Consider the following 72,089-nt stretch of genomic DNA (forward strand, 5'->3'; position numbering starts at 1 on the left):
AAGCAGCACTTGCCAAGGGCACTCTTGCTGAGGTTGAAAATATTTTTCTCCTAATAATATGCAGAAATTGTCGCCTTTTGTTAAAGACTGCACGTAGACTCGTTAAGTTGAGGCCAGGCCCCATGCTCGCGCTATTGGTCACTGCAGCTGACTTCACACAGTTAATATGAATTGTAGCTTGCCAATTTTCGTATCGCAGCACTGCCTTACCTCTCCTATTATTGCCTCTTCGCATTGTAGAATATGGTCTGTTTGAATGATAACAACGTTGTACGTGCTGTACTTGGCGCTGTAGCCCGGGGAGTCGCAACGCCCATCTCCTGCGAGGTCCACTTCCATTCCATCCAGCTGGCTGATGATCTGCACCCGCTGTTCCTGGAAAAGCAGGGACAAAAATAAATGTGCATATGTGAGCCACTTGTAACATTGCGCCGAACTGAGTCACTCGATCGTTGCACTGCTGTTTTTTTTTATTACACAAGCTTGCCATCAGGCATATTATAAGAACCCGTGCAAATTATTTCCCGTTAGGAACTGGAGAAGGCTCCTGCTCTTATTGTGGTCGTGAGCCATTTGGAGAAGTCCTCTTCCCTTGTTGTGGTTTATCTCCCCCCCCCCCTTTCCGCAGGAAAAATCTAGTTGTGTATACCTCCTGTCTATGCTCCTGTCAAAACCAACACTTACACTTCCGATCGGCAGCTGATCGCTCAGGGATAAAGAGGCACAACTTTGAGCGACTAAGCAAGTTCACGCGGGTGATAACGTTTCATTCGCGACCCCCCCCCCCCCACCGCCACCCAGCTGAAGGGTAAAGCCTCGTGGCACTTTTTTTTCTCTTTCCATCTCTTCATTCGTGACAGTGTGCCTCCTTTATTCTCTTTCTTCGTTCTCAACCGCCCATCTCGGTTTTCACGTGTTTCTTTCCTGGCCGTCTCGGTTGGTGAACTTGGACGCGGCTCCATCCGCGCGACATTTCAGGGTGCGCTCTGTACAAACACCGCACTCATTCATTTGCCACATTTCCTTTTGCTCCTTTTGATTCTTAAACTTGCTAAGCAGCTCATTGGAACTTGCAACTAAGCAGATCACTTTTAGTTTGTGCTATGGAATAGCCCTGGAGGGCTGAAAAATTGCTTTGTGCCCAATTTCAAGCACCTCAAAACAGTATTTCTCATGGTGCAGTGCTGAGGTTTAGAGAAAAAGAGTTCAAGTGTGCTTTTTTTTGCTTTTTTGAATGTGAAGAGGGAGAAGTTGCTGTGTTACTAGACGCATTTGGCGCCTTCTCTTTATGGAAGTTGGGCTTGACTTCAGTCTCCCTAATGCAGTGCTTGATCTGGAGCTTTCATGTTATGAGGCCAGGTAAAACGAGACCCTACAATTCCGATTCACAGGAGTCGGCCCTGACATCTGCCAAAAAAAAGTGCCCACCACGTAGCACAACCACAACTTCTGCGTAAAGTAGACACCCAATGCACCTTATGAGCCAGCTGCCGCAATCCTGATAGTAAATACACTGCTGTAAAATTAGGCAAACTTATCTTGTGTCTTTCTTTTTGAAACTTGGAGCACTGCCATGTCAAAGATAGTTATCATACATTTGGAGGAGACTGCAGTGCACACTTCTGACACTCAAGGATGCTTCATATAATATCGTAAAAACATATTTAGTAGGATGGTAGCACTAGCCATTTTGCAATCCTCTTCCATGGAAAAAGTTAGACAGGAGGCTATAGACGTACTGCACAGGCCATCCAAGGGTCCTTATTGAAAGTCATTGCTGTTATAATAGAATGGGCAGATGGGATTAGATAAAAACAGCGCAGCAGGAATACATACAGACAGAAATGACATGAGCTGAGACACTGAAATGACACAAAGTTGAGGGCAAGCATCGAGGGCTGGCTGGAAAAACACCTCATCTCTCTTTTGTGCTCCTCATCTTAGTGCAGTCCCAAGACAAAGGTAGTTTTTAAAGAACTGGAAGTTATCAGCGCAAGTTCCCGATCCCTCTACAACCGTCTCGAATATCCTGCAGCTACTGTATTGAAACTGAAAAAATGCTAAAGTTTCACTTGATCACTTGGACTAATGATGATAGCTAGAATACAACAGCAGGGAGAACACGGGTGATCTACGATATGATGTTGTATAGCCCATGTCATACATTCATTTTGCTGCTTGAAGATCACTGCATCACATTCTTAATTTGATATAAAGGCGCTGGATATAGAAGCTAAAACAGAAGCTGCGCAGTGGTGTGAATATAATGCATAATGGTTCCTTATAGTAGCCTCTACTTGGCATAATTTTGCTAGTAGGCAACAAGAAACACATTTTTTTCCGAAGTATGAAAAATTCATTCATATTTACCTTCTTTTTAGGTCACATCTGGCTGCTATTCACTTCAATAAAAATTCTTCTAAGCTGTAGGCACAGAAAAGAAAAAGAGAGGACCGCTGGAAAGTGAAATTGGCAAATACAAGAAAAGGACACTTCAGTGCCGCTCCACTGAAAATGGAGCATACTTTTTGTAAGTTGAAACTTTGTTCTACTTATAATATCACGCAAAAAACTAAGTGAACCGTTGTAATCACGATGACTATTTCAGCACAGAGAACAGTTGCAAGCATAGCTTCAGAGCGCCACCTTATGACTGATGCCTATGAAATACCGTCAAGAGAAGAACTAATTGTTGCACACACGCACAGATTTGTGCTTCATCATGACTACTCAATTGCACAGTACAACTGTCAGTATTCTTAAGCCAAATGCTCAACAACTGGCATCAGCGCCGCAAAGCATTGGCCGCTGGAGCCAAAACAATTGTTTCAATATCTTTGCTGCGACTAACAATAGCTGGAGCGCAGTTTCATATGACATTTTTTGTCAAAGTGAGTGCAGTCTTGTTGTACCCATGTCTACTTGTTTTGCTTCTTGCTGCGTCCAAGCAAACGTGCACACAAAACATGTTGCTGTTTGCTTATCGCGGCTACTCCACATGGTGTGCGACCGCTCGCAGGCCCTTCAACTATTGCATCAAAGCTGCCACTTGAAACAAAAAGTAGGAAAGGCAGAGAAAATGTGTGTTTAGGGTGAATGTAAAGCTAGATTGCGAATAATTATGCCGATCAGAGTTGTTCGGCTTCTTGAGGCCAAGCTGGAAGTAAATGGAAGTAATTAAAGTGAGCCTACTTCACAAGTGACCATGTCACATCTCTCTTTTCACGAGCTCACTGTTCCCCATCCGTTAAGGTGCAAAGTTTAAAAGACAACAGTATAATTGCGCTGATTATTATTATGTGCGCGAAATAATACTGTCTTCTTAGCGGTGATTTATACTGCTGAGCGACTAAGAAAGGATGCGCTTCGGCGCGGAATTTTTTTTTTTAATAACGTCAACTGTTTACTGCCTCAGGACATAATGAAATATGCTCTAGGACTTATCTAGAGAAATGCTGTAGGCCTTCTCTCGAAATGAAGTTGTTTTCTTTGTTTCTTTGGCGCGTCCTCATCACTGCATGTCATGTGAAACCTTGCAAGGGGCAGATAAAGCATGCGAATCCCAATACGTGTTTAACGCGGTGTCTTGTATCTCTCAACCACTCAGTCGTTTGTGGTGAAGCTGCACACGGAGCTTTCATATTGCGGTAACTTTTATTTTCTCGTAGTAAGTTAGGTAAGGGTGCTTAATTCGTTGCTGCTGCGTACAATGCGAGCCCGCAATCTGCGCCAGTATCAGGGGCCGAAAGCTGCCAACGCCGGCACACGACACCACGGGTTCGCGCATCGTGCCCGGCCGAGCCAGGTAGGTACAGTTGTCCTAGCTAGTTTACTGTAAGACAAAAGTTCATACGCTAAAAACGTACTACGCAACAAAACGAGTTTAATGCAATCAAGTCAACAGTTCAGACGGTAGGATTTTAAAAGACACCATAGTATTGATACATTACAACAATGACTAACTCATTGCAACCTGTGAAACCGTCGTTTATCTGTGCGCTATATTCAGGCTAGTAAACACATTACTTACCAGCGTATGTTGTCACCTTGACTCGATCCGAGGTGCGTATTTTGGTTTGGTGGACACGGGAACGAAGCGGTTGCCTCCGATATTTTGCTGCACTACGTACGGCGCGGTGCACTGGGGCACGGCATTTAAGGCACCGACCTAATGCTGGAGACCGGTAAGCCGATTTCGAAGTCCATTTCGCATGGGAGACACAAGAAACGAGAGCATACACAGGCGGAAAGCGCCCCGCAGTGAACTGAAACGAGGTCGCCGCGCGCGACCACGCCGTTTTTACCGTGGTTACCGCGGTGCCCGCGTGAAACCGGAAGTGCAAGGATAAAAGCTTTCAAAAAATGTTTCTGTCTACAAGACGTTCTAATTTTCTTTCCTAATAACTAAATGTTAAACGTATACAATTAATTTGGCATAAGTGGTCGTTTTATGGATGCGTCACGTCGCAAAGAAGCAGACCAATTGTCATTCGAAAACGCATGTACGTAGACTCGTTGCACAGAGGAGATGGGGTACCGCAAAAGTCGAAGGAAAGAGAGCGCTAACTTTTGAATAGGATTGCGGGACCTGTGCTGCGCGTAGACGTGTTTTATTACGTTCAGATCCGTATCGCAGCATGTCCCAGCGACTGAGATAGCTTGCGAGCAATGCTCGGGAGTTGTTTGTGGGCCCCTTTAAGTATAAGGACAAGATAGTACGAAATTGATTTTGAAATACATGCCATACTATTGAAATACATTTATAGCACATCTTGTTTTCTCTAAGGCATCTAGTTTAATTAATAGGCTTTCATGGGTCTTTTAAGAATAAAAGCTTAGGTAATCTTCTCTCGGCCTTCTGCTGCAGTGCACGTAACTTGTGAGCCAGAGTAGACTGCCCTATACAGCAACTGATAAAAATACGCGCCTATAATTCTCTTTACACATCGTCTATACGAGGTCAGGATTGCGCTAGTCAAAACGCTTTGTCTTACTTTACCAGAATAACTAGCGTTTATTTTATGCGTCATCAAGTCTGTTACTTCTCGCCTTGCGCCGAGCTGTCCTATTCACTCTAAAAGAGTGTCTGGCGATGTACCTCCGCCTGTTGGATATTGTAGGAGGCGCACAACAAAATAAGAAATAGTCTTTCTCGCTTCAGGTTCCAAGATGTTCAACTATGCTTTGATACTGACGAAAAAGCTAACAGAAGCATCAGAAACAATAGGGTCTTATGGGAACTTGCACTTCGTCCTTCATGTGAATAGTGCGTCATTCGCTCAGGGAAGGTGCAGCCGCCTGCATCCGCCGCAAGGTCTCCATGGAAGAAACGGATTAGGAAAAAGGCTTAGACTCAGGTAAGCTGGTCGCCTGTATTTGAGCACCCACTCTTCTCTCTGCTCGCAGCATATGAGGAGTTCTTAGGCTCCGGTTCTTAGGATCAGCATATCAAAAGCAGACGGGCAAGGGAAATGTTGCCTGCACTTGCCGTTAAGTTGCACGCATCGTCGCGTACGCTACAGTTGTGATATGTGTCGCGACATAGAAAACGAGACCACTTAATCTCAAGAGTAGATGCGATAGCGCCTTTAACGCCTCCCTTTCATTCCGAGCATCTTCAACTACAATTACCACTCGGCATTCCCAGCATTGATGCCACACTGCTGTGCCGCCTTTGGCTGGGAATGGCGTTTACTAAAGCATAATCCCAACTAATCGCAATCCCAGGCTCTCCAGAGTGCGAGCAAGCAATGTGGGTGTGATTGGGCCCATATTTTTTACTGCCCTCGGTGTGAGCGTGAGCGTGTCCTCCTGGCTACTACACCCCGCCGTTTGACTGTCGACTTCTTATAACGGAAAACAGCGCTAACAGATGAAGGACAAGAAAACGGACGACACATAACTGTTCATTTGTGTGTCCTTGGATAACCAGGGAAATTACTCACATTAAGCGTAAAATTAGGAGGCGAAGGAAGCAAAACAAGGAGTCAAAGCAATTTTTTGCCAACCTAAAACCCCATAGCATGTGTCGTCAAATAAACGAATCAAGAAGAAGTTACTTATTCGATGGTCTAAACAAGTTCATTAGCAAAGATGTCCAAAAGTTCTGCTGCTATTTAAAAAATAGCAATCTTGACATCGAGAAAATAAATATTGCCGAAAGTTCAACTGCTGACGCTTGCGAGATAGCGTAAAACTTTAACACCTGTTTCCAGAGCATTTTTTAGGCCTGAATAATACGAACTTCAGTGTTCAATCTGCACAGAATCACAAAGCATTACAGTAAATCGTGAAGGAGTCGTAGCCATGCTTCTAGAACTTGAAGATAGCAAATCAGCAGGACCGGATGAAATACCAAATGCTTTTCTAAAGCGTTACGCAGGACAGATATCGGCATTTCTGACTAACCTTTTCCAGTTATCGCTGGATTCAGGTGAAATACCAGCACTATGGCGCACGGCACGTGTTGTCCCAGTTTACAAAAAAAGGAGAACCGTTATCTGCCGCGAATTGACGACAAATCTCGATCACAAGTACGTGCTGTAAAATGCTAGAACACATTATAGCATCATATATTCGGCAACACTTGAAAGGCAACAAGGTATTATCTGAATTCAAACATGGCTTTCGGATAAGGGCTATCAACTGTCACACAACTGCTATCGACTGTACATGAACTGGGATGTGTGTTGGACGGGAAAGGTCAACTCGATGTGTTGTTCCTTGACTTCTCTAGAGCTTTTGACCGTGTTTCGCATGCAAAACTGTTGTAGAAACTGGTGTATTGATATTCCTCAGAGTATTGTCCACTGAATCAAAACCTACCTTAGTGATAGGAAACAATACGTCACCATCAGGAACTGTTCTTCTCGCATGTCAGATGTTACTTCTGGTGTGCCTCAGGAAGTGTCTTGGGCCCGCTCCTTTTTTTTAATTTTCATCAATGACTTGTTAGATGTTATTCCTGCGCAGGTTTCTGCCCGATTATTTGCCGACGACTGTGTGGTGTTTAAAGAAATTATGTACACAATGGATCAAGAAATTTTACAGGATGCTTTAGAAGCTATTTCCCACTGGTGTACAAATTGGGGTATGCAGTTAAACACTGATAAACGGTACTTTTAGGAGTAACAAGGAAACTATACCCGTGTTCCTTTACATATCAGCTTAACAACAATAATTTCTTAGGGGTGGAGTCATATAGATACTTAGGGGTTACGTTTACAAATAAATTAACTCTGTCGAAACACATATCAGAAACTTCAGCTTCTGCACTTCACAAACTGTTTTTATAAGCGAAAACGCAGGAATGCTCCTGTCAGTACTAAGAGTCTTGCCTATAACAACTGCGTAAGAGCTAAACTTGAGTATGCCGCAGTTGTATCGGACCACCATAATAAAAAAGGTTATCATATAACTCGAGCATGTGCGAAGAAAAGTTATTCGATTTATATTTGGCAAATATAGAAGACAGGTTTCACCATCTATGCTTTTGAAACAATACAATATATACACACTTAGAATTCCGAAGGAAGGTTAGCCGCCTGATCTTGCTTCATCACTGGCTGCAAGGAAAAATAAATTGAAGATGCAAAATGCGTCAAAGCTCTTTGTACGAGGAGAACCAGCAATACGCAGGAACACTCAGTGGCACCAATTTTCGCCTGCACAAACACATTAAAAATAGGTACTTTCCCAGAACTGTATCCAAATGGAATGCTTTACCTTCTCAGATTTTTCTATCCAGCAATTTTGCAACAGAGCTGGAACGTCATCTACTTATTTCATGAGTTTTGGCTTGTTTTTTGTTACGATGCCTGTTTAGATCTTCAATTCTGATTGATTGTCTGACTTAATTTTTTTTTCTCTATGCATATGCTTGTCATTTCATGTATTGCAAAATATTTGAATGCGCCCCTCCTGCTAGGACCATGCATGGTCCGCAGTATTTCAAATTAAAAAACTAAATAACGGCCACCCTGAAGGCTGCACAAAAGACGGCTGCGTGATGACCTTGATACGAAATCATGTCCCGACGCTTTCCTCTGAACCAAGATACTGCTACGGCTTTTCACCACACCGAGCCCAATACGCGCTTTTGGAAGCCTTCGGTCTTTGAAAGAAGGCAACATATCTGGCATCCTTTATAAGCTGGTCTCTGACGCAACTACCACATCACACAGGCAAACTTATTCGTGGTGGTCGAGAGCATTGAATTTATAGCGTGTAAAAGCACGCTCGATTGTTCAGGCATTTGCAAAAAAAAAAGTTTAAATGCGCTGCAGTGCGCAATGAAAAAGTGCAGGTAAAGGTAATTTCTTTTTGTTTGCTCCATGGGCTTTTCTAAAGTTTCTCTAGGCTGCCAAGAAGAGGACAGAGTCGGGCTCGTTGGTTAATTCCTGTAAGAAAACGACAAAAACTGCACCTGCAGAAGGGACCGCAAAGAACGACAGCACATGTGCTTGGTCCTTCTCCTCTGCCCCGACTGTAAGCACTGTTTTTTTTCATCTCTCTCCCTCTCTCTATGCTGAGTTACAAGCATCACAAATAAAAAGGTTCAGTTTCATTTAACTTCCAAAGGCGACTCAGTCTATGAATGACGACGTAGTTGAAGACTTGGGAAATTTCGACCACCTGTTGTTCTTTGCGCAATACATTCCCCTCTCCCTAGAGTTTTACTTGCCTGCAAAAATAAAGAACTACCTTAATAGGAAGAAACTTGACTTCCTTACGTCACTTGCAAAAACTGAAGTAACCATTGCGTGAATTGGCGTCTAATAGAAAGGTGCGGTTAGTTTATGCGATTTAACTTCGCAAAGCGACTAAGGCTATGGAAACGCCGCTTTGGAGAGCTCCGGAAATTCCTGGGATTTTCATGCGTTGATATCGCACGCAAACGGGCGCCTTGCTCTATGGAAAAGAGGGCGCCGCTGGCGGGATTCGACTCCGCATCCTTGGGTGCAGCAGTCGAAAGCCCCAACAACTGCGCCATTGTTTTTGGGCTCCTATTAGAAAGGGGCTTTAGTATAACTTGACGGGCTAGTTGGTTCATACTTCGATGCAATAAAAAGCTGCGCTAACACGACACGGACGAAGAAAAGGCAGGACGCCCACACACGCAGACTGACAGCTTTATTTCGAGAAGAAAACCAAAGCATATATACATAATCTCCACTACTATCTAATCTCAAAATGAGAAACCAGCACGCGAAGAAGTGGCGTACTCTAAATCAGCACGAAAGAGCAAAATCCTCATGCAAATATGATAAACTTAACTAGGGCCGTCCCACTACGTGAACCAAAACCAAAAGTCATTCAGTTTAACGCATGATCACAAACAACCATCAAATGGTAATGCACGAATACAAATTAGTAACTCAAAACACGACCCACAGTGAAACAGAAGAGCATCTTCAGGCTGCGACAAAGAAAAACAGTATAAAAACCACTTCACACAAGCAGCTCATAGCGGCCTCGTCAGCAACAATACAGTGAGAAAGGTACCAAGCCAGAATAAAACAACTTTCCAAATACAACAACAACAACCACAACAAAGGAAATAAGACGCAAAACTATGACTTTCAACCGTATAAGAAATTAAAGACCAAAAATACGCAGACACATTATGAAAGAAGCCCAAGCAGAACCTATACATGACCTTCCAAAGACTTAAATTCTTCGTCCGACAAAGAAATAGAAGGTTAGCTAACGCAAAAGCTTGTAGTGCCGATGTAGAAGGTTTCAATTACTAAGCGGTCCCAATTGTCCTTCCACCTTGCCAGAAACTTCGTCTTCTCAACATAAGGCACGCATTCCCGTTTGTTCTCTTTCTTGTAGTGAGCACAGTGCTCGGCCAAGAACACTATTTCATTTTTCTACACATTCAAGCTGTGCTCTCTTGCTCTTTCATTAAAGCGTCTGCCGGTTTGGCAACCAAAATACTTTGTTGGGCGAGTTGGTACCTATTAATTATTAATGTAAACAGCGCGAATGCGAAGACAAAGGACAAGATAAAAGAAAGGCACAGTACAAGCGCAGACTAACAACTATGCCTAAGCCCTTTACTCCAAGGTCCAGAAAAAACAAACATGAAGAAAAAGAAACAATCACGTGAAACAACCCCTGGGTTCACCTGCTGCACAAAACGTCACTCAAAAGAGACGCCTCTTTGGTTGAAAGAGCAAGAGAAGTCCTGCTGACACATTTATTCTCCGTTGAAATAAAATACAATTCCACTATCTCCCTCGTCATCTTCTCTTTGTGGTGATACAAAATCCTGACCTTGTTACAGTGGCTAGAATAGGGGAAGTGTGCGGACCGCGCTGCCGACTCTGAAGCCCTTCCGCGATGCTCCGGAGCGGGAGATCCAGAGGGCGCTGACAAACGCTTACACGTCCGCTCACTGCGTGTCGTCTGCTCGCCGCGCGGTTAATCAGCCGCGTTTGAGACACCCCTTCAAGATCCGATGCACACTTTCTGCTCTTACTGCGACCTCCACTTTTACACGGCATATTTATTTATTTGTCAACTATCTAAGTCATGCCGATGTACTTTTATTATTATATGCAGAGGCCATTTTTAAGCGCAAGAATTACAATCAGCATTCTATGCGGGATTTCGCCGGAGTGGCTTTGTAACCTCCTTTCAGCAATCACTGCAAGAAAAACTTGCAGCCAGTCACTGCCACCAGGTACGGGCCGAGGTAAAAAGAATAACTTTGCTGGCCACAGTGCTAGATAGACCACTCCGCAATTTCGGTACCCGGTTTCTTTTTTTTTTCTTCAAGTATTAATCTGCCAGTCTTTCAAGCTGCGCTTTAATCGAAGGTCGTTGGCTTCATCCTATATAACACAGTGACACTAAAGACGTTTCCTTAATCCTAACGAAAACCTAAGGAACTATTTCAGTACTTAGCTAAACGTAGCAAGGTATGGCATAACAAAGCTACAGGAGGCAATACTTTTCTAAACATGAGCTGTAAACATTGCATGTATATCCGTGCTAGTAAACCACCCTGAACACTTACGTTCCTCGATCGGCGCCCAGGAGATCCAGATCAGCGGTCAGCCGCACACTGCACGCTACATTCAGTGACACCCCACTGATCTCACGAACCTTTATGACGTAGGTCCATGCGTGCATGCATGTGATTAAAAGCCAGTTTTTGTTCAGAACTAGCCGTCCGGTCATCAGGCTCCACAGATGGCAGTGGCCGCAGCCCCTTAATCGTTATATGTCGTCGCCTTTATGGCAGTGCTGAACGGTGGGCACAGCCTCACCTTATGATTATTTTCCTTGAAACGGTTTTTGACACATGTATATCAAGGCACAGTCAGAAAAATGGTCCGGAACACGCCGTACGAAGGCGCCACTCACGATCGTTCTATCAATTAACATTAGCAGTTGTGCCGTAAATAACGTGCCAAAGCTGACGCAACAGTAATTATTTTCCAAGTCAGTTCAGTCGTTCAGTCGTGTCCGACTCTTCGTGACCCCATGGACCATATCCCGCCACGCTTTCCGGTCTCTCACTATCTTCCTAACATCACATAACTTCATCTGCAGCGCCTCGAGGATGCCATCTAACCATCACGTTCGCTGCCTGCTCCTTCTCCGGTGACCGTCAACCTTTCCCAACATCAAATCTTTCTCCAGCGACTCCTCTCATCTGATCAGATGACCAAAGTAGCTGAGCTTTAACTTTAGAATTTGACCCTCCAATGAGCAGTCAGGGTTTATGGTCGACAATATCGACTGATTTGATCTTCTGGCAGTCCAAGGAACTCTCAAGAGTCTTCGCCAGCGCCACAATTCAAACGCGTCAATTCTTCGGCGGTCAGCCTTTTTCACAGTCCAACTCTCGTATCTATACATCACAACTGGAAAGACCATAACACGAGCTATACGGATCTGGGTTGGCAGACTAATGTCTCTGCTCTTTACTATGCGGTCCAGGCTAACCATTGCTCACTTTCCCAGAAGCAGGCGTCTCCTAATTTCATGGCTGCCATCTCCTTCCGAGGTAATCTTGGAGCCCAAGAAGAGAAAATCTGTCACAGCTTCCACTTCTTGTCCCTTGATGCTCCAGGACTTGATAGGGCAAGACGCCATGATCTTTGTCTTTTTAAACTTCAGTTTAAGCTCAAACTTCTCACTCTCTTCTTGTACGCGCATCAGAAGTCTCTTGAGTTCCACTTCACTCTCTGCCATTAAAGTGGTATCATCCGCATATCTAAGGTTGTTGACACGTTTTCCAGCAATCTTCACTCCAGCTGAAGACTCGTCCAGGCCAGCCTTCCTCATGATGCACTCTGCATATAGGTTAAATGGGCAGGGCGAAAGTATGCAGCCTTGCCTCACTCCTTTCTCAATCGGAAACCAATCAGTAAGACCATGCCCAGTTCTGACTGTGGCCTCTTGTCCTTCATACAGGTTCCTGAGGAGACAAATGAGGTGAATTGAAACTCCCATCTCTTGGAGAGCTTGCCACAATCTGCTGTGACCTACGCCGTCAGACGCTTTCGCAAAATCGATAAAGCAGAAGTAGATGGGTTTCTGGAACTCTCTTGCTTTTTCCATGATCCAACGTAGGTTGGCAATTTGGTCTCTCGTTCTTCTGCCCTTGCGAAACCCAGCTTGCATCGTCCGGAAGCTCCCGATCCACATACTGCTGCAGCCTACCTTGGAGGATTTTCAACATCACCTTGCTAGCATGCGAAATAAGCGCGACCTCGCGGTAGTTCGAACAATCTTTGGCACTGCCTTTCTTTGGAACGGGGAAGTAAACTGACCTTCTCTAATCCTGTGGCCACTGCATTGTTGTCCAAATCTTCTGACATAATCTATGCAGAATGTTAACAGCGTCATGGTTGAGGTTTTGAAGCAATTCAGCTGGACTGCCATCAATTCCGCTAGCTTTGTTCTTAGCAAGGCTGGCTAAGGCCCATTCAACTTCACTCTTCAGGGTGCCCGGCTCGAGAGCAAAAATCACAACCGTTTTATTGTTGGGTTTGCTTATTCCGGTCCTTCTTGTACAGTTCTTCTGTGTATTCCTGCCACCACTTTATCTCTGAAACTTCAGTGAGGTCCTTGCCTCGTTTGTCCTTTATCAAGCCCAGCTTAATTAGCACAGAAGCTTCCTTTGATATCTTTGATTGTCTTATACAGAGCTCTTGTGTTCCTTAATGGGCTGTTGTCCTCAACTGCTTGGCACTGTATGTTCAGGAAGGCATTCTTATCTCTCCTTGCTATTTTCTGAAAATCCGCATTGAGAACCTTGTATCTTTCTCTTTCCCCCATAACTTTTGCCATCCTCCTTTCCTCAGCTGCTTGCAAAGCCTCTTCAGATAACCAGTTTGCTTTCTTGCATTTCTTTTGCTTTGGAACTACCTTAGTAGCAACTTCTTGTATTATATCACGAACATCAGTCCACATCTCTTCGGGCTCTCTGTCTTCTAGATCTAATTCTTGAAATCGATTCCTCACTTCCACAGCATATTCTAATGGAATTTGATCCAGATCATACCTGAAAGGCCTTCTAGTTTTCTGCGTTTTCCTCAATCGAAGCTTAATTTTGGCAACAAGAAGCTGATGATCGGTGACACAATCGGCCCCAGGCCTTGTTTTTACTGCTTGCATAGCGCTTCTCCATCTCTGCCGGCAAATAATATAATCGATCTGATTCCTGTACAGACCGTCCGGTGAAATCCATGTGTACAGGCGCCTCTTGTGCTGTTGAAAATGAGTATTCGCTATGGTCAGGTTGTTTTCTTGACAGAACTCTACTAGCCTCTGCCCAGCTTCATTTGGCTCACCAAGACCGAACTTGCCTGTAATTCCGGATATTTCTTCACTCCCGACCTTAGCATTCCAGTCTCCTATGAGAAAAACGACGTCTGATGATGGGGTGCGGTCTAAAAGGCATTGTAGGTCCGCATAAAATCTCTCAACGTCAGCTTCTTCAGAAGCAGTGGTCGGTGCATAGACTTGGATAACTGTTATGTTGAAAGGGTGACCTTGGATCCGAAGTGAAATCATTCGGTCGTTTTTGGGGTTGTGCCCTAGCACTGCTTTGCCCATTCTTCACAATCGGCCCCAGGCCTTGTTTTTACTGCTTGTATACCGCTTCTCCATCTCTGTCGGCAAAGAATATAATCGATCTCATTCCTGTATAGACCGTCTGGTGAAGTCCGTGTGTACAGGCGCCTCTTGTGAAAATGAGTATTCGCTATGGTATGGTTGTTTTCTTGACAAAACTCTACTAGCCTCTGCCAATTATTTTCCAAAGCAGCTCGCAAACAGCAGCGTTGCGCCTTTCAATAATTTCGCACACAGAACAACTATTCCTAGTACGATTTGTACCCGCTATAGTAATGAGGTACAAAGCAATCACTTTGTCGCCTGCTCATCATACACCGTGAGGCAGAATGTGCACCAAAAAACAACGCAAAGCGCCCAAATCCCGTGCACAATCCAGGGTTCAAGCACGCGTTTCATGCGCCGACCTGACGTGGATGGATCGATGGAATATAGGAGCGTCCCCTTTGAAACGGGGTGGTAGCAGTAGCTATCATGCTCATTTTTCTCCCTATATCTTAATTATTGATTTAGAATGGTTAACTAAACCATCATTCTATTTATTAAATTTTGCTCCTACATTACTAACATTATGTCACTTCTCTGCTTTTAAGCCACCAATCTTCCAGTCGTTTTTTGCTAGTTTCCACCGCCGGTTTGTTCACCCGGCCACTGTTATCTCTAAACCCCAGAGCTTCAGGAACAGTGATTGCGCCTGCACCAACTTCCGGATGGATACCATTACATTCGAGTATAATATGGGCAATTGTTTCACTGGAGTTTCCACATAAAGCACATGTGTCATCTCCATTGTTAAATTTCTTTTTGTAGCTGCGTGTTCTAAGACACCCTGATCTAGCTTCAAAAAGTAGGGCACTGCCTCTTGAGTTATCAAAGAAATCTTCCTTCCTGATCTGCATTTTCCACTTTCGGTATTATTCCACACTCTGTTTCTTTTCCATCGAATTTATCCAATTTTTACCTTCTGTGTTTTTCACCTGTTGCTTAATGCTCTTTATTTCTCCGTCCTTGCTACTAGCATACTTACTAGTTAGTTTCCTAGTTCTTTTCCTCCATTGTGAGTCAACGCTTTTTAGGTACAGGTATTTAAATACTTTTAGCTGCCCAGCTGTTACTGTCCAATTTCCTCAGGCGTTCCTCATATAATATTTTACTCTGAGCTTCCCGCACTTCGAAAGATGCCCAGCCCATATCTCCCTGTACCGCCTCATTTATAGTTTTGCCGTGGGCACCTAGCGCTAATCGTCCAACGGATCTCTGATTTGTTTCTAATGTCGACTGTACCTCTGATTTTAGGCACAAAAACGCATTTCCGAAAGTAAGTCCGGGCACCATAATTCCTTTCCAAATACCCCTCAAAACCTCATACCTATTGTATCCCCACAATGCCTTATGCTTCATTATCCCGGCATTCCTTCGCCCTTTGACCTTAAGTGATTGCTCATGCTTTCCAATGTATGCCAATCCTTCGTTTACCCATACCCCCAGATATTTATATTCTTCTACTCTAGGTATTTCAAGGCCTTGTATTTGAAGACCCTGATCAGTTGAGTTCTTCCGGACTCTCAGCTAGCAGCACAATATCGTCTGCATACCTCAAACTGGGGAGGCGCTGCTCTATCGCCTTTCCACCTAATCTTTATGACAGGTTAAAACCTAGGTTACTGTCTTGTATCCTCCGTTCCAGGTTTATCATATAAAGCATGAACAGCACCGGTGATAGAGGACAGCCTTGTCTTAATCCTTTGCATACTTTGACATCCTCCGTACTTCCTATCCCTTCCCACGTAATTTCTACTTTGTTATCCCGGTATATTTCCTGTAGGAACTCTATTATCTCATAACCGATACCTTCTTCTTTTAATATGTTCCACAGGAGTTCCCTGCTTACGTTGTCGTACGCCCCGTTTATGTCCAGGAAGGCCAAATACAAAGGTCTATTTTCCACTCTAGGTATTTTGATGCATTGGGTAAGCACGAACAGGCTATCATCTAAGCGCCTACCATTTCTAAAGCCGTTCTGAAGTTCTCCGAGTATCTTGTTACTTTCTACCCATGCTTGCACCTTTAATTTCACCGCCTGCATGGCTAACCTGTACATAACAGGTGTTATGGTAATCGGCCTGTAGGATTTTACGTGCTTCCTGTCTCCTTTGCCTTTATAAATCAAATTCATTTTACTCTGCCGCCAGCTGTCCGGAATTTGCTTATTCGTTATGACTGTTTCCAGAGCTTTTAGCAACGTTTCCTTACTTTTTGGACCGAGTTCATTATTCAGCTTGATCGGAATTCCATCTATTCCTGTAGATGTGTTTTTAGGAATATTTTTTTCTGCCTTTTTCCAGTTTAGATTGGTCAGTTCTAAGCTGCTTTGTATTCTGCTACCTTGTGTTGCTTCCTGATTTGCGGAGATTACCCTATCGTCGCTCTTAAATGACTCGGCTATAACTGATGTAATGTAGTTCACTGCGTTATCTCCCTCTAAACAATTTCCCTCGTTATCTTGAACCCGATCCTGCTTTCTTTGATTCTTCTTCCCTAGCCAGCTTATATGGTTCCAGAATTTTCTTGCTCCGCCTCTAGAGGCATCGTGTATATCAGCCATCCAGCGATCGGTGGACTGTCTTATTTTACTTTGGACGAGGGCCTGCACCTGAAGTTTATTTTGTCGATATGATTCCCATTTTTGGTCGATTTCCTCCTGAGATACCTGTGCTTTCTTTGCAATTCGGTGTTCCCTTGAAGCAGCCCGTCGTTGTTCAATAGCTTCCCTGATTTCCTTATTCCACCAGCTCCGTGGCTTCCTCTTTCTATTCCAGCGGTTTGCTACTTTAACCTCCTGAATTTTCCTCCTTATGAGTAGTTCTACCTGTTCATAATCCCAGTCTTTTATGGGGCTTTTCTCTATTGCTTCCTCTATGTCTGCTGCTATCTGCGCTATTTGATCGTCGTTTAATTTTGCGTTTACGTTTTGTCTAAATTCCATTTCTCTTTTTATCAAGGGCCCCATCTGCAGACTAATACGTTTATGGTCACTTCCCAGACTACACTCCCCTTCTTCGTCTATTTCCATTTTTGTGACCTTGCTATAAATTTCCTGCGACATTAGACAATAGTGAATGGTCGTCTGCCTGTTGCGGAATTCCCACGTGATTTGGCCTTCACATTTTGTTTCTCTATTTACTATAACTAGATCGTGTCGCTCACAGAAATCTAGCATTAGCTTGCCGTTACAATCCGTGTATCCATCCAGATCGTCGATGTGGCCGTTCATGTCCCCCAGTAGAATAATATTGGCCCTGTTTCCAAACTGGCTTATATCCTCACTGAGACATTAGACAAGATCCCTGTTTTTTTGCCTGCATTGATGTCCTGTTCCTAAATAAACTACCCCTAGCAATGTCCTTATGCCGGCAATTGTTCCTGAAACCCAGATATGCTCTTTACAAGATGATTTAATTCTTTGCCAACTTGTTCCCTTGTGTATCAACATACCTACCCCTCCACCCTTTTTTTCCGTTCTCGTTCTGTTGCACCCTTCCCAGATGTAGCCTTCTATAAACGGCGGATCTTCTATATCCCTGAGATGAGTCTCGCAAAGAGCGTACACACCTATGTTGTCATCCTTCAACTGCTGTTCTATCTCTAGCCATTTCGCTCTTTTTCTACCTCCTTGCATGTTTATGTAGCTGATCCTAGTGTTAAATTTCTTTTTTGTGCTTTTCTTTCTCGACCTAGTCTTTGCCATTTTTGGGGGCTCAGCCTCCATTATTACACTTTCTTCTGCTTCACTTCTAACTACCTCTGTGCACGGAGTCCTCGCGGACCCCCTAAAAAAGCTACAGCCCTGCCTGCCAGGCGCCAGCCGATCTCTGCTCCCACTCTTCTGTTAAACTGAATGCCATCTCGCTGAAATGCCCTACCAAAACCTGCTTTATGAACCTCCCTGTTTACCTCAACCACTTCGAAACGCTTCTCCAGGCTTAACTTTCTTATGTCCTGGTTAACTGTCAACACGTCCTTTTCCATCTTTCCGTTCAATTCTAGCACCTCTGGTACTGTGCATACAACTATCTGCGTCTGCTGTGCTATCTCCCTGATCTCGTCAACTCCCTTAGCTAAACTTTCAACCACTCCAGCAGCGTCGCCATTTAGGACATCGTTTAGCCCCGCGGCTACTATTACCATACTGCGCTCTGCGGAATTCTTTAACAGCCTATTTTTACTCTCTTTTAGCACTGCCCTCATTGTTCTCCCTGGGAAGGCTCCAACCAACACTCTCTTATCACCCCTTACACGTTCCAAGATATCTCGCCTGCACCTGTTCATGTTAGAATCTCCGGTGATAAGCACCTGGGCCTTCTCTCTCCCTCTCCCAACTGTTGGCTCCTGCTTTCGGTTATCTGTGTCATTATCTCTGGGATTTTCATTCTTCCGTACTTCTTCCTTTTTTTTTTCCGGCGTCTTAGCTGCTTCTAAATAACTCTGACGGTTCGGATCCGCCTGACCTACTTTGCTTATGCCTTCCATGCCAGTGCTGCCCCCTGCCACGTGGCCCGCATTGGAATGTTCATCCTCGTAGGGTCCAAGGATAAAGTCGGCCCCTTTTTTTTCAATTTGAGTAAGCTGTCCAAGCAGTTTCTGATTTTCCGCTCTTAACAAACTTACTTCCTTTTCTAAATCATCCACACGAGACACTAAACTGCCCCTTTCTTGATCAAATCTATCTAGACGCGCTCTCAGTACGCAACACCGACACAAAAAGTCGCTGCCTTCCGCTTCACCTACAGAGTCAAAACGCCTTTCTTTGAGATTAACCTGCGCCTCACACTTAGTACACTTTACCTTCTTTTGATTGCACATCTTAAGCGCTCATCGACTGAACTATATCTATTACGAATTCTCAGAATATGCAGATTGCCAAAAGAAGACACTAGAAACGACTAGCAAACACGAGTTAAAAACCAATTCTGCGAATGCTAATAGCCTAGAAAAAAAATATTTATCTCAACAAGATAGCTAAATAATGAACGCCAAGAAAACCTAGCTGCCGGCACGAAAAACCAGGCCGCTAGGACCAAGAGCTAAAATCTATTCTTTTGGCTGCACCTAACCTAACTAGCTGAAAACGAAAGAAAGTTTATAAAAGAAAGAACTCATCTATTTGACGCTTCGGAAGCTCCCGCTGTCACCAGTCCGTCCGTTTCCGGTAGCCACATGCAATCGGAGGTGCGATGGAACACGCGTCCGCACCACACGGCTGTCAACTGTAAACGTGTAAGCGAGAAGGCGCGCCGTCTAGCGGAAGCATCACCAGACGTCTTCAATGCTCCCCATAGGCGCCGCTTGGCGGTAATCACACTTTATCATTCTAGCCACTGTAACCTTGTCAAACTTAAGAGTGCACTGCTTCTTCTCCTTCTTATTACTTCACACGTATGGCAATGTGATACCAGAAACGTTTTGTCCTTTCCACTTTCCAAGTTGTTCAGATGTTCCGGTAGTCTCTTATCAATACATCGTCCTGTTTGTCCTATATAACAGGCTCCACAAGAGAGTGGAAGCCTGTACACAACACCTGTCTTGCATCCAACAAATGAGTTTCTATGCTTCACCCCACATTCTTGCTTCTTCGCTTCTCTTTCCCTTTGAATAGCCGGGCAAATTCTCTTCATCTTGAGCGGGGCGGTCAATGCGACGCCAACACCATACCTCTTGTCTACATTTTTGAGGCCATGTGAAATTCTGTGCACATATGGTACCACCGCAACCTTCCTCTTCCTCTCACCCATGCTGGGCAGGGATTTCAGTCTGTGCGTTCTTTTAAGGCTCTTCAGTACGCGGCAACTGGCCTCCATTAATAACCGACTCCCGATAACCGGCCTTTGCAATTCTTGTCACTTGTCTTTCAAAACTCTTACCCATGCCGTGGTAACAAGATTTCTTCAACGCATTTAATAAGCATGTGTTGATCATCCCGTTCTTCACTAATTTCGAATGCCCTGAATTGGAGCTTAGCAAGGGCTACATCGATATCGGGTTGTATTCCCAACAAACATGATCACCACCGAATTGAATCAATAAATCTAAATACTGTACCCGACCGTCCACTGGTTCTTCAAAAGTAAATTCCAGCCCGGATCCAGACTCAGTAAAAACATCTATAATGTCCTTCATTCGTTGATTGAATTCTTCACGGTCTGTGAATACTAAAAAGTCGTCCACATACCTGAAGGTGGAATGATGTAGGCCCTCCAAGTTATCCTTCACGTGTCTGTCCACGTACATTAAGAAGATGTCACTCAAGGCCGGTGCAACACTCGACCCAATGCATACTCCAACCTTCTGCGTATACAGCTTGTTCTTCCAGCCTATGAAGGTGGACTCCCCCATGACTGCCTCCTTAAGCGTGTTCAAATGTGCATTACTGAAGACAATAATGAATGTGACTTCATTGACGCCTCAAGTGTAAGTGTTGGAAGTTTCCTTAAACTTTTGAGGTTTTACCTGGAGTCCACCTTCATAGGCTGGAAGAAGAAGCTGTATACACAGAAGGCTGGAGTATGCATTGGGTCGAGTGTTGCACCGGTCTTGAGTGACATCTTCTTAATGCGAATCGGCAGCAAAGGGCCGATTCGCAAGAGGGGAAGTGGAGTTTCTTGGTCATATAGTAGGATCGGGTAAGCACAGCGTGAATCCTATAAAATTCAGGGCTATGTAGGAGATTCCCCCGCCTTAGACAAAGCGGCAAATAGAGGCTTTTTCTCGAGTTGGCGAACTACTATAGACAGTAGGTTCCTGACTACTCGCGTATTGTACTCCCGTTGACTAACCTGATGAAAAGGCTGAACCCTTTATCGGCTACCTAGGGACAATGAGGCACAGAAGGCGTTCGATGGCATTAAAGAGTGCTTAGGGCGCGCAACATCGCTGTATGCACGAGATGCTAATAAGGAGTTTATCCTAGCCACCCATGCCTTCACCTACGCCGTAGGAGCATGTCTCCCACAGTGCCACGAGGAGGGGAACGAACGCCCGATCGTATTTTTAAGCAGGAAGCTCCGTCCGGTCCAGACTAGGTGGGCCACAATCTAGAAAGAAGCCTACGCGATAATATGGGCACTTGTTAAGCTCGAGGCTTGGCTATTTTGTTCACAGTTGCCTGAGGTAACGGACCACAATCCCCTCAAGTATCATATGCTTACCAGCCCGCATAGTGCCAAGCTAACTCGCTCTGTTCTCGCTCTCCAAAGGTTCAATCTCACGATCGAACACAAAAGGGGCACTCAAAATGCGAACACAGATGCTATGTCAAGGCTTGTGGCGGCCAGCTAAATGGAGTTTAGCGCATCGAGGGATGCTTTATGCTTTGTCATTGCGTGTGTGCGCGGATGGCTGGAGCTATTGACCCTGACGCCAGCCACGTCATGCTGTTTGCGTGTGTGGGGTGTGTGGCTGCAGTATAAAGACTTATGCAGCATTCTTAGTGGGAATGATGCTACGCTCATCAGAGCGACGTACCACACCGCCGGCTTCTGGACTGGCGCCTGCTCGTCCAGAGCGCAGCGGAGGTGTTGTGTTCACTTGAGAGGCGGCGCGCGGTGCGTACCTTTACGTTCGTTTCCCATGGCCCTGGATCGCGGAATATCTTGCTGGTGCGGATTTCAAGTCGCCGACGCAACGCCACCCGTCAGACGACTCCGGATGTCCGCGCGTCGGCAAAGGCGAGCAGCAGTATTCCCGACCTGAGGTTCGGAGATCATCTGCGGTGTGTGTGTGTGCGTGTGTGTGTGCGTGCGCGCGCGCGGGCTAGGCTCTTGCGTAAAAGAGCAGCGAATGCTAGGAAGCTTATTCCCACGGGACTCGGGCTTTCTGGCGCTGGCGCACGTGGAATATGCACGCGTGAATTTGTGCGTACAGCACTACAGGTGTGACGAGGAACTATGCTTCAGCCTATTGGCCTGGCTCAGAGAGTTTACTTCTTCCCCATTGGCTCAGCGTGGTGGTTTTTGTATAAAGGTAGGCAGCCCCAGTTTCAGATTTCGATTTACTATGACTGATTGAATGAATATAGCTTGCAGTTTAAGCCTGCGAAATATCTTGGCGGTAGCTTTTGAAACAATAGCGCAGTTAGCATTTAAAACCGCGAAGCTCTCAGGCTTCTCCGTACTGCACAGCGACGGGTTGAACGCATGATGAAGTCTTTGACGGTACCTGTACGTTTCCTGCATATGCACACTTGGTTTGAAGAAGTAAAAACAGAGCTACCGAAAGCAAAGCCCTGGAAATGTTCATTAGCACCGTCAGAAAAGGCACATCAGGGTGTGGGCGAAAGCATCGAGCATAAGAAATATTACCATCCATGAAGTCATTAGCGAGCTTGGCCGCAGAACACCAGTGCTGTGAAGGAAAGCTCGAGGTTCAATCGTCTATTATGCCCTCAGTTTGAATGCTAGCGCGAAATCTTTGCATGCATAACCTACAGACCATGTAGATTTAAATCCTTGAATATCGCGAAATTGTAAAAAATTGATACAGCTCCTACTTAAAGAGGCTATTTAAGAGGTATCAGGGGGAATTTCGGGGAGAAGAGACGAGTTGCAATAAACATTATATAACATCGTTCGACTCCGAGTAGTTCTTCAAGGTGTCCAGGAGGCACGCCTCAACAGACCGCCAGTCAGCGCATCCGAGCACGGCGGGTGAGAAAACATTTTCGACGGCCAGCAGCTGAACAGACTGCCCCCTCTCAGGGTGAGCACGGCGGGTAACAGCTTCGACTGCGGCTTGAAAACTTAACTGTCGCTTTCGCTGATAAGCTTATTTTTGCTTTCATACGACAGACAAGCTCTATCAATGACCCCTTTTTGATACATTTAATCACCAATATATCAAACGTCTTAAATCACGAATCGAGACCATAAAAATTGAAAGAATATAACACACTTTACGAAAGAAGGTATCCTGGAAATAACCTGGCAAAAGCTAACCGCGATCCAAAATCAGACAGAAAATGTGACATACGACTAAAAGTAGAGACAATTCGCGTGGAAAGGAATTTGAGGTTAGCAATTTAAGCGACGCGCAATATATGCGGCCGTGCAGGCTGTGGGCAAAGAGACAAACCTTCTCATGGAGTCGGCAATACATTCATCACTACACAGGACAGAAGAAGGCCATATAGAAAAGTAGACGTGATTAAAAGAGCAAAAGGTATTATAGACGCAAATAGAAAGAAGCACAAGCAGAAGTGCACTGTACTCAGCAGATGCAACGGGAAGAAAAAGAAATGTGATATGAAATGAACAAGAGAAAAATGGGAACCATTGAAAAGAAGAAAGACACTGACTATGAAGAATAAAGAAAATCAATAACTAAATACCGCGAAATTTTTAATACTAAGATAAAGTGAGAAGGAACAAATGTAAATACTAAATGACTCTAAAAGGCAGAAGTGTACATTGAAGCCTTATTCTGAAAGAAAAGTAAACTCAAGTACCCCAAAAGACTGCACTTGTAGAAGAACTAGGGTGGAACAAAAGGTGCGGAAGCAAATGGAAATACAGGAAACATACTGGAAGGATATGCGAATTAAAAAGACAACCGGTCTCATCGTCATCATCATCGTCATCATCATCATGATCATCAGCCTGACCTTGCCCACTGCAGGGCGAAGGCCTCTCCCATATTTCTTCACTTAGCCCGGTTGTGTGCGAGCTGCACCCACTTGACCCCTGCGAACTTCTTAACCTAATCCGCCCACCTAACTTTCTGCCGCCTCCTGCTACGCTTTCCTTCCCTTGGAATCCAGTGTGTTACCCTAAGCGACCATCGGCTATCCTCTATACGCACTACATGTCCTGCCCATGCCCGTTTCTCCTTCTTAATTTGCACTAGAATATCGGCAACTTGAGTTATTTCTCTGACCCACTCTGCACGCTTACTATCTCCTAATGTTACCCTTACTATTTTTCGTTCCATAGCCCTCTGGGTTGTCCTCAACTTAATTAGAACTATCTTGGTTAGCCTCCACGTTTCATCCCCATAGGTGAGTGCAGGTAAGATGCAACTGTTGTATACTTTCCTCTTGAGAGATTGCGGTAAGCTGCTAGTCATAATCTGCGAGTGCTTGCCAAATGCGCTCCATCCCAATCTTATTCTTCTTGTTATCTCATTTTCATGGTCCGGATCTGCAGTTACTACCTGTCCTAAATAGACATATTCGTCTACTAATTCCAGTACTTCGCTACCTAATGTAAACTGCTGTTCTTTCCCGAGGCTGTTGAACATTACCTTAGTCTTCTGCATATTGATTTTCAAGCCTACCTTACTACTTCTCCTGTCTAGGTCATCAATCATTATTTGCAGTTCATCCCCCGAGTTGCTTAGCAAGGCAATGTCATCAGCAAATCGCAGATTACTGAGGTATTCTCCATCTGCCTTATCCCTGACTGCTCCCACTCCAAGTCTGAATACTTCCTCTAAGCAAGCTGTGAATAGCACTGGGGAGATTGTGTCTCCTTGCCTAACACCTTTCTTTATGAGAATTTTGTTACTTACTTTATCCAGAACTATGGTTGCTGTGCAGCCACTATGTATATCTTCCAGCACTTTCACTCCCTGATTTCACATTGCCTGCATCACCGCTGATGTTTCACCTGAGTCAAATGCTTTTTTCGTAATCACTGAATGCTATGTATAAGGGCTGTTTATATTCCGAGCATTTTTCTTTCACCTGATTGATGGTATTGATATGATCAATAGTAGAGTATCATTTCCGAAAACCTGTTCGATCATTTGCTTGATCACAGTCTAAGGTTGTCCTGATTCTATTAGCGATTACCTTAGTAAATACCTTATACGTAACAGACAGTAAGCTGATTGGTCTGTAATTTTTAAGGTCCTTAGAGTCCCCTTTCTTATGAATGAGGATAATGTTTGCATTCTTCCATGGCTCCGGTACCGTCGATGACACCAGGCACTGCGTATACAGTGTGTCCAGTTTTTCTAGTTCGATATCCCCCCCGTCCTTTAGCAAATCTGTAGTTATTTGATCCTCTCCAGCTGACTTCCCCCTTTTCATAGTTTCTAATGCTTTCTTGACCTCGTCCTTCGTCACTGGTGGAACGTCTGACGGTTTTTCCCTGCCGCTAATCTCGTTACGTTCCTGACTACTTTAGCTACTGTAGAGATCTGTATAGAACTCCTCGGCTACTTTGACTATCTTCTCCATATTCGTGATGACGGTGCCCGCCTTGTCGCTTATCGCATACATCTGGGTTTTGCCTATGCCTTATTTCTTCTTTACCGCTTTAAGGCTTCCCCCGTTCTGTACAGCATGCTCAATTTTCTCCATGTTATACTTCCATATATCGGCCACCTTGCGCTTATTGATTAGCTTTGATATCTCGGCCAATTCTTTCGGCCAAGCTTTCATACTTTGGCGTTTCTTAATCAAATCTTTCGTCTCCTTAGACAGCTTACCGGCATCCTCTCTAACTATCCTACCGCCTATTTCTACAGCACACTCAGTAATGATAACTCTGTAATTATTGTTCATTGCTTCTAGGGTAATGTCGCCATCCTCGATTAGAGATGAATATCTATTCTGTAGCGAGATCCTGAACTCTTCTGCCCTCCCCGTCACCGCTAATTCATTGATGGGTTTCTTTCTTACTAATCTGTTGCGTTCCGTCTTCAGATTTAGGCTAATTGGGGACCTCACCATCCTGTGGTCACTGCATCGCAATTTTCCGAATCCCTGTACATCTTGCATAATGGCGGGGGTAGAACACACAATGAAGTCAATTTTATTTTTAGCCTCCCCATTAGGACTTTTCCATGTCCATTTTCGGTTCTTCCGTTTGCTAAAGAAGATATTCACGAATCTTCAGTTATGGCGCTCTCCAAACTCAATTAACAACTTCCCCCTGCTATTCCTAGAACCAATGCCATAGACACCTACTGCCTGGTCTCCTGCCTGCTTTTTCCCTACCTTGGCACTGAAGTCGCCCATTAGTACAGTATACTGCGTCTTTACTTCTCGCATTGCCGATTCCAGATCTTCGTAGAAGCTTTGAACTGCCTGGTCATCATAACTACATGTGGGTGCATAGGCCTGTGCAACCTTCAGTTTATAGCGCTCATTAAGCCTAATTACGATGGCTGCCACCCTCTCATTAATACTATAGAATTCACCTATATTACCCGCTACATATTTATTCACAAGGAAACCTACTCCTAGTTGTCGCCTCTTTGGTAAGCGTCGATAACACAGTACAGGCCCATCCTTCAGTACAGTATATGCCTCATTCGGCTTTCTAACCTCATTAAGCCCTATGACATCCCATTTCTTACACTCTAGTTCCTCTAACAGCACTGCGAAGCTAGCTTCACTAGCTAGGGGTCTAACGTTAAACGTTGGCACGGGCAGTTTCCAATGATGGCCTGTCCAGCGGAGCCAGATGTTCTTAGAACCCCCTGCTGCGTCACACGTCTGACCGCCGCCGTGGTCTGTTGTTGTTCCGCAGCCGCTGGTGACTGAGGGCCGGGGTTATATGGAGCTTATCATGAGAGGTTGCGGCCAATTACTGCACCAGGGTGACCAACTCCTGTTCAGGTGAGGGAGTGCGTTGCCGGAGGTGTTCACCGCCATCAGGTCGCACCCCAGAGCTGTTTATGCAATTCCATCGACACGCGGATTTTTTTCTTAAATCCGGTGGAGAATTTCGCGGCACCGGGATGTGAACCCCGGTCCTCTTGCATGCGAGGCGGATGTTCTACCGCTACGCCACCGCTGCACGCCGCGCAGGTGTGTAGAGGGCATCATACTATCTAGATGGCAAGCTTTTTCTGATAAGTTAACCGAGGTTTTGCTGATAAATAAGCCGGAATCTTTCTTAATATAAAAAGCCTGGTACACTTCTCTACTAAGCTTTGGCGCGAAATTGTTTAGGATAATCGTCACGCGATACCGAGGCATGCAACGAAAACAGTGACGACAATGGTCAGCCACATGCCCTCCTCCCGCCGATGCGCTAACTCCTGCTTGGTGCTCCCGAAGTCTGACGTTTATACAACGTCGAGTTTGTCCGATGTAGCTTTTGCCACAGGACAGAATAAACTTTTTTTTGTAGCTTTTGTAGCTTTGTAGCTTTTGCCACAGGATAAACTATCCCAGTTTTGCCCGGGACCTTTCTCTGTCTCTTGTCGTTTTGCGCGGCTTTATGATGTATTCTAATACTCGCCACCAACTAGCCCATCTATCCCTATTACACTTGCTTCTTTCTAGTTCAATGGGACCTAGCTGTTATACCTTCTTTTCTCTGTGTTAATCCTTCCATTACCCTTTTTTACTTGACTGCGATCATCACCTGCCGTGCGCGTGTGTGTGCGTTCGCCATAATAACATAGGCTCGTTCTGCCGAAGATTGTCGCCATCTTCTTCCAGTGTACCCCTTCGCCAAGACATGCTACAAGACTAATGAAGATACTCCGCTCTGAACTATGGAGGCAAATCCGACAGCTTCAAGTAAACCTGCGTGTGCTAGCAGCGTCCCAAGCTGGGAGACCAGAGAACCAGGCTGCCGTGTACAGAAGGTACTCTCGTGAAACTAGATATTGTACTGAACTGCTGTGGTCCCCGTGCGTTTCAGCGCTGCTTCATTGGTTAAAGTGTCGGAGAAGTGTTAATTCCCAAACAGGAAAAGTTACCTATGTCGGTACATACAATGTACCGAAATTTGTTGACAAAGTTTAGTCTAATGGTCCCAGATTCAGCACTGAGCCTAGGGCTTCCCCTGTAGAACCCTTGTCTCTGGTTAAGGATATAGCTAAACCTATGCCGGAGTATGAAAAAGACTGGTGCATCTCGGAAGGTGTTAACTGTGTCGAAGCGGATCAGGATAAAATACAGACTACAAGTCAAAGAAACGATTTACTATCTCAAGCACATATTTTGCCTTAATGATTTCAGATAAAGTGGGCGGCTGCGCTGTTCTTCCTATTTCACTTTATCGGAAAAAATCGAAAGAAGCCGTTTTAAAAAACCTTTCCGCAACAAAGTGTATTCCTCCTAAGCTGAAAAAACTAGCGCTAGCTCTGGGTGACACGTTCAACCTGGAAAATCTTGGGGAAATAGTAAAAAAATAAAAAAGCGGAGCAGTGAGAATTTTCTTCTCCTCCAAAACCCATTTAAGACGGTGTTCCCTACAGAGCCATTGTTTCTGAGCGCGATACGTGGCAGGGGGCTATATCCAAGTTTCTTCTAAACCATTTGCGTATACTCCAAATTGAGGAGCCGTACAAGATAAAGAATTCAGACGACGTTATTGCATTTCTTCGTGATCATGAAAACTTGAATGAAACCTTCTTTCCTTTTTCACTTCACGTAACATACCTGTTTTATTCCATACTTCAGGACAAACTATTTTGCGCTCTTAAATATACAATTGATGACTATGGCCCCGTGGCCTTTCAGAACGCATGTGGACTAAGTGGTGATAACTTTATAGAAATTCGTCGGTTTTATTTTTCTTCGACCATTGTTAGTTTTGACGGGAAGAACTTCATTCAAAAGCGTGGCGTTTGTATTGGTTCGTGCATAGCCCCTTTGGTAAGGGACATATTTTTATCATACTGTGACAAGCGAATTGCTGAACGCCTTGACACAGCTTACTCGGCTAAGGTTTTTAGATATGCTGATGATCCCGCCATTTTGTTAAAGGGGTTATGCAAGAGGGGATATGATTGCGGTGCACCGAGGTCTTGAAATATTCTCGGAGTGTGCCTTTCGGCTTAGCTTCACCCGTTACGTGCCACCTCAGGGATCCTTAAAATTTTTAGATATCTGTATTGTTGTTCACGAAACGCTAGTGTGCAGTAGGTACAAACCTCGCTCAAAAAACGCTATTTTAAGCCACCAGTCAGCTCATTACAAGCTGGTAAAAAGGGGTAATGCAAAAAACTGCCTGCGTGCTGCTCTGAACAAGTCCTGCAACCACGAAATGCCTCAAAGTGTGGGTTTCCAGCTACAAAGGCTGTCCAGTGCCGGTTTTCGCTTGGAGGTAAATAACTCTGTGCTAGAGGCCCTTGCCAGTGAAGCTAGGGGTGTACCTGAGCCCCGACACAGGGAAGAAATGCAGCACAAGAGACTAGTTGCCATCCCATATTTCCACCCGATATCGCATCGACTGAAAAACGTGGCTCTGAAACGAAGGCCATGTGCCGGTGGTCTTCACCGCACCCCAAAAACTGGCTGGCCTATGCAATAGAGTGCAGGGAAGGCACAAAGAGGAATGCAGCATTAAGCATGCAAACAGATTTGTATCGTGCAAAACTGCGGTAGTTTATAAAATACCCCTGTCCTGTGACAAAAGCTACATCGGACAAACTGGACGTTGTATAAACGTCAGACTTCAGGAGCACCACGAAGGAGTTAGCGCATCGGCGAGAGGAGGGCATGTGGCTGACAATTGTCACCACTGTTGTGGTTGCACGCCTCGGTTTCGCGAGACGATTATCCTAATGAAGTTTGCGACAAAACTTCGTAGAGAAGTGTACGAGGCCTATTGTAGTAAGAAAGAATCCGGCTCAGGTATCAGCAAAACCTCGGTTAACTTATCAGAAAAAGAGTTTGCCTATCTAGATAGTATGACGCCCCGTACACACCATCGCACCAGTGTGACATGATGATCGTTTGTTAGGTTATATTGTAATTACGAGAATTGTAAAAATGTCACGCACCGTGGTAATAAACCAGTTGAAATTCCGCGCTTTGTCCCGTCGCTTTGTTCTCTGCCCCTTGTCTTTTTGCGCGGTTTTATGATGCTGTCTAAGACAAGGTATACCGTGTCAGCGTTTAATCCGATGGAGAACCCAGGCGCGTACCGGAGCTGTGGCGCAGGACGATGACGTTGGTATGTACAAAAGAAAGAAGATCATGGTATGTACAAATAAAAGATGATTCGTGGAGGGCTCACACAATCTGCCCGGGGGGTGAGAAGCGGCCAGCCTGGCCGCTGTTAACCATCCGATGCACCACGGCGCACAAAAGGCTTTAAGCGAGAGACATGAACAATTTCAGTTCCACGGTGGAGTCGGTCGGCGGGGGGATCAACAGGTGTGACTTGGTAGTTCACTGGGAAAGTTTGGTTGATGATTGTGTAGGGGCCAAGATAGCGGCGCTGAAATTGATCACTAAGGCCGGGGGGGGGGGGGGGGTATTGGTGTATAAAGAAGTACTTCGTCACTAAGGCGAAAAGAGACCACACGATTCGTCGAATCTTAGCGACTCTTGTACTCTTCCTCACACGCTTTTGTGTTGAGGCGGCCAAGATGACGGTATATGGCCACGCGAGATAAGAACTGGACTGGTACATATCAGGAGTAGTCGGGCGTAGAGAAGAAGGAAGTGACGAGAACTGTGTTGGGAGGATGGCCGAAAACGAGGAAAAATGAAGAGTATCCGGTAGTCCGCTGAACTGCAGCATTATATGCGAATGGGACGAATTGTAGAATAGTGTCCCAATTTCGATGATCCGGTGTAATGTACATCGATATCATATCCGATAGGGTGCCATGAAATCGGTCAGTCATGCCGTCAGTCTGGAGATGGTAGCCTTAGGTTGCCTTGTGGAGTGTAGATGACGCATGAAGAACTTCGGCAAAGACTGTCGATAAGAAGGCCGTCCCGCGGTCACTTAGTAGCACCCGAAGAGCGCCATGATGCAATACAATTTACCGCAAAAAGAAATTAGCTACCTCTTCAGCGGAACCAATCGGTACAGGGGCTGTCTCAGCATAGCGTGTAAGGAGGTCGATAGCTATTATAATCCAAGGGTTACCCCAATCGCAGAGAGCTAGGGGACCATAAAAGTCGATGCCGATTGCATTGAATGGCGTGGCGGGACAGGGAAGGGACTGTAGGAGGCCAGCAGGGGAACAGGTCGGCCGCTTGCGACGTTGGCACATATGGCAGGAAGCAACGTATTTAGCTACGGTGGTAGACAGGCAAGTGCAAACTAATCGTAAAGAAACCAAGGTGACCTGCAGTAGCGTCATCGAGGAAAGCCGATAGTATACGTGGAGGAAGCACGCGCGGTACGACCGGGAGCTAGCGAGTTCCATCAGGGTAATACACGTACCGGCGTAGTATGCCACTCTCAAGCTTTTAAAATTGCGAAGCTGTCGGCGAAGCCTCGTATTGGGCGGGCTCGAAGCGCGGATAAGGCGGTCGATGATGGGCCGGCAGTAGGATCAGCTAATTGCTGCAAGCAGAGAGCGTGTTTGTTCTCAGAGTCGTCAAAAGAAACTTTTGTGATATGCGTCGGGGGAAGCGATGGTCGGCTGCGGTGAGAGATGGAAATGCATTGCGAAAAAAAAAAACAGCCAGCAGGCTGATTCCGATCGTGGGCAGCACGAAAGATCGTCTGCGACTTGGTGCTGGCAACCCGATTTATAAACGACGTCGAAATGGTATTCTTGCAGCCGTAGAATCCAACGACCAAGTCGGCTTGCCAAATATTTCAGTGAAGACAACCAGCAAAGAGCTGGTCACAACTCTGAAGTGTCGACCATATAGGTAAGGGCGAAACTTTTGAACAGCCGAGATGACGGCAGGACATTCCTGCTCGGTAGTGGTGTAGTTTTTTCTCAGATGGAGTTAGGGTCCGACTGGGGAAGGCAATCACTTTCTCACGCGAAGTTGCATCGCGCTGCAGAAGGACAGCGCCAACACCGTGACCACTCCCTATTGCAAAAACCAGCGTCTCCCAGCGTCTTCCAGTGCGAAACCAGTAAGATATTCGCGCTGGTTTTGCACTGAATCTGCTGGGCACGCTGGATTTCTGAGATATTCACTGGAGCAGTAACGGGAAGACACTAGTTGCACTGGTACGATGGGAACAAAACGCTGGGATTAGCTTTTTGACACTGGGTGCGTCACTGGCAATCGCGACGCACTGGGAGAAGCGCTGGGGCCGCACTGGTGCCAGTGCCCCAGTATAGCCGGTGCGGCCTCCGGCGTCGACCAGAGTAGCCTCCCTCAGGGGCCAACATGGCAAAAGCGTACTCGCAATCGACCATCGGGGTACATGTGAAAAATATGGTTCAAGCAATCGCTTTTTGCTGCGAAGTCGTTGCGCGCCTGTAAGAAAACAAAGGCGATATTTTTTGTCTAGAGTATCCATGTTTCAAAAGGTTGGTTCGAGCGTTATGGGAGAGACCACGACCACCGCGCCTCTGATATCTCATGACACACTGACGATTAACGTAAAAATAAAACTGGAATTGAATAATGTGGGCTACCATGCATAACAAACTTCACAGCTGACCTTAACGGTACTCTAACACAATGGTCACTGCCAAAATATTCAATGCGTGCTCAATCGTCCAGCTACGGCCCATTGTAAACAGCAGAAAGAAAAAAATAAAACGAGGAAGAGAGTAATTTACCGAGCGATGAGCCCATGAGAGAAAAAGACAACATGCAGCGCTTGTAATGCATAATATTTTGCGTGTTTCTCAAGCTTTTGCGCTCCTTCTTACTCAGCATATAAAGCAGCCGAGTCCTCGGCCATTGCAACGCTTCCCGAAATGTTTACATACAAATAAGGTTTAGGTACACGCAAAATACTGTCGTCGCTGCTTCGCTTGCCGCTATTGAGGCTTGGTCACATTGTTTTCCTTGAAGGTTTGTACTAAAGCTCCGTGTTCAGAGAAACTTACACCCACTGTAGCAGAGCACCACCGAAGGGCCGGCGTTTGTAAATTTGCCAGCGATGTCAAACTCCACATGTTAAAACGATTCCAGTGCCGAAATAGCGCGCATAAGCATCCAGAACTTTAGCGGCAAGTCGTGAGAGCAGGCAGCAAGCTTCAACGATCAAGGAGTTGTAATTGTTAGAGCGGCAGCAATGGGGGCCTGTAGACTGCGAAACTTCAAGTCCCAAACTTATAAATGCGGTCATGACATTAAATGCAGAAATGTGGCCAGTGCACAAAATAGCGCGCATAGGCATCCAGAACTTTAGCGGCAAGTCGTGAGAGCAGGCAGCAAGCTCCAATGATCAAGAAGTTGCAATTGTTAGAGCGGCAGCAATGGCCTGTAGACTGCGAAACTTCAAGTCCCAAACTTATAAATGCGGTCATGACATTAAATGCAGAAATCTGGCCGACAGCTTCTACTTCCGGCCACCACCGAGTGCGGAAGCAGGTAGAATGGGCTCCAGCGGAGCGGCTGTTCTTGCTGGCCGCGGAAACAGGTTTGAAGATTGTGAAGATAAGAATTACCAGATCATTTTCCCAACATTGCCCACCGGACGTGTTGTTTTAAATACCGTGTTTCCCCATGGCGACGTGCGAGCGAGGCCTTTTATAATTGAAGATTTCCTGGACGCTCTGGACGAGACTGAAACGCTCCGATACGTGGTCACTTTGGGGGCGTACGAAATCAACCATGTCAGGGCGGTTACACTGAGAACTTCCGAAGCAGCCAAGAAGCTTCTTGCAGTCAAGCAACTAGAAGTAAAAAAACGTCGATGTCTTATTATAGATCCCGAAGACCAGCAGGTGAAGCTCAGGCTGCACTGGATGCTTCAGGGCGTGGCCGACGACGACATCCTGACCGCCTTCGCAGCGTTTGGAAAGGTTACGGAAGTGGCCCTTGAGCGCTGGCTGGTTCAGGGCGTCAACGACAAGGGTTCAACAGCAAGAACTGTCCTCCTGAAGCTGTAGCCCGGATTCAAAGTCGATGATCTGCCCCACCAGGTATGCGTTGGCGGAGAGTTATCCCTGGTTATGGGCCTGGACGACCCATGCAATGCCTGCGTTGCCACAGCACAGGTCATGTACGTACGACGAGAATGCAAGCTGCTCCGCTGTTCAAGGTGCAGACGCTATGGCCATCTGGGCAGCGAATGCGTCCGCACTTACGCATCGGCCACGGGTCATGGGTTGAGTGACGAGTTAATGCAACTTCTAATGGGCGTGGTAGAGGCGGAAGAAGCGGCAAGGTACCGAGGGGTCCGGGAAGACGACAGAGGAGACACCTTCTGTAGGGTGCAAGGACACCATCACGTCTGCCAGCAGAGGGAGGGCACCTGAAGCGGCACTACCTCTCGAGACAGACGGTGGAAAGACTAGCGAAGAAACCTGCTCAAAAGACCTCAGTGCTGACATTTCGTTGAGATGGGAAGTGCAGCACACTCCACAACACCGGCGTGACGGCTCCGACTATGCGACCACACGCCCAGACCGACACCGAGGTCAGCAATGCATCAGCTTGCAGCGTTGGAGAGCCGAAAGCTAAAACGCCCCAGGCCCAGCACTCAATGTTCATGCCGCGGCGGTCGGAAAGGCAGGCCGTCGACAAGGTCCTACGGTAGCAGGCTGAGGCCATGGATGTCATGAATGGCGTCTAGCAGAACGCTAGAGGCGGAGGGTAAGCACGATGCTCTCGGCCTCCTTACACTTCGCGAAAATGGATCCTGCGTCACCGTTGAAAGTGGCCAGAGGTCTGCCAGGAAAGCAAAAGCAGAGCCAAGTGCACCGACGTTTAACAGAGGAGGGGATCGACCTCTTGGCTGTACATGAAACGAAAATTGAGGGTGAGGAAGAGACCGGGAGCACGGTGCGGCGTTTCACGTTAGATTTTATGCTGTAGTGAGTCACGCAATAGGCACTTCTGCAGGATGCGTCCTTTTAGTTAAAAAGCTGCCAGGACTTGCGGTGAAGGCCTGTTTCTCATGTTTGTCGGGTAGGTGTGTTTTTGTTGATTTCACTCTCGGCAACGCTGAGTGGCGCATTGTATGTTTGTATGCACCAAATCAAACACAGGAAAGGGCAGCATTTTTGAAAGCATTGAACAGTATCTCAGTTTCAAAAAACACCTCATTCTTATGGGCAACTTCAACTGCGTCCTTAGTAGTCGCGATAAGACCAGTGGGCGCGGATTCAGAGACGTAACCACTGAGGTACTGTTCAAAATTGTGGGGGAGTGGAACCTTGAGGATGTGGCTGAATGTCTTGACGGCTCGTGCGGTGTAAAATGCACACATTTTCAGCGTGAAAACCACACTCGTCTTGACCGCATATATGTTTTGCATGATGTGATTCCAAAATGTAGTAGCTACCATGTTCCCGCCTCTTTTTCTGACTACTGTTTAGTAATATGTGTGATAGTATTACAAAAACGGGGCAGTGCTTTTAATTGGCACCAGTGGAAATTAAATGACAAGTTGATTAAAGAAGAATATTTCAGAGATGCAGCAACGGAAAAAAATAGCCAAGATAGACCCTAATAGTACACTGAGAACATTGCAGCAATGGGAGACTTGTAAGGAACAGCTTAAAATAATAGCAGTTAGTAGATCTAGTGTCTCTGGCCACGAACAGAAATATATTAAATGCAACTTAAGGTCCCTGCTTGAAAAAATGCTTGAAAATGAATGTGCAGCGCCTGACAAATGGACAGACGATATAAAGAAGATTAAACAAAAAATCAAACTGATAGAGCAAAAGCGTTATTGCGGTGCGCTTGTACGTGCGAGAACGGAAGATACAGCTGCAGGGGAGGCAACGCCAAGACGAGCGTTAGGAATTGAAAAGGCGCACTCACATAGAAATCACATCGGAAATATAGAATCGGGCGGTGTCTTATCGGATGACAATGAGCATATTCAGCGAGCATTCTTCCAATACTTCCAGACACTGTTTGCATTGCGCGACTTTGATATTAGAGTGTTTAAGGACAGGTATCTCGGGATACTACCAGGACTAAATGGAGATAAGAAACAAAGATTAGAGCTGCCAATTGAATCAGAGGTCGAACTGGCGATAAACAATTTAAACCCGAGAAAAACACCCGGTCCGCACGGCCGAAGTGCGGCATTTTACAAAGAATTTAAACTCGAAATAGCGCCAGTCCTGACTGTAGTGTTTACCGAAGCTTATGGCGTAAACGAACTGCCTCCTTCGTATGGCAAATCCCACACAGTCATCATACCCAAAATTGATGAAGAATACAGGCTACTACAAGTAACATCATACCAACCAATTGCGCTCACAAACGTTGATTACCAAATTTATATGAAGGTATTAGCACAAAAGCTGCAGTGAGTAATTGAGAAAATCGTTGGGCCACATCAAACGTGTGAGATAAAAGGACGGTTCATTATTACAAATATACACAAAACAAGAAGTGTATTAGAATGTTGTGATGGGGGAGGGGGGGGGGGGTCCTAAATGGCCTTGTGGCCATTCTGCATCTTGACCTTGAAAAGACGTTTGACTGTGTTGCCCATGAAATTCTATTTTGTATAATAGACCATATAAATGTCAGTTTTGTTATTTGTGAGGGCGTGGCCCCGGCGTACCGAAATTGCACTACGAGATTAGTCGTAAATAGAAATCTGGGGGCCCTCATTAGCGTGCAGCGTTCTGTGCGGCAGGGCTGCCCCTCTCAGCCCTCGTTTATTCTGAATTTACATTGAAACCCTTTGCTTAAATATTTTCGACAAGGAGAATATTACTGATTTTCGTTTGCAAGCCGCGGAAGTGATGCTGCTGGCGTACGCCGATGATGTTGCGACTTTTACGGTTAACCAGGAGGGTATAACCAATGTTGGTGATTCTGTAAAAACCTTTAGCGAAGTTACAGGCAGTAGGGTAAACTTGTACAAGTCCCTGGGGCTCTGGCATGGTAGATAGCAAAGTGCTCCTGATAATTTTGCAAGCGTGTCCTGGGTGACGACTCCACCAAAGTACCTTGGCGTGCCACTAGAATGCTACCGTGATAGCGAAACATATTGGAAAGCATGCACAGATGACAGCGGGAAAAGGCAGATAAGTGGAAAGGAACCGGCTTATCAATTTTTGCCAGAGCCACAGGGTGCAACCTCTTCTTCATTTCTAGGCTGTAGTATGTGATGCAAGTTTTACACTCTGCAAGACTGAGTATGCAGAAGCTGCATAGGATATTCGTGGTTTTTGTGTGGGCTTCAATAGGGCAAAGATGCAGCCGCACGAATTTACTTAGAAGTGTCGAGGATGGCGGCGTGGGCTTAGGGCATCTTTTTTTCGCGGTAGATTGTCAGCAGATTTCTGTTCCTGCGGGACGTTCATGATCCATTTTTGTTCACTGTCTGCCAAATTAGGCTTGGACGGGCACTGCCAGATTTTGTTTTGCCAACCGAATGTTACACGGGAGGTATTTTTGGTTACTTTAGAGAAGTTGTTCAAAGTGTGCGATTTCTTTCTGCAAGATTGTCAAAAGAATATTTATCAACTGTGAAAAAGAAAAAGTTATACAAAGATTTGTGCGACGTTGTTCTTCCGGAGCCCATCTATAGTGCCATATTGAGGGGAGGCCATGGCAGGAATTTACTGAAGATAATAAAAGTGCCGGAAGCGGCTAAAATTTTTTTTTTAAGTTGCACACTGGAACTTTGCCAGTAGAAGTGTTTTTGCAAGAAAAAGGTTAATTTCTTCCGTGGGGTGCAGATTGCTTAATTTGTAAACAGGCAGAAACGATAGATCATGTATTTCTTCACTTTGGGAAGGGGTTAATTTATGGGACCTACTTCAAGGAACCATAAAGATAGAGTTACCTATTAATCCTTACGGAATACGGCACTTACTCACGCAAAATGATAAGGGGGTTCGATATGATTCAATCGTGCTAATGGGCCTCCACAGTATATGGTGTTCACGCATGGCAGGATATCACTGTGATCCTGATGCGCGTCCTGCACGAATTTTTTTCCGGGAGTCTGTCCATTCGTATACCGAGATTCTGAAGCTTGTCGGTGATAATGCTGAGGGGTTGCGAAAGGTAGATTTTTTGATGGATCTAACGGAATTTTAGAACGACGAAGCCAGCCCCTGGCAGGCTTATTATATCAATGTCTTGTGTGTGTTTGTGTTGTCTTGCAAAAGTCCGGCAATAAAGAAAAAAGTCGGCGTGGCCGAGCGGTTAGCTTGGAGAGCTAGTGATTTAATATAAGTGCCGAGGTAACCGAGTTCGAAGCGCGCTATGTACCATTCTTTTTCTTTTTTTACTTTTTTAGGGTTTTTTAATGTAGCTAACTAGCTTCGTTACTTTTTACCTTTTAATTTTTATCCTAGGCCTTTTTTCCTCCGGGCGAAAGCGGAGCGTGCGGAGCATGCCAGTATGCCGCGTCCCAGTGCGCTCAGTTTCCAGCGCCATACTGGGACCATAATCAGGTATGTATGGCGCTGGGGCGCTGGGACCCAGTGGCACTGGGTTTTGCAATAGGGTTGGCATCAGTGTGCAGGATAGTAGGAGCGCTGTCGCTGAAGTGGCCAAAAACGAGATCTGATGTGAGGGCGTGCTTTAGGTCGCTAAAAGCAGTGTTGCACTCTTCAGTCCACGCGAAAGGGCTGCGCGCTTTAAATAGTTCATGAAGTGGCGCAGCAATAGTTGCAAAATGCCTTATAAATAGCCAGAAATATGACGCCAGGCCGAGGGAACTGCTCAAATCTGTAGTCCGTTGCGGACGAGGGAAGTTCAGTTATTATTATTATTTGAAACTTTATGGCCGCCGATAGAGCAGTTTCCCCTACTACCCCACCCAGGTACGCAGACCCGAATAGGGGGCTGGGACTCCGCGACTAGAAGCGCGCAAGAATACAATGATTATTCGCGGCCTCAGCCGCCAGGTGGACGACTTCTTTTTGGGTCTCAATGGTATCGCTTTGGAGAAGGTTTTCCCAAGATTCCGTGTCATGAATGTTGGCCACTGCCCCCGGCGAAAAGGGGCATAGCCGCATTATGTGATCTAGTGTACCTCTCTGTCCGCAGTGTTTACAGTTTTCGTGTTGTCTTTCATCTACTTTTAAATGGTGCAGCCATACCGGGTTGGGGTAATTTCCGGCCTGTAGTCTGCGAAGACTTTTGGCCTCTTCGTTGTTTAGCTCTTTATGTGGAGTGGAGAATGTTTTTCAGTTTAGTTTGTAGTATTCACAGATCTCGTGGTAGGTGTTTAACCTCTCCTCGGGTTCCGGGTTGTCGACCTGCTCGACGTTCGTCCGGTGGTAGATATTTCGGGCGAGCGCTTGAGCCGCTTCGTTTCCAGACACCGATTCGTGGCTTCGGGTCCATTTTATTGTGATCCTTCGTATAATCTCCCTGGATTAGAGAATTTTCTTAGCCGCGGATGACACTCTTCCTTTTGTCAAGTTCCAAATGGCTGTTTTGCTATTGCTTATAATCAATTTAGCTTTTGTGCCGACGCAGGATAGCGCAATTACTACCTCTTCAACGATGACTGCATTTCTTGTTTTTATAGACGCCGTGATTAGAGGGGCTCCGGCTCTGTTCACCATTGCTGCGACTGCAGCTCCTGATTTCCCGGTGGCTGTGTCAGTGTGCGCCACGGAGTTCAGGTTAAGCTTGCTTATCTTCTTTTCGATGGCTTTGGCTCTGGCTTCTCTTCTCTCTTTGTTGTGAATGGGGCTCATGTTTCTTGGCACGTGAGCAGCTTTCTCTCAGACTCAAGCTAAAATTCCTAGAGACAGAATCCCCAATCATCAGGACAACAGGCAGAGGCACACCACAAGGTTCGGCGCTCTCGCCATTGCTCTTCAACATAGCAATGATTAACCTCCCCTCCCTGCGAAAAACAATACCAGAAATCAAGTTTAGCCTCTACGCAGATGATAGCAACATCTCGTTAAACACGAGTTCGGACGCACAAATACAGGAGAAACTCCAGCGCGCGGCTAGAATGGTCACAGAGTACGCGGAAAATATGGGCCTAAAAGTGTTCACGGCAAAAATCAGAGCTACTAATCTACACGAACAAAAAGGAGAAGCCAACCTTCGAAATCACAGTGGATGGTGAAAACGTGCCCGAGGTTATCAGATTAGGATCCTCGGACTCATCATCTAGGCAGACGATAGAAACGGGTCCCTGATAGCCAAACTAGAGAACTACGCTGCACAAGTAACTGGTCTCATCAGAAAGGTCTCTCTCAAAAACAGACTCAAAGAAAAGAGCCTGCTAAGACTAGTAAAGGCTTATATAATCAGTAGGGTAAGATATGCAGCACCCTACCTCAATCTGGCAGTAAGGGAAAAGGAACAAATAGACGCCGTAATAAGGAAGAGCATCAAAAGCGCACTCAGCCTTCCTAGCTGCACCTCCACGACCAGACTGCTGGGAAGGGGGGTACACACTCTCTGGGAATGGGGATACACACACTCGTACTCGCTGTGTCCCTGTCTGTTTAGCGCTATGTTGCAAGGAAACCGTCACCAACTCGCCCAAGCTACCATCCTGGTACACAACACATGGGAGGAAATAATGGAAGCCGCAAGAATAGCTCAAATGGAGAGACTCTGTCAATCCGAGACGGGAAGGCAAATTCTAGAATGGGTCGGGCTCCAGCAAGACTGAGCATGGACCCCAAGATCAACCTCAGCCAAAACTGCAGGAAAGTTCAACGCCGCGATTATGTTTTCAAGATCTGGATGAATGCCGTCATGGATAACCAGATATCCCAATATTTATTTTCCTTCTCTGCAACTTGGCACTTCTTGGGTTTGAGCTGAATGCCGGCTGAAGCAAGACACGTGAGGGCTTAATTCAGGAGCGTGAAATGATCGGTAAAAGTTGACGAAAAGATAGCAATGTCATCCATGTAACATAAACAGATTCTCCATTTTAGGCCACGAAGTACAGTATCGATCATTCTTTCAAATGTTGCCGGCACGTCACAAATGCTGAAAGGCATAACATTAAACTTGGAAAGTCCATCGCGGGTTACGAAAGCTGTTTTTTCTTTGTCGTCCTCGTACATAGGTAGTTGCCAATAACCTGAATGGAGGTTCAAGGTCGAGAAATATTCGGCGCTTTGGAGAGATTCAAGGGCGTCATCAATACACGGCATCGGGTAGACATCTTTCCCTTCTTTCGCAAGTGGTGGAGGTGAAACTCGATCACCTTGCTGCCTTGTGCCCTGCCTCTCCCTGGAGCTACGTTCCAGTCGCCGTTTAGCAACAGCTACCTACGTCATGTCCCGATCCGGCCGGACCCTCTACCTCGGCTACACCGCCGCCTCCGACGGTGCCCACACGACAACGCGGCCCACCGCTGTTCGCTGGTCGTCGCGACGAAGACGTGGATGGCTAGTGCTTAAAACCGGTGGGATGATGCTTTAAATTTCCTCAGCGTTTCTTTCTTCCTTATTGAGGTCACCAGAAATTAGTTTATCAACCACGGGCCCCACACCCCAAACTGGCCCACCTTCAAGCAGCAGTTCCGACAGTACTTCACCGACCCGGCTGTTCGGACTGAGATCGCCAGGAACAAGCTCGCTACCCGCCTTCAAGGTACCGATGATTCATATGCGTCCTACACAGAGGTCGTGCTTGCACTCTGTCGGGATATTAGTCCCACCATGCCGGAACCTGAACGCGTACACCATGTCTTGAAAGGAATCAATTCTATGCCTTATAGCACCCTAGTTGTCCAGAATCCACCAAGTGTTGATTCCAATATTACGAAATGGTAACGCCTCGAACAGGTGCAGTCCTTCCAATTGCAGCCCGGCTTCGCTACCACCCCGCACCTCCACCACTTGTGAAAGAAGGCCAGGTCGAAACGGCAACGTCGTGACGGCAAGACAAGGTATGCCGGGTCAGCGTTTAATCCGATGGAGAACCCAGGCGCGTGCCGAATCCGGCGCCGCGGCACGATGACGATGGTATGTACAAAAGAAAGATCATGGTATGTACAAATGAAAGATGATCTGTGGAGGGCTCACAATATGTACAATGTGACGTTAAGCAGCCTCGGAAAGCGTCAGCAATTTACAATAGGTAGCGAAGCACTGGAAACAACAGACGAACATTACTACTTACGGCAGGTATAAATCGCAGATCTAGACAAATAAAAATACCAAGGGGAACAACATTGGGACAGAGCGCCTTTGGCAATTACTCGAAGATGTGAATAGCTGCTTACCGGCAAGTATAATACAGTTGCATCTTACCGGCAGTCGCCTATACGGCTGAAACCTGGTGGCTGACAGAAATTGTTTTACTTAAGCTGAGGACATTATTTGGGGGACTCGCCCTTGAAAGCGCTGTCACAAAGCGGAGTACGCAGCGACCATAGTCGGCAAAATGAGCTCAGTATATTCCGCGAATGCGCATTTCTTTATAACACGCACATGGTTATATGGCAAGAGACCTGAGTGCTCGAACTACCACCGATGCATCCAAACCCACTAAACCAAAGTTCAGCATATGAAAATGAGTGGGAAAACTGCCCCACTTATTTTCCCTACCTGTCTCATAAGATGCGGTAAGAGGGACACTGCAACGAAACAAAGCCTGGATTTTGTGCACATGCTCTCGAATACTAACAGGATGCGAAATAAGCGCAGAAAAAAAAGGACGCGGTCAATGCTAGCATTTTCTAAGACATTACCTTTACTCTCATGACAGGTGTTACAAAGTACAGAAAAAGGTCTAAAGATAAATGAATAGTCAGTTCTTTTGCCATGACGAGTACTGTCGAAATTTTTTTTTATTCCTGTACATAACTAAGAAACGTTACCAGACGGTAATACCTAGCACCATGCCGTTCCCGGTAAGTGTCCAGCTTCCAAGCCAGCTTTTCAGCAGCGTTGAACACGTTACAGAAAAGAAGTAACCAATTTCAAATAAAACTGCGCCTTCTAAGACGGAATGCATTACTGCGATCAAATAAAGCCCCAGAAAATTATCAACACACGAATATAATCGATGACTATTGCCCCAATCTTCTTCGAGTTTTATTTCATTAACAAAAACCCACCATAACTGCAAATAGCAAGCGCGGCTTGCCTGACATTATTTAATTCTTCTTTGTCTCCAGCAGTTTTTCCTCTAATGTCGCTGATTTCGCAATGTTGCTTCGTGAAGACATCAGCCGCTGCACTGAACACTCTGTAATTTTACAAAATCCATGTCATTTACCTACTGCGTGAGTGGGGCATGATATTCCCGGTAGAGAGCGCCCCTGCCCATCCCGTTGTTTGTGTATCTAAGAAGGACGGCGGCATAATGGCCTGCTGCGACTATCGTAGGCTCAATAGTATTAGGAATCTGGACGCATTCTTCATGAACATACCTTCGGAGCTTTTGTTCCAGGTGGCAAAGGTGTGTAACATCACCCTCAATAACATGCTGATGGGATATTGGCAAATACATCTAGATGACCAGTCTCAAGCATTGACGGCGTTCGTAACGCCGGTAGGGCCATACGCTTGGATAGTTTTGCCCTTCGGGCTCCGGAACGCTAGCTCCACGTTCCAGCGAATCATTAACGAGGTACTAGCACCACACAAAGAGTATTCCTGGGCTTGCAGTGATGATCTGGCCATATTTTCCGAGATGTGGGAGGATCATCTGAGGCACATCGACAACGTTCTTAGCTCTGTAGCGGCTGCAGGATTCACTGTGAATGCAGCAAAGGGCCGATTCGCAAGAGGGGAAGTGGAGTTTCTTTGTCATATAGTAGGATCGGGTAAGCACAGCGTGAATCCTATAAAATTCAGGGCTATGTAGGAGATTCCCCCGCCTTAGACAAAGCGGCAAATTGAGGCTTTTTCTCGAGTTGGCGAACTACTATAGACAGTAGGTTCCTGACTACTCCCGTATTGTACTCCCGTTGACTAACCTGATGAAAAGGCTGAACCCTTTATCGGCTACCTAGGGACAATGAGGCACAGAAGGCGTTCGATGGCATTAAAGAGTGCTTAGGGCGCGCAACATCGCTGTATGCACGAGATGCTAATAAGGAGTTTATCCTAGCCACCCATGCCTCCACCTACGCCGTAGGAGCATGTCTCCCACAGTGCCACGAGGAGGGGAACGAACGCCCGATCGTATTTTTAAGCAGGAAGCTCCGTCCGGTCCAGACTAGGTGGGCCACAACCGAGAAAGAAGCCTACGTGATAATATGGGCACTTGTTAAGCTCGAGGCTTGGCTATTTTGTGCTCAGTTGCCTGAGGTAACGGACCACAATCCCCTCAAGTATCATATGCTTACCAGCCCGCATAGTGCCAGGCTAACTCGCTCTGTTCTCGCTCTCCAAAGGTTCAATCTCACGATCGAACACAAAAGGGGCACTCAAAATGCGAACACAGATGCTATGTCAAGGCTTGTGGCGGCCAACTAAATGGAGTTTAGCGCATCGAGGGATGCTTTATGCTTTGTCATTGCGTGTGTGCGCGGATGGCTGGAGCTATTGACCCTGACGCCAGCCACGTCATGTTGTTTGCGTGTGTGGGGTGTGGGGCTGCAGTATAAAGACTTATGCAGCATTCTTAGTGGGAAGATGCTACGCTCATCAGCGCGACGTACCACACCGCCGGCTTCTGGACTGGCGCCTGCTCGTCCAGAGCGCAGCGGAGGTGTTGTGTTCACTTGAGAGGCGGCGCGCGGTGCGTACCTTTACGTTCGTTTTCCATGGCCCTGGATCGCGGAATATCTGGCTGGTGCGGATTTCAAGTCGCCGACGCAACGCCACCCGTCAGACGACTCCGGATGTCCGCGCGTCGGCAAAGGCGAGCAGCAGTATTCCCGACCTGAGGTTCGGAGATCATCTGCGGTGTGTGTGTGTGCGTGTGTGCGTGCGCGCGCGCGGGCTAGGCTCTTGCGTAAAGGAGCAGCGAATGCTAGGAAGCTTATTCCCACAGGACCCGGGCTTTCTGGCGCTGGCGCACGTGGAATACGCACCCGTGAATTTGTGCGTACAGCACTACAGGTGTGACGAGGAACTATGCTTCAGCCTATTGGCCTGGCTCAGAGAGTTTACTTCTTCGCCATTGGCTCAGCGTGGTGGTTTTTGTATAAAGGTAGGCAGCCCCAGTTTCAGATTTCGATTAACTATGACTGATTGAATGAATATACCTTGCAGTTTAAGCCTGCGAAATATCTTGGCGGTAGCTTTCGAAACAATAGCGCAGTTAGCATTTAAAACCGCGAAGCTCTCAGGCTTCTCCGTACTGCACAGCGACGGGTTGAACGCATGATGAAGTCTTTGACGGTACCTGTACGTTTCCTGCATATGCACACTTGGTTTGAAGCAGTAAAGCGAAGCTCTAGAAATGTTGATTAGCACCGTCAGAAAAAGCATATAAGGATGTGGGCGAAGAAACGAGCTTAAGGAATATTGCCATCCGTGAAGTCGTCACCGAGCTTGGCCGAAGAACTTCAATGCGGTGAGGGCAAGCTTGAGGTTTAATTGTCAATTTACTTCCTCAGTTTGAATGCTTGCGCAAAAACACTTTGCATCATAACCTACAAACCATGTAGATTTTATTTTTTTTTTATTTACAGATACTGCTACTCCCATTCGGGATTGTTGCAGTTGGGTATATGTTAGTACAGAGAAGTGTATATAGAGCATACAAGGAACACACAGTGACATGATCATATGTAGAAAGCAAATCAGGAATGCAAAATGCATAGGGTACAAAAATGGTGAAACATATTATACAAACGAACACAAATATGAGGCAGATATGAACAAGAATTATACATCTATTACGACACTACACTAAGAGAAGAAAAAAATAAACGTACTATTTTCACATGTATACGCGTAAATCACAAGGAACAGAACAAGAACAGAATCGAACGGGCGGCATACCGAGAATATGATCATAAAAGAACTTTTTTCTAATAAGTTAAATATCCTTCCACTGCGATTGCAAACTTAGTAAACGAAGATAAATTAGTAATAGATGAACTCAGGCTATTGAATTCTCTTGTGGCTAAAGGGAAGAATGAGTATTTGAAGCAGTCAGTGTGGAAGTCATATTGAGTTAGCGTATTTGAATACTTATTACGTGTCGGTCTAGTTGCAGAGAAAGCGATGTATTCAGCAGGATCAACTTGTAAGTGTCGATGAAGTAGTTGGTACAGGATTTGAGGCGTGCGATTTTAGCTCGTGATTGGAGTGTGGTTATTTTCTGTCTTTTCATTATTTCAGTTGGTGAGTCAGTTGCTCTGTATTTATTAAATAGGAACCTTACTGCATTCCTTTGTACTGCTTCAATTTTATTTTTGTCTTGATTGGTAAAAGGAAACTATACGACATTTGCATATTCGAGGGAAGAGCGAAACAGTGTATTGTAGGCTAGTAACTTAGTTTTATAGGGAGCTATTTTAAGACGCCGCCTGATAAAGAAAGTCGTTTTAGTGCAGTTGAGGTTATATAATTGATGTGGGCGTTCCATCTGAGGTCACAGGTTATTAATAGGCCTAAGTATTTATGTTCATTAACTGCAGTGATAGGGGTGCCATTTATAGTGTACTGAAATCTTGATTTATGCTTCTTTCTAGTTATTGACATGACAGCAGATTTCGTTGCATTAAGTGTCATCTGCCAGTCAGTGCACCAGTTGCTAATAGTTTCTAGTGCACTGTTCAGAGCTCTGTGGTCATCGAATGAGTTGATTTCTCGATATATAAGGCAGTCATCGGCGAAAAGCCGTATGTTAACGTTAAGATTAGTTCCTATATCATTGATGAAAATTAAGACTAATACAGGGGCCAAGAAGCAGCCTTGGGGTATGCCTGATGCAACGGGAACTATATTATACGTTTGATCATTAATTTGTACAAACTGTGTCCTGTCGGTTAAGTACTTACTAATCCACTTAACTATAGCGCCTTGGGCTAGCGTCGATTGTAATTTGTTAACAAGCTTAGTGTGCGACACCCGATCAAACGCCTTTGAAAAGTCTAATAGTATTAGATCTGTTTGTTTCTGGTTGTCTATGGTTTGAGATAAGCTGTGCACTAATTCTAATAACTCAAATACGGTTGAAAACCCTATGACGGAAGCCATGTTGGAATGAAGACAATATGTTGTTAGTTTCGATAAAAACATTTATGTGCTTATGGAATAAATGCTCGAGGATTTTAAACGCCGTGCAGGTGATGGAGATGGGCCTGTAATTAGTAACATCTGACTTGTTTCCTGATTTGTGTACCGGTATTATTTTGGCTATTTTCCATTCATTTGTCAGAACACAAGTTGAGAGGGATTTAATAAAAATTATATGTAGGGATTTGGATACCCACTCGGCATACCTGTGCAAAAAGGAATTTGAGATTTTATCTCGCCCTGGCCCCTTCTTAGTTTCCAGATTTAGTAGCAGGTTCAGTATCCCGCTCTCAGTGACATTTAGAGGTCCAATATTTTTTGTTGTCTGTTTACTAAGAGGAGGAACTATACCATTATCCTTGGTTAATATCGAAGCAAAATAATCATTCAATGTATTCGCTTTTTTAGTGCTATCTTCTTCTCCGACTGGATTATCATTGGTAGATTTGAATTTTTGAATATCGTGAAATTGTCCAAAATTGATAGAGCTGCTCTTTAACGAGGCTATTTAATAAGGTATCAGGGGGGATTTCGGAGAGAAGAGGCGAGTTGCAGTAAACGTGCTGTAACCTCACTTGACTGCGAGTAGTGCTCCAAGGTGTCCAGCTGGCACGCCTCAACAGAACGCCGGTCAGCGCATCCGAGCACGGCTTTTGAGAGGAGAACCCTTTCTGAGGCCAGTAGCTGAACAGACCATCGCCTCCCTAAATGAGCATGGTGGGTAACAGCTTGGACAGGGGCTTCGAAACTTAAAGGGGTCGTGAAACGTTTTCCGGAAATTTTGCACGGCTTGGTTAAATGGAATCCTTGTCCTGCATCATATAATATACCTCGATTCGTTGATTTAATAGCGACAAAAACAGAATTTTGGTTTCCTAGCTCGCGTCCCCCTCAACTCAACAGATACGTCATAGCGCTAAGTCAATGAGAAGCTCCCGTTGCCGGAGCCTGCTGAGCCAAAGTTGACCGAGCTCGGTGTATTTTAGAGGTTCTAATTGTGCCCTACTCTACGCTCATACAGGGTTTTTTAATATGGCCGACGCCTAGGTTCATCTGTGGGTACCAGCGTCGCTGTGCTGCTATAGTGAACTAGAATATAGTCGCTACTGTTAAAACATGGTTACATCATGGGCTTTGAGCCTTACGCCGACGCAACTTTTCGGGTGCCAGGTCGGCGAAGATAGGCCCTGCGAGCGACGGGTACAGTAACACTTGTGTCGAGAGGCCGCGGTAACCGCGGCACAACTCCGGCTTGCAGAAGCCCCGACTGTCAGCCTCCCGATCCCAGCCGTTTCGGAACTACGCATTGGTATGTATGTCCGAGTCTTGCAGCCTAGCCTACGTTTGACCGTTGCGAGAGTGCAATCGCTAACCGAAGCTTTCGAACAGGTGCAGCTGCGGGCGGTGCGTGCCGATGCCGACTGCTCTTGAGAGCATCTGGCGAGATCCCGGCGGCGACTACGTAGTTGAAGCAGCCGTCTGGGTGTTACAGATCATCCGCATTTACTCCAAATGCTTCTTGACCATGGACTGCTAGTCGAGAACACAAGGTAAGAACCTTGAGCGAAAGGCGACATAACTTGAACAAGCGGCCACCTGTTTTTCATTTTCTCGAGCAAGAAATGCTGTAATGAAATCTATTGCGGAAGGCAGTGTTAATAAAAGAAAGCGTCCCCTTTAACGTTACTTACTTGCGATCATCTACACTGTCTACAGTGTCGATATTGTGCCACGTTAGCGCGAACGCAACATCGCTGGTTTTCATATTTTTCTTGTTTTCGTAGAAGGTGCGCATGAGCATGACGTTTCACCATGCAAATTACTGGTTTGCTTAATTCCATGCACGAGTAAATGAGAAAGCACGCATCATCTGATAGTGCGAACTTGCTAAATGGAAAGCGCATGCACATTGATGTGAAGTAACGGCAAAAAAAAAAAAAACGCTGTCTGGACACATTTGCTTGTTTTATTAGCCAGGTATGACCTTCAGCGAGTGCAGCACTTCAAAACATAAATACATAAGGAATGCCACAAGAAATGCAGTAAATAAGTACAAAAACAATCTCATTTCGGAGGACTCTGTGCTAAGTGAAATTGCATGCAGTGAAGTAGCCTGTCTCCTGCAGAAGCCGTGGGAAAATGCACTAAAAAACGACACAGAAGAGAAAAACACACAGAGCAGGACTGGCTTCTGCAGACGATCACTAACTAGCCCGACAACTCTTGTTATAGCCTGTCTCCGCTTGCTGCCAGAACAATCACCATACCAGCACTCAAAGTTTTATTTGCTAGTTTTTTTTTACCCACTTGCATTAGGTGAGTGTTGTATAGTGTGCAAATATAATAAAAAAAAATTGACTTCACTGATACCATCATCACCACCTCCACACAGTAAACCTCTCCAAAATGCTTTGACACTAACATTTTACATGTGCTGAAATGTGACAACCAAAAAAAAAAAAGAAAGACGTTCTTCGAAAGGCCAGTACGCCGAAACTTCCACAGCTTGACTCTTGAGTAAGTGTTGGAAATTTTACAGTTAGCAAATGAAGTTATAGAGTAGTTTTGCGGCACTTGCAGGAAGTTTGGCACGTGGCGTGTTGTGGGAAAACAACTGAGAGCCATTGACAGAAGTGGACTTGTAGTTTATGGCTCCTTCGAACAGAATGACTCCATGCACAGAGCTGCTTAATGCATAAGTCGCATACTTAACATCTTCGTGCTATGCGGATGATATCAGCGTGCACATTGACATCGGCCACAACACTAGTATAGAGGGTGTAAGACGACTACCAGGTTTTGTCAGTCAAAAGCTGCATTGCCTTCAGGCATTATTTTGCTGCAGTAGCAAATTGTGATTGCACTGAAGTTCTAATATTGGGTGGGTCTCATTCTCTCTCAATTACCTGCAGCAGAATTCAAAGTTTGCCATACTTCCAGGGAGAATAAATTGACAGTGAAAGTTACACTGTACAGCTTCTGTTAGACGGGAATTAATTGTACAGATGCATGAATAACTTTCAAATTTGTAAAAGACCTAAATCATATTTTCATTTTGCTATGCTGAAAAGTGAATATTGCTTTTTCTCTTGTCAACAGGAGGCACCGCTACATCTGCTACAGCCAGCTTGTGCACTGGCTTTGGGGATGCCTCGGCAGACATCACAGTAAAGTATTCCCTATTTGTGATGCAAGCCAAATAAGGGAAAGGTTTCCATCTGACAGTTACACTGGTTTCCAATTTGCGCAAGGTTTGTAGAGTCATCACCTTATTCATTCTGAAACAAGCCGGAAAACATGACAAGAGAGAATTGCAGGACAGCTGGACTAATAACTGGAATTTTACTAAAGGATAGAGGCAAAAGAAGACTTGCACAGAGATGCACATGTAAAAAAGGCCCCAAAGGACTGTTGACTGATTTCTTAGCCACACACGTCCTTAGCCTTTGCAGTATAGTGTGCCTTTAGATTTGGATCTGTGGCTTCCCTTTTGTAACGAGTGGTTCTTGACCATAAGGAATTTGCTTTTTTTAGATGATTTTTTTACCCTTTCTGCTTTCCACGCTTTCACTGCTTTGGGGGTTTTTCGTGCACGTGCATTTCTGTGCGAATCATCTTTTGCCTCTTTCCTTCAGTAACATTTCAGTTGTTAGTAAAACTTTTTCTTGTGCTCCTCTCACGTGTTTCGTCTTCTGGCTGGTTTTAAGATGAATCAGTACCAACTCATCCAGTTGTTAGTCTTGTTGATATCACTAGCCTGACTGCACCCACTGCTGGGCAAATGCTTCTCCCATATCCATCCGAATAATCCGATCCTGTGCCAGGTGCATGATTCTCGCAAACTTCCTAATTTCATCTGCTTGCCCGAGTTTCTGCCGCCCCCTGCTAAACTTGCCTTCCCTTGGAATCTAAAAGACATATATAGGCAACCTGCAGTGGTCAGGCGGCGCTAGTGGAGTGCAGTGTTCAGCGTCGCCAACGGCGGCGACGACTAATCTGAGGCGGCCGGCGCGGTCGGGTTGCGTTCGCGTTGTACGGAGTAAGCATCTCGGCTCTTATTTTCTGCGGTTTTAAGGCAATCGAATGTCTTCAGAGCTACTTCCGAAAACCAGCACTGGCGAAAGTACACCACCTGTTCGAGAATGGTTATGTTTAGAACGTGAACGGTGTCGACATCACCGCGGAGTGTGCGCCACTCGGTACGGAATACCCGCGCGCACAGCTTTGAATTTCGCATATGTAGATGGAGTTTTTTTTTATAAAGAAATTCATTGTCTCTGGGCATCAGTCGGATATGTGATGATGAATTAAGAAATGATTAAATGAATGAAAAATGTTGTAAATGTAGCTGTTTATATACCTATTGCGTTCACCCAAACAGTGAAAGTGCAGAGAGAACCTGAGAAGAGATTGATCGCCGTTTCGTCTTTTTTTTTGTCCTTGCTGTTTGATTACAGCAGCATAATAATTTCCTCGCGGTTTCGCTTTACAGTTTAATACCATGACGAACACTTTTCTTCGTGGTGCACCTTTCGACACTGTTGCGGAGGTTACAGGAGGCATGGTGCGGTACCCGCTACTGATGTCGTGGCGATTGCAAGCACTGTGCGGTTGTAGCGTGCGTCATCAACGAAACCTGGCATTTAGTCGCGGAGGCCCAGACCTCCGTCCCATAGGCCTGCGTGCCGGGGGCAGGGTGTAGGGGGCCTCCTACATTGTTGGAAAACTAATTAAAGCTCTTAACAACAACAACTGGTATGCATTTTGTACCTCCGTACCTGAATCTTGGGGAAAGCCGGTGGGAAAGGCTGGCACTCAACGGCAAAGCTTTCGTAAATGAAGTCGTTAGAGTTTTTACTGTTGCTACTAATGATGGAACGGTCTATCGTCTGGGATAAGAAACTCTAGAGCAGCTTGAGCAGTCGGTGCAAGAAATGTTTGGCGCGGAACGTAGAACAAAGTTCCATGCTCCGCGTACACAGTATGACAGGCCGCCACACTCCGCCACATCGACTTTTTCAGCACCTTAAGAACTAATTTACAGATAAATATGCTTATTCAAATCTGTAATTGGAAGTTTTGAACATATTTTGGCTTTGTGGTTCCGAATAGACACCGCATTAGAAATCCGGTTAACAGATCCACGAGCATTTTTTCTTTATTTCGCCTTCGATGAAACGCGGCTGGAATTCGATGCTGCGGCTGCGCGACTGTGTTGCTTTCCTGGACGTTACGTCCTTTAAAAGGCCAATGCCACTCGATCTCGCGCAGCATATACCAGTTACGCCAGATTTTACAGCGCGGAGCGCATACTGAGGAGAGTTCCCCAACCAGCGTGCGACTCCCCGAGTCAGAAGTCTATACCGTTTCCTCCGCTCAACGGGCAATCGTCTTATTTTAGCTCCTAGGCGTATGTACGCCATTCGGTCCATAACAAAACGAATTTCAGTTACATTACTATCTCCCAGCCACTATCAACTTCTCTCATCATTCTCCTGAGGTTCTCCCAGCAAGCGGTACGCTTAGGTTTCTTTCGCGATTGTGGCAGTCTTTCTCGCCGCCCCTGCGCTTATTTTTATTCTTGTTCACATCCGTAGTAGTCGAAGCATCGCACGAGACCATTAAAGTCACTAAATGAGTAAATTGCACTCACTGGGATAACAAAACGCGAACGCAGAAGGAACACCCTGGCCGCAACATACACGGCGTCAGCTTCTGCGCCGCCTCAGTATTATCCCCCGTCGGCCGCCAGGTGGCGCCACATGTTTCAGCAAACTCCATTGCAGGTTGCCTATAGGCTCACTTAGAATGAATTTTGTGTACTCACTCCCTTCCTTTACCTTTGACGGGTAGAATTTTTCTTTTTTTGGAACTGAGCACAGATACATCATAATGGGGGAGGCATCATAATAGATGCCTCTCCCATATCCATTCAAATAACCCGATCCTCTGTCAGCTGCATCCATATGATCCCCGCAGACTTCCTAATCTCATCTGTCTGCCCGAATTTCTGCCGCCCCCTGCTACGCTTGCCTTCCCTTGGAATCTACAAGACATATATAGGCTCACTTAGAATGAATTTTGTGTACTCACTCCCCACCTATACCTTTGACGGGTGGAATTTTTTTTAGCACTGACCACAAATGCATCATAATTGTGCAGTTGTGTATATACCTGCTTGTATAGAAGCCTCTCCCATATCTATCCAAATAACCCGATCCTCTGTCAGCTGCATCCATCTGATCCCCGCAAACTTTTTAATCTCATCTGCCTGCCTGAGTTTCTGCTGCCCCCTGCTATACTTGCCTTCCCTTGGAATCTACAAGACATATATAGGCTCACTTAGAATGAATTTTGTGTACTCACTCCCCACCTATACCTTTGATGGGTGGAATTTTTTTTAGCACTGACCACAAATGCATCATAATTGTGCAGTTGTGTATATACCTGCTTGTATAGATGCCTCTCCCATATCTATCCAAATAACCCGATCCTCTGTCAGCTGCATCCATCTGATCCCCGCAAACTTTTTCATCTCATCTGCCTGCCTGAGTTTCTGCTGCCCCCTGCTATACTTGCCTTCCCTTGGAATCTACAAGACATATATAGGCTCACTTAGAATGCATTTTGTGTACTCAGTCTCTAACTATACCTTTGTCGGATGCATTTTTTTATTTAGCACTGAACTCAATGATTGTGAAGCTGTGTATACACATTTGTATATTTGGGAGAGAGGAAGACAGCAAAGAAGCATGAATAAAAGATGTCTTGCTCTAGGTCAACTTCCTTCTAGCCTAAAAATTTTGTATGCACTGATGAACCTGCGGCCAACCAATAAATTATTTTGAAAGCAACATGTCTCTCTTTAACACTCATTTAGTAACATTAGATGATGCCCAAATGTACTACAAAGTGGTGGTCCTTGTGGCACTGACAAACCTAGATTTTCTAGTTGCCGCGTTCACCTTTACACGGCCTCGAAAAATAGTGGCTTATGGGGAATAGAAAAATCAAACGGTTTTCTGCAAAAGCTGCTTTGAAAGGTGGGCACTGTTTTCAGCATTTTGCAGTCTCATTCAGAAGCAAGCCAACATAATCTGCAATCTGTAGACATGCATACAATAATATGTGCCTTATACTTTGAAATGTGCCAGACTTTAACCAGTCATAAAACAGCGTGCTGTAAAGGTATGTATAGTAAAGCCACCGTCGTTGTTGATACCCATAGTTTGCATGGAAACATCTGCACTAGAACCTGCATGACGTTGAGTTAATTGGCCTGCTGGTTGAATATGCCACCAAAATGCTGGTAATACAATGCACTTCATCGGTGCTGGGGTCAAGTCTGGAAATATAAAGTTGGGATGATTTAATTGTGAAATCTTGCTGCTGAATTCACTGGAGGCTAGAATGTAACAGGATTAAAGGGCAGCTGTAGACGTAAGGGCAGCCCACATTGTCACGGCATCTTATGCGTCCTAGTGCACATATCTACATACCGTGCATGTTTTGCTAGTAAACAATGTAACCACAGATTTGCGAAGCTCCAAGAATGCTACACTGATGCTGTCTGAGTAGCTGCTTGTGTCGCTGAATATTGTGAAAGCCTTTTGATGGAACGAAAACTGCTTGGTGAATACTTATGCAGAGTGAGGTTGGTCAGGAGAGCAGGTGATATGTACACCTTCGCAATATAACCATACAAGCACAGACTGTATGATACTCATACAAATTGAAAAATATAAGGGAAGGAATTGAACTGAAGACTTCGCGGTTCGACAGTCCAAACTTCTACTACATGTGCTTTGGGCTGTGTGTGCTACCCGCCTGCAATCTGATCGCCCGAGCCAGAAAAATGGTACACACCCATATGAGCACCACTCCCAGTACTCTTTAACATGTACATAGAAGTGCAGGTGCTTGGGATAAACCTTGGCTGCCGCAATGCACCTCAAACAATGGCATGTTAGCCAGAATAGCAGGTTGGGCTTGTTGGTTTTCCATCCTGAGGTAACAGCGCGAAATGTGGACGGGAGCACAAGACGAGAAGACGATGGGACATTGTGTCGTCTTCTCGTCTTGTGCTCCCATTCATGTTTTGCGCTGTTACTTCAGAATGTCACGTACCTGCCCAATATCTACATAATTGTCACACGAACCACTTTGTGTGTATTTACGACTACTTGCACAACACCGTTGCCACCCACTGATGACGATGAACAGCAGTTTTTCACGTACACTCCGCTGCCATTAATTACAAATGCTAACACGCTACAACTTCCCATACCACCCCACCCAACCTCTGTGTGTAATGGCTCAACCTTTGGTGCGTTTGCATGTTCTCGGGATACTGAAGTAATCTATGGTACCAATTAGTAGATTCAAGCAACTTAATCTGACATACATCTGGTGAGAATATTACAGCTCTATCCATGTATACACAGATCTGTATCACCACAAGCGTCGCCTACAATTGTGGTGATGCCGCTGAGAACATGACATTTTTTTTTAGGGCATAATTCTCCACAAACCGCTGCTGAGCTTGTGGCCCCTTGGTAAGAGGCTTTCCAAATCTGTGGGAAACCACTTTAGAAGTGGTGTGCATTCACAGTTTCAAAGCCTGCATTACAAATTTTTGGAAGTTTTCAACACCACACCCTTAGCAGCCTTTGGCCTTTGGCACTACACATCACTGAGTTCCTTATATCTACTTGTGCTCAAGGCCACAAGGTAGTGCTTTAGTGGATCCATACCCACTTGCCAATTATATGCCATTATGCATGCTTTCTCCATAGACTGCATCTAAATGTGGTTTCACACACAAATATTTACACTTAATTGGACAGGCGGACTGCCCAGAATGTTCCACATGTGACATTACAGAGACTGTGGAGCGTGTACTAGTGATGTGTCCCAGTATATGCGTGCAAAACAATAACTCGAGTTACTTCTTTGAAGTGTTTGGCAACAGGCCTCTCTCAGAGGACTTATTGGCCGGTTGGCCAGAAATGGAAAGCTCTACAGGCAGTGCAGGCTTTCTGCTGCTTGCATGACACAGGACTTGACTCGTGACTGTGGTGCAAGTTACTATTCCTGTATATATTTTAATCAAGTCACGACCCTCTTTGTTCTTCTCTTTCTCTAGCAGGTCAGATATTAAACTTTTAAGCCGCCTTTCCAATCAACAACACTTGCGTGAATGCATTTCTCCTGGATGGTTGATCTGGTAATCACACCATCGTAATGCAAGGACGTGGGGCGTATGAGTTTTTGAGGTGAACAATTTTTACCCTAGAAATATCTTTTAAATTATGTGAAGGATTTCGAGCTCTGCTCAACATGATCCTCCTCTTTGCAGTCTTCATCAGGTTCTATGGGACTAGATGAGTGCTGTGTAAAGAACGTGATCAAAGTGGAACCAAGGGGCCTGTTCTGGGTGGTACGATATGCTGGTAGGGGCACCTGTTGTGCTGGCCTCACGGTATCGTTCAAAATAAAAAAAAAATCCAAAATGCGCATATTACTGCTATGAGGGCAGTCTGGCAGGAAACAATAAAATAGAACTGGTGGCTTCTGCAAGTCAAGTCTTTCTCAAATAGGCATATCTGTAAGGCTACAAATCGCAACTACTTTTACTGCCTTTATCACGCGACCTACACTTTTTTTTTGCCAATGCACTGGGCCAGCGGTTTTGCGTCGGTACGACGCATCGTTTGAGGTGAGCTTTCTTCGTTTCCGGTCCATGCCGAGGCTTCGAATGACGCCGAGGTTCATTTAGGACTTCCAGTAGAAAGTAGCACGAACACATGAACCCAATCGGTGTGCCAAAACTTGTGAAAGCGAACGTTACTTCCACTCGGAGAAGCCGTGCTGCAATCTCGCGACCCACACGGTTGGCATAGGGAGCACTCAAACCCGCACAACACGCCTAAACCCAGAACCTAACGGTGACAGAAAAAATAGGCGAAGTATGAGCACTGTAGACGTTGTAGGAAGTACGCTTCCGCCTATTTTTTTTTTTTTTTTTTGAGAAAGGTTGCGTCGGGAATGTGGGGGAGCAAAGCTGCGACAACGCGTTGGATGAAAGGGCCACCCAAGTACATTGTACCAACTTTTTTTTTTCTGTTTCCGGCTTTCCGTGTAGTGCCATATTTCAGGTCATCCAGCCGAAATAAAGGAAGCGCAGCTCGACACGCTATTCTCAGTGATGCAGCGCGGAGGCGAGCAATTAATTTACGAGTACGCGCCGCGGCGCCCGCTCCTGAAACACTCCACCCACCACTCGGACTGAACACACTTGTCGATTTCTTTGACCTGGAACCGTATTTACATCATATCTTTAATGACGCCAAGAATAAACAAAAATTACAGCAGCGGCCGCACAACCACGTTGTACCGGTGGTATGAGACTGCTGAAGACGTTTTGCTCCATCACGAATGTTCACAAAAAAAAAAGAAAAAGAAAACAACAACAAATAAGATTGGAACCATTGTTATTGGAGTACCCGGCGGAGCGAGGTATAGTTGTCGTTACCGAAAACCTGAACTTGAGCGTCACCTCTCGCTCTGTTCCAGAGCGCAGCGAGAAGCAGACACCACCCCTCCTCCTCCGCCGCCGCCGCCGACCGCACGTCACGTGACAGTAACGAGGGATTGCCCTGGTACAGATTGCTGAAGAAATGCGTTTGCGTGAGCGAATAATTGATATACTATGTTTTTATTTGCTAACTTTAACAGGAACCTATTATTTTATGGGAATAAGGATTATATCTGCGTTTCCAAACGGCTAAACATGACGTAGGCGAGTACTTCTAATTCCGGCCTACAGGGTCGCATGGTCGCTTCAGGAACGCAAAAATGCTTTGATTTCAGAATGGTATTATTAAATGCAGAAGCAACATTTCGACGAGATATTTTGGAATCGGCATGCCTAATGTTTACTGAAGCAAGGAAAATTGCAACTGGGCAGCTACATTTTCGTTTCACGACCCCTTTAACTGTGGTTTTCGCTGATAAGCTTATTTTTGCTTTCATACGACAAAGAAGTTCTATCAATGGCCACTTTTTGGTACATTTAATCACCCATATATCAAACGTCTTAAATCACGAATCGCCACCAAAAATGTGGAATGAATATAACACACTTTACGAAAAAAGGTAACCTGGAAATCACCTGGCAAATGTTAACCGCGATCCAAAATCAGACAGAAAATGTGACATACGACATAAGATAGAGACAATTCACGTGGAAAGGAATGTGAGGTTAGCAATTTTGGCGACGCGCAATATATGCGGCCGTACATTCTTCGAAAAGTCAGCGTACAACTACTCATTGCATGAGTCGCTGTACCATCGCCACCAGGTCGCGCGCTCGACGGCTCCGAAGAGTTCACCTCGAGCGCGCATCGAGGGCTGACGTGTTTTCCGTCGGCTCCGGTGCCTCTCGCCGCGAACTGCGACCCGCCGACCGAAGCGGGGCGAAAATTCTCCGAAAAGCGTCTGGCCCAGGCCGCGCTGCCGCGGTTGCCTCCTCCGCCCGGCGGCTGACGCTTCTCCTAGCCGAGGAGCCCTTCCAGAGAATAATGCCGCTCTGCAAGCTCAGCGAGACTACGTTCCCAAGACTATGGTCTGGTCCACGGTCCCGGTTGCCCCAACCGAAGAGCTTCCGCCGGGATCAGCTCTCCGGCATGAAAATCTGTTCAAGCTCGTGGAACGCCGCTCCCAGCGACGAGCGAAGATAGCGTCCTCCGCCGCGTCAGCGGAGTCAGCGTTCTCAAATCAACAAAATGGCGTATAGCGCGCGGAGGTGTCCCAAGGCGGTTCAGCTCACAAGCCGACACCGAAGTGGAAACCCAGACCACTGTCAAGATTCCATCCGGATGACTATCACGTCGTCCTCAAACCCAGCACACCGGTGGCCCTCCGGGATGGAAAAGCTTTCAAGGCCCTACTGGGTGCGTCGGCAGCAGCTACTCTCACTCTGCTTCCTTCATGGGAGCAAAATTTCGTTGTCACGGGCACCCCGGTTGCCGACGTGGCAAATCGCCTCATTGGCGAATTTCAACTTTGCCTCTCCGCAAGGCTCCATTGCCATGCGGGGCCATCTTAAGCAAACCGACAATGTTTCTAAAGGTGTCATCCCCGTAGCGAGCTGCGAGACCACTGCGTCCCTGCAACAAAAAATTCAATGGCGAGCCGGAGAGATCGTCGACATCCGAAAATACGGCATTTCCAACGCGGCCCAGCTCACCTTCGCCGGGAAGACTGTGCCGCGGTATATGCAATATAACTCAGAAATTGCCCTGGTCCGGGCATGCAAAAGAACAATTCCGGCATGTGTGAAGTGCGGCACAGTTGGACACCGGGCGGACGCATGTCCCAACCCGAAGCGTGAAAACTGCGGCCTGTGTGGCCAAAAGGTGCCGGCAGTAGAGGGGGTGCGGGCTCCTCACGACTGTCAGCCGAAATGTGCAACATGTTGGTTCGGGCACCCAACAAACTCTCCTGAGTGCGCAGGGAAATTCCGCTCGCCCTCTACGGCCAAGCGCTCGGGGCCTCCAGCAACACCGCATTCTGACGGGAAGCCAATACTCCTGCGCCACGACCAAGGACATCGCAAAACGTCAGACCAACGTCACAGCAAAAAAGCAGCAAGAGTCCCCTGCCGGAGGTGGCGCCAAGGGGCGACGCCTCCGCCACCACCGAATGGGGGAAAAGGCCACGAAGCCCATACTAACAAGACGGATGGCACAGCTTACGCTTGGGCGCGTGCCGTGAAAAATGACAAACAGGTGAGTGGCATGGGTGGGGTTGCCTCCTCTCCTCCCCCTCCCTCCCACTCTCATATTGATATCGAGCTCCAAAAACAGATTGCAGCCATCCGGGCCCAAAATGAGGTGCTGCTTACCAAAATTCAAGCTTTAGAAAGCAGATTGGCTTCTAATCCTCCCAGCCCTCCTAGCTCGGAGAACACGGACAGCGAGCCGGTGGCATCATCACCAGCCTTCGCTGCGATCCTCGCTGAGATGGAGGCCCGCCTGACTACGAAACTGACCTCAGTGATCAGTGCAGCAATGGATCAGGTCCTGACCAAAGTCATGGAGACTGTTCTGGCTATGATTTCAAAACATGTCGGTGAAAATGCCCGCCTTCTCCGACGATCGGGACCCCTTCGGGTTGTGTCCTCTCGACTTCCCAAAGCAAGCCGACGAGTCATAGACTCGGACACCGAGGAAGCTGCCCCTCACTCGGGGACCGAGATCCATGCCCAGCCTTTGGGTGCTGGCTCTGAGGTAGTCGCTCCCTCCAAATTTATATTTCTTCCTAATGATGGCGGGGCCCCCTAAAAGTTGGCGCTTTCCACCATCAAACTCGGCTTCCCCATTTACAATAACACAGTGGAACTGCAGAGGCCTCCGTGCTCGCTGTAAGCGGGCCAACTTCCGTCTTTACCTCGCAACTTTTGAATGCTTACCAGCCGTGGTAGCCGTCCAAGAGCCAGGGATGGGCGCCGCACTCACAAGCTATACGACATTCCAACAAAACCCCTCGACTTGTCTTTGTGTCCACAAAAATTATACAGCTAATCTTGTCGACCTCAACCACCAAATTGTATATTCCTACGTGATGGTGACTCTCCTTCCTCTCCGCAAGCAGGACCCGCCACTTCACATTCTCAATGTATACTGTCCTCCTAAACTGCAACACATTTCTTTTGCAGACCTCTTCAGCCGAGCGCTGAGAGTCGCGGGTCGAGACCCCCTCCTGATTGTAGGCGACTTTAACGCCCCCAGTCGGCTTTGGGGCTACCACCATGAAGAAAAGCGAGGGGACAGGTTGGCGGAGCTTGCGTCCACGCTGGGCCTCACTCTTCACACTGACCCCGTCCACCCAACCCAACTTGGTAACTCCGTGACAAGGGACACCTGTCCGGACCTCACCTTTATTTATAACATCCAACATGCTGACTGGGTCAACACCGAGGAAACCCTCGGAAGCGACCACTGCATTATCAATACCACAATCAGAACTCGTCCACTCTCTAAACCCACAACATAAGCCCGTCTCCCAGATTGGACGACATTCAGGCAAAATTTCGACAACACAACATCCATTACAGAGCAAGGGTACACCTCATGGTCCCAGCATTTGATTTCACACCTTCGCTCCACCGAAACTCAAATTCAGCTTTCAGAGGTGGTATCGGATGTGGACAACCACCTACTCCACCTCTGGGAAGCTCGGCACTGCCTCGTCCGCCGATGGCGCCGGCAGAAACATAACAGAAACCTTAAATCTCGAATTGCCGAGCTCACCCAGCGAGCGGCTGAGTACGCAGCCCAGCTCGCCGACTCTAACTGGGTGGATAGGTGCAACACGGCAGCGCGTCAAATGTCCAGCCGAAACACATGGCGCCTCTTTCGCGACTTCATTGATCCAACTCAGACCCGTAGAAAAACACATCTTCAGCGTGTAATCCACCCCTTCTCTGGTGATACTACACAACTCGCGCACAAACTCAGGGACCGACATTTGTGCAACATACAGGACACACCGTGGGCAGGCGTACTCTTATGCAGGCTCTGAGAACGCTGAGCTTGATCAGCCGTTCAAGCTCCACGACGTACGGGAAGCCCTAGGCAAAATGAAACGTGGTACTGCACCTGGCCGGGACAAAATCACTGTTAAATTACTACCTAACCTTCCCGACTCAGCTTATACAATTTTATTGGACTACATCAATGCAATATGGCAAGGAGATACGCCACTGCCCATTGATTGGAAAATTGCTGTGCTCACATTCATACCAAAGGCCGGCAAAGCAATAAACACGGACAACCTCCACCCCATCTCTCTTACCTCTTGTGTGGGTAAACTTATGGAGACGATGGTGTGGGACCGGTTGTCTGAGTACCTTGAGACACAACATGTCTTCGCGGACACCATGCACGGATTTCGCCAAACAGATCCGCACAGGCTGTCTTGCTTTAACTACATCGGGAAGTCCTTGACCCCCTCGAGTGCCCTCATAACGACAGGGTCGTACTCGCCCTGGATCTTAAGGGGGCTTTCGACAATGTAACGCATGCTATTATTCTCATTTATGTCAAACCAACTGTGGCAATCGTGCCTTCCAATATATCCGCCAATTCCTCTCAGACCAGCACTCTTACATCCGCATTCGGGATAAAGGACACGGCCCCTTCCCCCTAGGTACCAGGGGAACGCCGCAAAGCAAAGTGCTTTCTACCCTACTATTCCGTTTGGCCATGATGCGCGTGCCGGCCCAGCTAGGTGCTGTCGAGGGCGTACATCATGCTCTGTACGCCGACGACATCACCCTGTAGGCCACACAGGGCTCGCTTGGAGATATTGAGGCCAGCTTGCAGCAGGTGGGGACTATAGTAGACCGCTATGCTAGCCGCTGCGGCCTTCAATGCTCCCCACAGAAATCGGATTTTATGCACATCCGCCCCTCTCCCAAATGCGCTGCTAAATTTCAAATTACTCTTCAATCAGGTCCAATTCCAGAAACACAAGAAGTCCGAGTACTGGGACTCTTCATTCACCAACACCGCAAGCCAGACACCACATTGGCTAAACTCCGCAAGGGGGGGACCAGGCGGGCCGCATGGTCCACCGGGTTTCGAATAAACGCGGGGGGTTACGAAGCAAGGATGCCTTGCGGCTGGTGAACGCCTTCGTAACCAGTCGAATCCTGTATTCGACTCCATATCTCCACCTGCGGAAGCAAGATGAGGATGTCCTCGAGGTCATTCTCCACAAAATCATTAGGCGGGCCCTCGATATTCCGGTGAATACCTCAAACCAGCGCCTCATGGTGCTGGGAATGGTGAACACCTTCAGGGAATTGAGGGTAGCGCACCTTACAAATCAATATACGCGTTTGTCGCAGACGCAGTCGGGCCGCCGCCTTCTTGCCCGCCTCCACATCAAACATACCACACTTATGGAAGAACGGGCACGCATTCCAGCGCCGTGGACATGCGCCCTCCGCATACGCCCTCTTCCCGCCAAAATGGCACGCGAAGAACCTGATGGCAGACGCCTGGCGCGGGCGGAAGCCCTGGCACGCCATTATAGTTCTAAATCCGGCGTTTTTTATGTGGACGCCTCTGGCCAGCACCATAGGGCGTGGTACACGGCCGCAGTCGTCCACGAGGCGAAAACAGTCAACGGTCTTAGCTTCAGGGCCCGCAACATAACTCATGCGGAGGAGGTCGCCATAGCATTGGCTGCTTCCCACTCTGACTCAAAATATATAATTTCCGACTCGCGAGAGGCCTGTCGGAACGTCGAACAGGGCTGGACCCCTTATCTAGCCTACCGAATACTTCAACATAGCTCCTACATTGGGGACCCCGCTACCCGATATATTATTTGGGCTCCTGCTCATCAGGGGCTGGCTGGAAACTAGGCTGCCAACGCCGCCGCCCGCGCGCTCTCTCTCCGGGAAGTTTGCTCCTCCTCCCCCTCCGACCAGGACGGTGATCCTAATCCGGCTTATACATTTAAAGATATCGTAAATTACTACCAATCTAGCCACAGCCTTTACCCCGCCCATGTAAAGGCCTTTCAAAGGCGGAGGAGCGGCTCTTACTCCGCCTCTATACCAACACACTGCTGTGCCCGGCAGCTCTAAAACACTTCGACCCTGTTTTCTCTGGCAGCTGCCCGCACTGTGGGATAGTGTCTTGAGACATCTGCCACATGGTGTGGGCCTGCCTCTCGAATCCGGCTATCCCCCCTCATCCCAACTCAACCCGGAACGACTGGGAGGCGACCCTGCTCGGCTGCGCCGACCTGCAGGCCCAACGGGCCTTAGTCGGGCGAGCCCGAGCGGCGGCAGACGCCGCTCGGATCCCGAACTAGGAACCTCCACCTAGTGTTTGTGAGGGCTGGCCCCTTCAGGGTCAGCTCATGCGTAACCTCCTGTATTTGTATCCTATATAAATGGTTTCCACCACCGCCACCACGTTATGAGATGTGGGCAAAGAGACAAACCTCATGGAGTCGGCCATACATTCATCACTACATAGGACAGCCGAAGGCTATATAGAAAAGTAGACTTGATTAAAAGAGCAAAAGGTATTAAAGACGCAAATACAAACGAGCATATGCAGAAGTGCACTGTACTCAGCAGATGAAACGTTAAAAAAAAGTGATATGAATTGAATAAGAGCAAAATGGGAACCATGAGGAAAGACATTGACTATAAAGGATAAAGAAAAGCAATTATTGGATACGGCGAAACTTTTTTATACTAAGATAAAGTGAGAAAGAAAGAAATGTATTTATTAAATGTCACTAAAGTGCAGAAGTCTATATTGAAGCCTTATTGTGAAACACAAGTAAGCACCAGTACCCCAAAAGTTCCACTTCTAGCAAAAACTAGGGCAAAATAAAAAGAGCGGAAGCAAATGGCTATAGAGGAAACATACTGGTATGATATGCGAATTAAAACGACAACTGGTCAATAAATCTATAAAACCATAAAAACAATAAAACGCTGGTTCAACGAACTATTACAATGCGTGAAAGAAATAATAAATACTTTTATAAAGAAAATAAAAAAAAGGATGTAAGTAAAAAGGGGATGCCTGAATTAAAAGACACAATATATGTATATATATATATATATATATATATATATATATATATATATATATATTATTAGAAGACCTTGAACAGGGCGATACATCGTCAACAGTCAATGGAACGTTCTGCGAACAGTCGTGAGGCGTATCAGCACACGTACGAGCGTCGAAGCCAGCTTCGTTGTCGTTTTCTTTCCTGCCCGTTACGCGCGCAGAACATGCTTGTCGTCGTTCTCTTCAGCAACAGGCGCTGAACATATCACAGCCCAATACCTGTTTTACAACTTCCCCCGGGCGAAAAGACGCCATCCTGGCGGCGCATGGCGGTGTGACGATGGCCGGATCGTAGTAAGGTTTAAGGCGGTTACTGTGTACTATTTCACGATTTCGGCGACGGTGGTCAGTGGATGGCTTAAGGGGTTCGATGAGGTAGTTGACGGCGGATGTTTGCTGGACAATACTTGCTCAGAAGTTTGGATGAAAGGCCGGGACTGGAGGAAGGCACCCATAGCCAGACCGAAGAGTCTGTACGGTAAGTAGGAAGAAGTGCAGATTGATCTCGGGTGGTTTTCTGCTGTTGCTAGGCGTGAGAAGTGAAGGACCGGGCAAGCTGGCGGCATTCTGCGGCACAAGTTGCAGCTTGTGAAACAGTCTTGAATTCGGAAGAATCCGGTCGGTAAGGGAGAATGGTGTCCATGGTACAAGAGGGCTCACGACCGTACAGGAGGAAGTATGGCGAGAAACCGGTGGTTGCTTGTGTGGCAGAGTTATAAGCGAATGTGACGAATGGAAGAACGCGGTCCCAGGTGGAGTGGTCGGAAGCGACATACATTGCTAGCATGTCGCCCATGGTGCGGCTAAAACGCTCAACCATTCCATTTGTTTGCGGATGGTACGCGGAGGTGGCGCGGTGAGCGATTTTGCATTCTCTAAGAACAGCTTCGACAACTTCAGAAAGGAAAGCGGGACCTCTGTCACTTAGCAATTCTTTGGGAGTCCCGTGGCGAAGAATTATGTGATGGAGCATGAAGGAGGCAATGTCTTGGGCTTTAGCAGACGTCAAAGGCGCCGTTTCGGCGAAGCGTGTAAGATGATCGATTGCAACGATGATCCAGCGATTGCCTGTTGATGTGCTAGGAAGCGGGCCGTATAGGTCTATTCCAACACGCTCAAAGGGCGGAGCTGGGCAGGTAAGCGGCTGCAGAGGAGCGGCGGGTTGGCGAGGTGGGTGTTTTCGGCACTGACACTCTTGGCAGGATTGGACGAACCGACGAACATAACGGTACATCCCACACCAGTAGTACCGCTGTCGAAGGCGAGTGAAGGTTTTCAATAAGCCGGCGTGGGCACACTGGGGATCGTCGTGGTAATGGGAGCAAATCACGGAGCGTAGATGGGTCGGAATTACAAGCAGCCACTTTCTACCATCCGGAAGGTAATTCCTACGGTAGAAGGGCTCGTCTCTGATGGCGAAATGGTGAGACTGGCGACGGAGAGCGCGGCAAGGAGGTCGTGAAGCACGGCCAGATAAAAATTCCAGGAGTGAAGCGATCCATGCGTCTTTGCGTTGCTCGGAAGTCATATCGGTTTGCATGTCGGTGGGATGTAATACGGATATAGCAGGAGTGGCTTCAGACAGCAAGGGAGAACATTAGAGAGCATCAGCATCGGCATGTTTACGGCCAGAGCGATAGATGACGTTAATGTCGTATTCTTGGAGCCTCAGAGCCCAACGGGCCAGTCGACCAGAAGGATCTTTCAAAGGAGACAGCCAGCAGAGGGAGTGATGATCGGTGACGACATCAAAAGAACGGCCATACAAGTAGGGGCGAAATTTTGATATTGCCCAGAGAATAGCGTGACACGCTTTCTCGGTGACGGAATAGTTTATTTCAGCTTTTGTTAGGGTCCGACTTGCGTAAGCGACAACTTACTCATCAAAGCCAGATTTCCGCTGAGCGTGTACTGCGCCGAGGCCGACGCCGCTCACTGCCACTCCTCAGCGTGTCATACAAGAGCAGGTCGCTGAGGTTCTGCCTTCACCTCCTCAGCATCCGCTGGTGGCGGCTCCTCTCACGTTCGCTCATGTTTTGGTGCGGCCACCACCCCCTGTCGCCACTGTGTACAGCCGGCCTCCCCTCCTATACGAGCCTCAGGGACGTCAGCAAACTGAGCAACCTACAGTCCCCCCTTATCGTCCGGTTCCCCGCCGTCGACCACAGCCACACCCTTCCAACCTCTGGCGCACACAATACAACCGACCTATTTGCTACGCCTGTGGAGTCGCCGGCCATGTGGCTCGTTTGTGCCGCAATCATGGCCCTCGTTCCTACGACGATACACGTGAGCCGATGTACAATCTTCCTCCGTCCCCCTCGCCTGTGCTCCCTGAGCCTCCTCCGCAGTCCTCTTCAAGTTACGATCGCCGCTCCCCCCGCTCGCCTTCTCCTGGCCGTCGTTCCCGTTCTCGGATGCTCCGCCGCCAATCAGCCGTTAACACGGAAAACTAACGGCCGCAGTTCCGGAGGCAAGAACTGCGCCATCAGGGAACAACTCAAGACCTGTTCACGTACCAGCCAACATTATTACCATATTCATCGATGGAGTTCCTGTCGAAGCACTTGTAGACACTGGCGCAGCCGTTTCTGTTCTTAATTACGCCCTTTGTCGCAAACTCAAAAAGGTAATGACACCGCTTCCTGCAATTTCTCTTCGCACAGCCAGCGCTCAGGACATGCAACCATTAGCCGCCTGCACCGCCCGCCTTGTCATCAACGACGTTCAATACACAATAGAATTCTTCGTCCTCGCCCGCTCATCACACGACGTTATCCTTGGTTGGGACTTCCTCTCCAATCATAACGCAATAATAGACTGCGTCCGTGCTCCACTTGAGTTATCACCCCTCAGTGACACTTTTTTCGACACACCCGCTGCTGCTGCCGCAGCAGCGGGCGATACGTCGTCAACAGTCGATACGTCGTCAACAGTCAATGGAACGTTCTGCGATCAGTCGTGAGACGTGTCAGCACACGTACGAGCGTCGAAGCGAGCTTCGTTGTCGTTCTCTTTCCTGCCGGTCACGCGCGCTGAACATGCTTGTCGTCGTTCTCTTCAGCAACAGGCGCTGAACATATCAGAGCACATTACCTGTTTTACAATATATATATATATATATATATATATATATATATATATATATATATATATATATATATACATATATTGTAGTGAACTACACGAGGATATACGAAGACGAGGATTAAGTAGGTGAGAATATCACGAAGCAGAGGATAAGGACGACGAAGTGCCGCTGCGCTGCTCGTGCTCGCTGGTGGAGACTAAGACTGGCTGTGTTCTTGTGTGGTTCGCCGTGAAACTTCGACAGGGCTATTATCCCTGTTAAAGCACAGTAAAAACCCCCTTTCACTTGGTGGAGGTGAGCATTTCCTGCCGCCCTGGAGCTCCGCAGCCGCACACTCCCGACACAAGCAATGACCGACGCTACTACCCCCAGTCCAACCGGCCCCTCATCCGCGGTGTTCTGCGCTGGAGCTTTGCGCCAGCGTGATCCTCCAATCTTCAGCGGAACCGGCGACCATGACGTGGAAGACTGGCTGGCCTCATATGAGCGGGTCAGTATTCACAACCACTGGGACGACAACCAAAAACTCAATAACGTCATTTTCTACCTAACGGACGTTGCAAACCTATGGTTCCGCAACCACGAGGCCGATATCACATCGTGGTCTACTTTCAAAGCTAGTTTTGCCGATATTTTCGGCCGGCCTGCAGTGCGCAAATTGCGCGCTGAGCAACGCCTGCGCGGCCGTGCACAGCTTCCTGGTGAGAATTTTACCAGCTATATTGAAGATGTCGTAGACCTCTGCAAGCGCGTGGACGCTTCAATGTCAGAGAGCACCAAGATAGATCACTTTATGCAAGGCATTGATGATGACGCGTTCCAGATGCTTCTGGCTAAAAATCCAGCCACCGTCGTCGACGTTATCAACGCATGCCACAACTTTGATGAATTACGCAAGCGCCGTAACATCACTCGCTCTTCGCTCTCAAACCCCGCGCCGCTTGCAGCTTTAACACCTGAAGCAGACCAGTCCACCTTGCTGCCACTAATACAGCAGTTCGTTCGAGAAGAAGTTGCCCGTCAACTATCCCTCGTTCGCCAACGTCCTGACGCTCCCACTCCTTTAGTGCCAAAGCTGCAGCAAGTCATCCGCCAACAAGTTGCGGAAGCACTCCCCCCGCTTCCTGAAGCTCCTTCTGTTGCTCCTTTGACATACGTCGAATCGCCAGTCCAGTATAGTCAACCTGCTGTTCCAGCCCCTTTGACCTACGCGGCTGTGGCTGCGCGGCCACCGCCTGAGCCGTCACAACCCATGCAGCCTGTTCTACGCCCTGCACCGCTTTCTCAAACGGCCCCGCTTCATCCGCCCACTGCGCGCTATTACAACCCTTGGCGTACTTCGGACAATCGTCCTATTTGCTACTACTGTGGTTTCGCTGGACATGTGGCCCGCCGATGTCATCGTCGCATGGCCGAGCCTGCGTCTTCTGATTACTCGCCACCGCTGCTTCGTTCTGCCCACTCTCCGCCTGCGTATGCCCCAGAACAGCGTTCATATACAACGCGTCGTTCTCCTTCTCCGCGTCGCCGGTCACTGTCACCAATGCGCCGGCGACCACCACCTGCTGACGAGGGAAACTAAGCTCCGCGGTTCCTGAGGCAAGAACTGCGTACTGTGCGAAAAGCTCAAGGCCTCATATTCCACCCACGAACATTATAATGATTTCTATCGATGGTCTGTCCGTATATGCGCTGGTCGATACGGGTGCTGCAGTGTCAGTGATTCATGAGCAACTCTGCCGACGATTACGAAAAGTTACGACGTCATTTAACGGTTTGTCGCTCCGCACTGCCAGTGAAGAGAGGATTGCACCTTTAGCAGCATGTACAGCGCGTGTCGTCATTGAAGGTATTTTGTACAGTGTCGAGTTCGTAGTTTTGTCATCTTGTTCTCACGACGTGATCCTCGGATGGGACTTCTTGTCTAAAAATAACGCCGTGATCGATTGCGCCCGAGCTGAAGTAGAATTTTCTGCACTGTGCGACGCACTGCCCGACGACAACCGTTCAGTGTGTCCTCAAAAGCTGACCATCGCTGAAGATGTCGACGTAGCACCAGAGGCTTGTGCCCTTGTGCCTCTTTCGTGTCCTGCCGCGTCAGATGTTAGTGTTTTATTTACACCGTCTGCATCCTTCATCCACCGCAAGCACCTGCCGCTGCCATCTGCTGTTCTCGATGTTCACGGTGGCTTCACGAAGCTACTCATCTACAATCCGTCCCCACGCCCGATTACTCTGCTACGTGGGGAATCTCCCGGTTCCATTCAACCAGCCCACCTTCTCTCTGACCTGGATGCCTCTGAGACCTACCGCAGTAACTACATTGATGCTCTGCAGTCCGATCCGACGCCTGATTCGTTGCCAGACGACTTCTTCCGAACCGCCATCGATGACGCTCTTCCCTCCACCTACCGGACTCAGCTCGTGGCCCTTTTACAGGCATTTCGCTTTGCTTTCGACGCCGCCCACACACCTCTCGGCCGCACTTCAACAGTCGCGCATTACATTCAGACCGGCTCTAACTCGCCTTTTCGACAGCGCCCCTATCGTGTGTCAGCGGCAGAGCGTCGCGTGATCAATGAACAAGTTGAGGACATGCTACAACGTGGTGTAATTCGTCCATCACAAAGCCCCTGGTCCTCACCAGTGGTGCTAGTGAAAAAGAAAGATGGCTCGTTTCGCTTTTGTATTGATTACCGGCGCCTCAACAAAATTACCTACAAGGACAATTACCCCCTTCCGCGTATAGACAATGCTCTTGATTGCCTCCAAGGTGCCGAGTACTTTTCATCTCTTGATTTACGTTCAGGTTACTGGCAAGTACCAATGGCCGCCTGTGACAGAGAGAAGACCGCATTTGTGACGCCGGATGGCCTCTATGAATTTAATGTGATGCCCTTCGGTCTGTGCAATGCGCCCGCCACATTCGAGAGGATGATGGATAACATCTTGCGGAAGTTCAAGTGGCACATCTGCCTCTGCTACTTGGACGACATTGTTGTCTTTTCCACCGACTTCGCTACGCACCTAGAGCGCTTGCGGCAAGTTTTGGTTTGCCTTACTGACGCCGGCCTGCAGCTGAATCTCAAGAAGTGTCACTTCGGTGCCAGGGAGTTGACTATTTTGGGACACATCGTCTCTAAGGAAGGTGTTCGCCCTGATCCGGCCAAGCTGCGCGCAGTGGCGGAGTTTCCTAAGCCGGTTTCTCTCAAGCAACTTCGAAGCTTCATAGGTCTATGCTCCTATTTTCGGCGCTTCGTGCAGAATTTTGCTTCGATAATTGCACCCCTGACGAAACTACACGGAGGAAACAGTGACTAAACTGCGTGGTCGGTCGAGTGCGATGAAGCGTTCAACGCATAGCGCCGTCTTTTGACTTCGCCACCTATCCTTCGCCACTACGACCCGACAGCACCCACCGAGGTCCATACTGATGCGAGTGGCGTTGGCCTCGGAGCTGTCTTGGCACAACGGAAAAACGGTTTTCACGAATACGTCGTCGCGTACGCGAGTCGTATCCTCTCTAAAGCTGAACGCAACTACTTAGTTACAGAAAAGGAGTGTTTGGCAATTGTGTGGGCATTAACAAAATTCCGACCCTATCTTTACGGTCGCCAGTTTGACGTCGTCACGGACCACCACGCGTTATGTTGGCTGTCCTCTCTTAAAGACCCGTCCGGCCGCCTCGCACGATGGGCTCTCCGCCTACAGGAATTTGACATCCGCGTTATATATCGCTCTGGCCGTAAACACATGGACGCCGACGCACTATCTCGTTCTCCCGTCTCCAACGAACCTGCTTGCTCTACGGCGGCTGATCCCGTCCTCTCCTCTTTAACCATCGCTGACATGCCTGCGGAGCAGCGAAAAGACCCGTGGCTCGCATCTCTTATCGAGATCGTGTCCGCTTCTCCTAACGCTGCTGCGCCTTCTCGGGCTTTACGCCGTCAAGCACCACACTTTGCCCTACGAGACGGTCTTCTCTACCGCCGCAATTATATGACTGATGGTCGACGGTGGCTTCTCGTCATTCCCCGCCATTTACGACATGAAATTTGCACCTCTTTCCATGCCGACCCTCAGTGTGCCCATCCTGGTGTAGTGAAGACGTTTCAAAGGATCTCTCAACGCTACTATTGGCGCGGCATGTACGGGTATATTCGCAAATACGTCCGCTCCTGCATCGCCTGTCAGCGCCGAAAGTCATCCCCACCTCGTGCTCCTGGCCCCTTACAACCACTTCCATGCCCGGCCCGCCCTTTTGACCGCATTGGCGTTGACCTTTACGGGCCACTTCCCTGCACGGTTTCTGGGAACCGGTG

The sequence above is a fragment of the Amblyomma maculatum genome, chromosome 6 (genome assembly GCF_055883805.1).
Source record: "Amblyomma maculatum isolate TAMU_Amacu chromosome 6, ASM5588380v1, whole genome shotgun sequence".
In the NCBI taxonomy this organism is placed as follows: domain Eukaryota; kingdom Metazoa; phylum Arthropoda; class Arachnida; order Ixodida; family Ixodidae; genus Amblyomma; species Amblyomma maculatum.